Consider the following 72089-nt stretch of genomic DNA (forward strand, 5'->3'; position numbering starts at 1 on the left):
TGGAAGGAAAAATACATTTCACTCTCTCATGTTTGGATAGATAAAAAAGAGAAAGGAAAAAAAAATGTTTAATTTACTAGTTTATCCTTATTTTTTATGTTTAAGTGTTATATTCAAGGGTAAAATAGGTTTTAAACTTCTAAGTAACTTAATTAGTAATCTCTTCCCTCCAAATGACTCCATTTTGGGAGGAAAGAATTTTGACAAAAATTTAAAGAAATCTTCCTCCCAAATCTCCTCAAATCCCTCCCCTCAATTTTTTATAAACTATCCAAACAAGAGAATTGGAAGGAAACTCTCTTTCCCTTCCCTTCCCTTCCCTTCCCTTCCCCTCCCTTCCCTCCCCTCCGAATCCCTCAATCCAAACACACTCTTAGAGTTACATTCTACATATTGAATTGTTGTGTTGTATTGTATTATGAGATTAAAGCAAGAAAAGATTGGTCTCAATCATTATAGATTTGAGAATAGAATAGAACCGACCTAGTTGAGGGTGTTGTCTTGGTTGGCTTGAAGGCCTTTGCTGTAGGAGTGATCGGGGGTTACCTCACAAAGTGACTTCTTTCTCCCCGCATTCGAAGATAGTGACTCTAGAGAGATACGTTCTACATATTGAACTATTTAGAGATGAGTATTTTCTTATATATCCACAAATATATATTTAAAACCAAACTCATTGACATATTAATTCTAAATTAGATAGGACACTTAATCCTATTTCTCATTAGATTTTAAATTGTTTTCTACTCAAAAGAAAGAGATGTGGATGTTTATTGAGTCTATTATGACTCAAATGGCAACATCTCACACTCGTCCACATCGAGTATCATGTCTATTTTAATATCTCATATAAAAATCAAGTTTCACATTATAATTAACAATATATAACAAATAATTCAAAAATCATTTTTAAAAAAGGTATGATTTTACCAGCACAGTTCAATGGTTTTATTGGTTGTTCCCGACTCGATTGCTGAATTGATATTTTAGTTGAACCGTGGTAAGCAGATCACAAATTTTACTATTCAACCTGCCGGCAAGATCCGATTTTTGTAACACTACTAAATTCTCAAAGAATGACAATTCCACCATCGGATGAACAACTAATATATAGAAAGTAAAATTGAATAGTAAAGTTGGTACCAAACTACCAAGGGGTAGATCGTGACTCAGTTTAGTTTGTTATTCTCTTTTTCGAGGACCATATATATATATTAGTTGTTCATCCGATGGTGGAATTTCCATTTGATTTGAAGACTAAAAATCAGATCATTTGATATAATATAATTTGGTTGCAAGTGCAACCGGTGCTCCTCTCAACCTTTATAAGATAATTTGCCAGCGTTTCTTAAAATCTAAACATGTTTTATTTTTGTTTCTTTTTTCTTTTGTAGAACACATGTTTTTTTATAAGACAAAACGTGTTTTAGTGCTTTACTCTCTTAAAAAAAAAAGTTATGATAGAGATCTCCTGGCTTGATGCCCTATTCTCATGTGCTGGGCTCAACTTCTCTTTATTCCAATCTTCAAGTATAGTTTTACATTACTTATGTTTTGTCTATGGGTAGCACTATTAAAACCCCATACTTTAAACCCCCTATCTTAGATCCTCCTTTTTGTCATGTCATGTTAACATCATGTCATGCTAACATATATATATATATATACACATATACATATATGCCAATTGACTTTTTCACCCGATTTTTTTTTTTGAAAAAACCGAAGCTTAACCCAAGAAATGAGATACATTATATGCCAAAATGGTATTGTATTTTTTTATTTTTATTAATTTTTTTAATTATTATTTTCCTTTTTAATTTTTGCTTAAAGAAAAGAGAAATTATATTTTTTTCACATTAATTTCATAATTTTGTAAAACATAGACAATAATTTATTCAAGCACATGAATAAAAGTTTCGGATGAAGATTTGATGAATCCATATGAGTGCATGTACGCATCTAAACGTTCCACATACGGAGTCGCCTATGCAGCTGCGCAAGTATGCCTACAGTGAACCCATTCAGGTGTGATGGGAGGCATTGAATAATCCCTTGTCAAACCAACTTTGACGTAGTGATTACCATTTACGTGCCCTATAGCGATGACAACGCGTTGATAGGGTGATGGAGGAGCTGTACGTAGTGGTAGATATGTCCAACTCTCTACATGATGAAGAACATGCAATATCACATTGTATGCAGAAGTAATCAATAGACCCATGTCTGGCATTGTCATCCAGTGCTCAAATGGTGCTGCAACATCATCTCGAAAAAAGTTCAGTGAGTGTTTAACACTGTATGCCCTCTCTTCACCGCCAAGTATTTCAACATATTGTTTCCAAAATGCGTCCAACTCTGCCATCAGGTTATACCGAACATTGGGTCATTCATCTTCCTCATGACCAAGACACACAGTTATCGATCGAAAGCCGCAATTTCCATCAGCTTTTACATCTTGTACGTCCCTAATGTAAGGATGTAGTATAGCTGGAAACTGATCAATATAGGATCGTAAAGAGTAGTTTTCCTTTCTTAGCATCGAACTTCCTTGTGTATAGAGAGACTGAGTATTGTAAATTGAGGAACAACTGTGTCTCTGTGGTTCATAAGATTGGAAAAAATCGTACTAAAAAATCTTCGATTCGGGGCGTCAGGATGAGGAACTGTGTCTGTGAGGCTCCCGTGGCTGAACAAAATCACTCCCATCAACAACATATGCAGTTGGATTGTTACGAGTGGTGGTGGCTACCTTTTTCTTTGTGGACGGACACCCTCTAGTGTTGGTCTTCATAGCCGGTTCACGAAGAGAAGTTGTTAAAGGTCTGAATATTTCCCTCAATTTCCTTAGCTAACTGACTTTTACTTGTCTTGGCTGCTGCTTGAAATGTTCTGTGAACATTTGTACATCAGCGTAACAGTCGATGTCATCCTCTTCAAGCGACTGACATTGCATTAGACCAAGCTTTCTCCAAAATTTATCAATGGCATCAAGCGGTACAATATGACCTTCGCTCACGTACATGGCTTGTTCGTGAGCACACGGTAGTCCATAGCTCCTACGAAGGTGACATCCACATTTGTAAGCAATCTGTCCAACATCTTTTGACCGCTTAAACTCAATCAACATCAAATTCAATGCCTCGATTGAAAACAAAACCACATAAATCCCGAAGGTGCGGTATATTGAATCGGTGTTGGATGATGGATCGACTTCTCTCAATGCTAGCTTTGATAGCTATGTCCTGAGACAAGATAACCTGATGAATCCACGACATGGATCTCTCCAAGTCTGACTGTGATGACCACAAACATCTTTTCAGCTTAGCATGCTAACTCTCAAGTCTATTAGTTGTGTGATTCTCGAAATGCAGATATCTGTCGGTCCAAGCAGATACAAACATCTCTTTATATGGTGTTAGCCATACATCTTTCAGATATTTCATCACTGCCGGGAACTTCTGTAAGACTACTTGAAGGCGTGCCATATTACTCATGTACGCGCTTTCATTTTCAGACTCGATCACCGTAGTCCACATGCGGTAAAATGTATTTCAAACTCTATTGTCTTGCATTGATGGCTTGTATTTGGTTAAAATACTTTGATAGATGTGCCATCTATAGAGTAGTTTCGAAGCCTCGAGAAATATCTGAGCACAGGCTTTCATCAGCCCCAACTCTCTATTCGTAATGATAACTCGTGGGCTAGTGCATCCATGCATTGCAGATCACAAACATTCCAAAGCCCAATTATAATTGGGCTATTTTTCTGAGTGTAAATATGCGAACGCTATGCAAAAAGTCTGACTAGTTGAGGTAACGCCAACAATTTCAAGGAGAGGAAACCCATACTTGTTGGTCTGATATGTCGCATCCATCAACAACACGTGTGGGAATGCATGCAATCGATCTAGCGAGCCAGGATGTGGGAAGAAAGAACAAATCTTCGAGCTCATTGGTTGCATGGTTTGCTCAATAATCGAAAAAGTATTCTTGGTCGTTGAGGAATAAGAACACAACTTGCATTTGTGATTGACCCGATCTCTCAGAGGTCTTGTGCTTTTTGCGTGCATTATAAATGGTTCTGATGGTGCTCACGTTGTTCGGATCTCGCTTTTTCAACTCCGCCAATATGTCCCGTGACTTGGCATTTTGTGCAGACATGTCAACCATAATTTGAATTTCAGATTTAGAAAGCCGACTGGGGTATGGATGTCCCTCCATATATAATGTAGGATCATGATTATGCTCCGCACACACCACCTTCAACATCCAATCATCGGCTAGCTTCATTTTCCTCCCTCTCAATTTGAACGGACATTCCATTTTTTTGGTGTCAGTTTGCTTCGTTGAGGGTTTCTTGCTCTGGTAATTGCCACCGCGATCACATGTGAATTGTAATCTGTGTTTTTTACCGAACCCACCAATATCTGATCTATAAATGATAATGATATATCCCAATTTGTGTCCGGTTTGTTGAACCCACTCGATCATCGATTGTCGTGATTTGAACACCTGATAATGTATTAGTTCTTATTAGAAATTTACGAATATTCATTCAACATAACAAAAGAGCTCATATTTTGATTGATTAAAACATTATACCATATCAGTTTCAAATTCACATCAATTGTTAACTTTGATATTATCAACCATCTCATCCGCATGTTCGTCTTCTTGCTTTATTTCGGCTGAGATAAAATCACCCTATGAATAATATAATTTACACTGAGTATTTGTAAAAAAACAACAATATAATTTACATCAGTATATGTATTTACCTGTTCACTTGAACAACTTGACAAGTGGTAGTTGAAAATATCACTCAAGTAATCCATATCCACAATAGTTTCACTCTCTTTTTATCTCAAAGACGTACTACTTTGAGGCTCTCCCTCGTTTTTCTCTCACACACTACTGCTATCTCTTACAGCTTCTTAAAATACTCTGCGAACTCTTCTCAATTTATAGATTTTTTACGTATTGCTTGCATTGAATGCATGCATATCTTTCGACCGTTCATATCTTGGCTTTGTCAAACAAAGATTTTAACCAAGACAGAGAATATATTTTGTGTTGGCGTGTACATATACATATATGTGTACACATGTGCAGACAAAGAATATATTCTCTGTCCTAGACATAGATAGATAATATATCACTCCAAACTCGTGTAGATATAAATGATGAATGGGTCAACATTTCACATGCTACAGGATATGTATGTAATATATATATTAGAATGAAATGACTTTAATATAACATTGACATGACAAAAAGATAGTCTAGGATAGGGGGTTTAAAATAGGGGTTTTACACAAAAATTAATACGGAAAATAATAATTAAAAAAATTAATAAAAATAAAAAAAATACAATACCATTTTCGCATATAATGTATCTCATTTCTTGGGTTAAGCTTCAGTTTTTTCAAAAAAAAATCGGGTGAAAAAAATATTAAAAAAATAAAATTAAGAATGTGATATTTTTCTTTAACTTTTCAATTATATATATATATATATATGTTAGCATGACATGATGTTAACATGACATGACAAAAAGGGAGGTCTAAGATAGGGGGTTTAAAGTAGGGGGTTTAAATATCCCTTGCCTTTGTCTATTGGGTTTCTTAGTCCAACTTTTTTTATCTCTGTATTTTACTGCTGCTGTCATCTCAATGTCAGTAGTCGGTTTATATTTCAAACTTGTAATTCTTTTACCTTAGGCAAGCTCTGCCTTGTACATTTACAACTTGATTACATGAACAAAGTGTTTTCTGGTTGCTCTTTATTCTATCTTCACCTTCTTCTTCTTCTTCTTCTTCTTCTTCTTCTTCTTCTATCTTAGTCTTATAATACTTTCAGGTTCTTCAACTATACAAAAATATCATTCCATTTATAATAACTAGTAATAATAGTTCTTCTGCAGAGTATTTATTCCATTTAGTATTAATTCCATTTATAATACCTACCTGGATATAGATTTGCTTATGCAAAAGAGGAAGTTAAGGATGCCTGGGAAGAGTTTGTGAGTATGCAATAGTAGATAACATTCTGTTTTGTTGTTTTTTTGGCGAAATCATTTGTGAATCATTGTGAATGGAATGTTGCAGGATCAGATTTATATTACCTGGTGGAAATTCCTTTTTAATTTTTCAAAATCCCTCCCCAAACCGTGAATGGATTTTCATTGCACACGGCTTCCCCTTGTACACATTTAACAAGTTGTTCCTTCCCTAGAAGAACTCTTAAGAGAGTTATGTTCCTTCCCTAGATGAACTCTAAGAGAGTTTATTACTCAATTTTTGAACCTGCAATCTTACTTCGCGAGCATTTCATTATAGCAGTATTATTATCTCAGAATGAATATCGGTAATAGTTATTTCTAGCTTGATTAGTATGTTCCAGTTAATGGTCAAAATTTGTAGGTGAAGGAGTATGCCTCGACAAGAGTTGGTCTAAAACGGGTTTGCCTACTTATTGATTTGGTCTAAAACGGGCCAATGGGTTGGGCTTTGGGCCAAAGGGCCGGGCTTAGTTTTTACTATTTTTCGACACACACACACACATACACGAAAACCATATATATCCCAGCAAAAAAGTATCCCAGCACCATCCCAGTCTAGGTGGCACAGGTGACTCAACATGCCAACATGGAATTAATTTTAAAAAAATTTCTCTCTTTTTTATTTGACCCACAATGCCCTTTATTTCTTCATACCCATTAGCCCCAATTTACCACCCTCTTTTCATTAGGGTTTTCTACAGAGCCAGTGATGTCGGCCGATTCCTACCCCTGATTTAACGACGTCGATTGTCCCCACCAACAAAGGAGAATACGAAGTTGTCGGCGTCGCCGATGTTGATGGAAGACATCTGGCGGTCTTTTTCAAAAAATGACCTGTTCGAGAGAAGTTCTCAAGTAAACATCTCACAATACAATCATTTGCCTTTGATCTCTCTTGTGATTCCCACAACAAGGTCTAATTGAGTCTTGGACTTCTCTTTGTTAAAGATTGTTATTACATGTAATTAAAAAAATAATGTAATTATTATCTGAGTAATTCAAAAATAATGTAATTATAGTATGTGTAATTCAAAAACAATGTAATTATAGTCTGATAATGAAAAGTAGTTTAATTACATATTTTTAAATTTTATAGATTATTACACTGTAAAACAATGTAGTTACACAAAAACAATGTAATAGCAATAAAACAATGTAATAAAAATCCGTGTAATTAAAAAATAATGTAATTACAATATGATAATGAAATAGTGTAATTGCATTGTTTTTGAAAATAATGCAATTAATAACGACCCGATAAAACATATCGACAATGGATCTTGTTGGAAATAGTTTTACTACATGTTGATTCCAAATATATAATTTTTTTTCGAATTTACTATGTATTTTAAGAGATAAAACGTTTTAAATTTTTGTTTAAAAAAATAAAAAGTAAAAAACAGTGATGTCATAAGATGATGTCAGTATTGGTAGTAAAAGAAATTAAATCAAAAAAGAAGGATATTTTGGTCTAAAAAAAATAACACGTGGCATACTTTCCATGTCATATGGTGATGTGTCATTGCCACATAGATTTGGAGGCATTTGGGATATATTTTACTGGGATATGTAGTGCTCCCGATACACACACACACACACACACACATATATACACACATGCATTACACACAGAGTATATATATAAATAATATATGTTGCATCAAAATGGGCCTCAGGTTCAGGCTGACCCAAAGTTAGCCTGAGGTGTCGGGCTTCGGGCTGGGCCCAGCCCCATAAATGGAGCCCAGGCCCGCCCAAGGCATGGGATCAGGCTACGTAGGCCCGATGTAATTTCAATCCTTGGCTGGGCCTAGGACCCCTAATCCCACGTGCGACATATGACCCACCCAAATTTTATGCACTCCAAATCCTTGAAGCTTTTTGTTTTTGGCAATTGCCCTTCCAATCAACCAGAGCAACGGACGAGTTTTAGCTTATACATTCCTCAATCTTTGAGCGAAAACTCAGACCTTAGAGAGGTTTATGTGAGTAGAGGCGATATGTGTCAGTTGGGGCCTATTTTGATATTTCTCTCCACAACTCTTGCCGGTTTTTTCATCCTCAGAAACCTCAAATATCAACAACCCGTCGACACCATTGACAACCACAATAGTCTGAGGACCGCCAACAACCGCAATGACACTTTGTTGAATCCTCCGATTAATAGATTCTCGAAGGTGCCTTCTAGGGTTCTTCGTGTTTCTGTTTTCAATTGAATGTGCTCTTTCTGGGTCCTTATAGCTTTGTATTACGCAGCCTCGGTCGATTGTGAAATCGGGCTTTTTGGCTTTTATGGATATGGCTAGTGGTTGCTATTTGTGGAGGTGTTCGACATCCTTTTCATCACCTTCCAAGCATTTCAGTTGATTAGTATCTTTTAATTTCGTTAGTTTCCAAATTGTACCTTTTGGGGTCTGTATCTTCTCTGTATTGGGTAATTATGAAATTGATTCCTTTCTGAGAGCTCTTTATGGAATATTTCATCAAATACCTAAAATACACGAGCTATTGTTGTATAGATCTTGGTTATGTTGTTGTGTAGTTCCAAGGCTATTCAACTACTGATGTTATGCCGTAGGTTTATTCTGCTAGTGTTTGCTTTCTAATTGGGATTAGCCAACTCTTGAGATTGTTCTCCTGTTCTTCCTAGTCTTCTCAATGTCTTGTAATTTCCTAGAATTTTCAATGCCTGTATAAAGTGTTTTTCCTGAAAGAGATTCCATATAAGGCTTCTTGGGACTTATCATAGTTGCTTAGGGTCATGGCTTCTTGTTAGTGTTCTGTTATTAAAGAAGAAGCGTGATAATGTTATCATGATTTGAGATTCGTAAAAGTGTTGATGGTTTATCTGCATGTTATTGTTTGTAACGACTTTATAATTCAGATTGACGTTGCTATTATGTTTGTACTTTGTATCCCTTTTGTAGATTCACATTCACTAGTATCACATTTTGTTTGAAAATAAACTTTCCTTATTGGCCATTTGTTGGGAAACCTATAAAAGGCTAATTCAAAATGTGGGTTCTGCTGCTTCAGATCCATGTTTCTTGAGCCAGATGCATTGGGCTGATTTAAAGTCTTTCCCCCTTTTCTTTCCCTCTAATCCTTCTTTTCAATGTCTTCCTTGTTTGTTAAGCTAAATGGTGAACTAGTAGTGTAGCCTATATTTCAAATAACTTGTCAAGTCATGCTATATGTAGTGTAGTTATGTTCTTGTTTGATGCAAGGTTTTTAAAACCGGACCGGTCATCAAACCAGAAAAGTCTTCGGTTTACGGTTCAAAGGTTCAACCGGGGTTCAAACCGGGTTCGAACCGGTTTTAACGTAATGAATTATTTATATATATATATTTATATTATACGCATATAATATATAAGAAAACTTCATAAAAATACAATATATTCAAATAAAATATCATTTTAAACAAAGAAAGTCTCATAGTCTAGTGGTTAAAGCCTTTTTTAATGAACAAAATGTCATGAGTTCAAACCATACAAATAACAAAATTCAAAAATATTTTATTAACTTTAACAAATTAACTGAACCGGTAAAAACCGGCCCGATTATGACCGGTTCGACCGAAAACATCCCGATTCACAAATTACCGGTTCTGGCACATCAACCGGACCGGACAAGTGGCCGGTCACCTGTTGGGCCGATTCGACCGGCCTGTCCGGTCCGGTTTTCAACACCTTGGTTTGATGTACTATTTGTGAAGAATATAGCCAAGTTCACCAAAATGATGAGAATGACTAGTCTCCTTATTCACATAATCTTCACAAGGTCATTAGCTAAGTCAATGTACTCTATACTCAACCAACTCGAAACTTGCTTACAATCAAAGGGGAACCAAGAGAAATCATCTCTGTTAGTGAAGTCTTGGTAGAAATAATAGAAGCAATCCTTGGAATCATAGTTCAAAGGAATCACACCTTTGAATTGCAGACTTTGTAGTCAAGATCAGAGGTATTGGGGTTGTATTCTGGATGAAAAAGCTTGAAGTGTGTTCAGAACCAAATTTGCATTATTCAAAGGGGACCCGAGCAACTTTCGAAGACAAAGTCTATGAAAGACTTCATAGCCCTACATACCAGAGCCAAAACCATGTGGACAAAGGAGCAGACAACACCATGGGTCCAAGATAGAGCAAGTGATTTTGGAAGAGCTTACATAAAATGTAAACTTATTCAACTAGAAGATAAAAAATATGATATGCTCCTCATCTGTGACGGGTATTGTAGAATCACTTTTCGTGCAAGCGTAAGTCTTAAGTCAAAAAAAGTAGGACATGTCCCTAACCCAAGAGTAAGTGAAAGAAGTACCTACTAGAGCATCCATGACATCATTGGCCTCAGGACCATCCAGGTGCTACCTAGTATGAAGTTCATGTTTGGAGAGTAGGACCAATGAAACTAGTCCTAAAATGGAAGGAATTTGTTCCAACATCCCAGAGCTAGGCAACAACTCATAGGAGAACCTTATCAATGTGTACCTTTTGTTCACTGATCAACAAAAAGTCATGGATGCCAAGCCTTTTCCAGAGGCTTTTGAACTTGAGGTAGACGTCCCAACCAGACCCTATAGCGAGAATCTTCAATAGGCCAAAGACGGATGGGAGAGGACTTGAAATATGAGTTTCAAGAGTGTGTGTGCCTAAAAGGAAGGTTATGCTTATAAATGGGGTAGTAGGATTCATGAGATACGAAAAAGGAGGCAAGAAAAGAATGGGTTAGATCGAAGCATTCAAGGACAAAAACTAATATTGCCACTGGTAAGAAGAGATAGGCGTTCACAGGTATACCTTCTTTAAGAATGATCTATTTTACCTACTATCTAGGGCTAGCTCACAAGTGGCCGGAACTAGGGTTTGCCATGGTAGAAAGAAAGAGCAAAGGTTTAGGAGAGAATAGAAGGTAAGAAAATGAAGAGGCAACAAAGAAAGAGAAGGGTTAAAGTTTGTAAGGACTTTAGTGGAGGTGAAACGTCTACAGTAAATGTGTTGGTAGACAACACATTAATCAAGCTATTGTTATTATTTAAAAGGGTGAGAGATAAGTGTCAAATTCAATTCAAATTCAAATCATCCCCCTTAAATAAGAAGGTTTGTGGGGACATTTTTTGTACCAAAAGTGACTTCTAATCACCAATTGACACATGATAACATGGGATCTATCTTTGGATACTCTCATCCAAACTACATGAGACGTGACGAGGGCAAAGAGATTTTGCATTAACTGTTTATTCATTTTGTAGAAATTTGACTTTATTTGAATGGAAATTCAAGAATTAGTTGCTGAAAATCAGGATTGTCTAAAGGAGCTTTGTCAAAAAGGCGAAAATATAGGGATTTATTGTTGAAGCTGTTTTATTCTATTTAAAAGAAGTACGTTAGCTATGGACCTATGGTTGAGATTTTAGCTGGTTAGGCTTAAAAGAGGCCCGACAGATTTTGGAGTTTACAGCCCACACGCTCCTAAATCATCTCAGACATATCTTCAGCAATTGCATGACCAACAGAGTCTAGATGCAACTTTCTCATGTACTTTGAGAGTGAAGCCACCTTCCTAAGTTCATCAGCCAGAAGTAGCCATGAATGACAACCTTCAACCTCTTCCCAGTAACATCAAACATGAAACCTACATTCTAGGGGAGTGGGATGAGTTACATATACTTTGTGCTCCAATAGTCTCCATAAAGAAAAATCACGACCTGGATCCATAACCATGATCCACACAACTTGAAGATGTGGCGGTTATAGGGGAATTTGGTCCAGTAACCCTAGAAACAAGTAAACAAACAGTTTTTCGTGATCTACTACGATGAGACATGTCAAGATCATGCTCAAGGAATAGGAGATGATGACCACCATAAAGACCAAGAAGACTATAAAGAAAAGAGTAAGCAACAAAGTCTTCGTGGATGAATAATTCTGCAATCACATTGTAATTGGCATGCACTTTTAGAATGAATAAGTATAAAGTATAAGAATTAGGTCAAAGCATAAAGATCCTCGTGAATATCATGAGTAGGTGGTCCATAGTCGTTACGCTCACTGATGACGCGAATGTGAGGGAGAAAATCTCACCATTGCGCTCCTAGAACCAATAAAGATATGTAGTTTCAGAAACCATATACAGGGCAAAGGCTTCTGCCTCATATGCCGCAAGGGGTAATCAACGACGATGATCTCTGGGTAAAACAACTAAAAACAAAGTACACAGAAAAGAGGTCAACAATAAAATCATAATAAAATAACCTAACAAACACACGTAAAATGATATATCGAGCTCGAACGGCTTTGCCTTCCTAAAAGGTTACCCATCCCAATAGTGTTATTGTAGAAGCACGCTTAACGACAGAGTTATTATGGGAAGTGGTTCATCTCCTCCGAAAATGCATTGTTGATGGTAAGGAGTTGAATTTATCAATATATATTAACACTCTCCCGCACTTGTGAGTTTGGTTATACAAGACCCAACAAATGGACTGTACGGGTTAGGATTACTTGTGGGTGATCCGTTCATTGGACATTCGAAAGGCCTTACAAGTACCCTTCACCTATAGGTGGTCTGTCTATAAGGACATCTGAAAGGCCTAATAAGTGACCTATACGGGAGGAGCTGGCTCCAATACCATATTAGAATTTCTAGCCATCAACAATATTGTCCGCTTTGGGTTTACCGATTCCTATGAATACATCAGGCCCGCACGACTTTGTTTCTCCAAGCCTAGTAAATGGGCTAAGCCCAACTCACCAAGCTAAGGAAACGACCTAGGTGATTGTAAAGGAGTGGGCTTGTCCTTTATAAATAATGAATAATCCCTACATCTTTCGATTTGGGATAACAACTACCAGAGAAGAAACAAAATTTGAGAAGACGAGGTAATGTCAGGTGAACAACGTAGAAGAAGAAGTTTGTCCCATATTCTCTATCTGAAGGTAAGTGTATAATTGTCTTTTTATTGTTTTGTTTTAAATAAATTAAGTCAATATCATTATTATTGTTAAGCGGATCCATCAATTAGTCAGTGCTTCAGATCCAACGGATATTTCTCACGCGAATCCACTGATCTCATATTTCCAAAAAAAAAATTTTTAAAAATTTATATTTATACTTAAAATTATTTTTGATGATAAATTATATTTAGACTTAAAATTAATTTTAATAAAAAATTATATTTATTAGATTAAATTTAATAACAAAATTTATTATAAAAATCATAAAATTTAATATTATAAAGTTTGGTTCAAACAGCTTTTCCGCTAGCATCGCTTTTAATTCGTCAAACACCTCACAACATTTTACACAATTTTAAGTTTAACTTTTTTTCATACCCTTTTCGTTAGTATTGAAAATCAATCAATCGCTCCACTAAAAGACGCCTATGTGATGGACAGTAGGTAGAGCAAGGTTTCGTCATATGGAAAGGAAAGAAACTAGAGTATGTAACGAATGATGAGCGCTATATGCACCCCACTGTTTATTAAGCGTACCCCAAAATCTCGTCAAAAAACACACTCTTAAAACACCCCATTTGTCCCTACCATGAAGCCCCACCCAAACCCTAGTTTCATCTTTGTCTGCACAGGCGACGGAGACGACCCTCTTGAAGAAAATAGAGACGAGGAAGTCTTCATTTTCGCCAAATCCGGAGGAAACCTTGTTGAGGGGGACAATAGAGGAGATGATGGTCACATCTCCTGATCTCGTCAACTAGGTCAGCGCATGGATCTCTCCCTTTAGACCTTGCCTCCATGGTTGACTCCCTGCTCTCCCGATCTCATCAACAATCCTCATATATTCCAACAATGTGTTTCCATCAATTATTCGTGATTTGTACCAATCAAAGGACTAAGTCTAACGGGCCATTTGGTTGGCATTTTGAAGACGGAATGAGGCGAGCCGAGGGTGAGAATCACTCATTCCCTCATTTGGTTGAGTTTGGGAGGGTGGAATCCCAAACTCATCCCACCCTCATTCCCTCCTTATGGAGATTAGCCAAGCTCACTAAAATGGTGAGATTGACTAATCTCCATAAGGGAAAATGAGTTTGATACTCAAAAGACTATTATACCCCCTTATTAAGAAGCAATCACAATCATTAAATTAATCTATTCTTATTTTTATGTACATAAAATTGGACAGTATGGAAATTGTACAATTAAAATTCTAACACTCATGCTCACTCTTCATTTCATACCAACATATAGTAATGTTTATCTCACACTTATCTCATACTCACCTCACACTCTCCTCAAGCTTGCCTCACACTCACACTCATTGGATTTGCAACCAAATGCCCCGTAAGATCCTGTCTATCTGCCTTTTCATTACTTATCCATTAGAGGTGAAGCTTGGGAAGATGGAGTATGGAAATCTAAGGGTCAGAAAGGCATGGGCTTTTTTAGGTAAAACTATTAATCTTATTGATATGCCCAATGCCTTCTGTTACTATGTTCTTGTTAACTTTGTTGGGTATTTGCACTATCTGAGGGCGTAGTTGGTGATGGTTTTGAGTTGAGAGAGAAGTGCGGTGTGGCTGGTGGTGGTTTTGATGGTGGAGGGTCTGAGGAAGAAGTGGGGGTTGATGAGATTTTTTGGAAAAAATAAAAAATAGGTGTACTTGAGAATGGTACAGTGTGTTTGGAAATAGTTTTCTTTTTTAGTTTCTAAAAAGGATAAACAAGTTTTGAAAATAAATTTTGGAAACAATATTTGGCCCAATTTGTTGTGACCAAGGCCCATTGTTTTTAACCAATGCTCGTTCTAAAAGGCACACTCTTGTTGAAGCCACAAGATCCATAAATAGAAATATGGGTCATTTGGACCCGGTTCAAGTCAATGTCGGTCAAGGCATGAAATGTGAAGTGCTATGAACGAGCAACCTTTTTGGTGTGTTGGTGACCATTGATGACTCATACAGCATATGGATCGGGCGTTTGAAGCTATGGTGGTCTTGGCCTTGCGAAGAAATTTCCAACGAGCATGATCCCTTTTAATGGTTGGGCTTGGTCGAAAATGGATTGTGGAAGTCCAGAGCTTCATTTCGGTGGTCCAATGCTCTAGATCAACGGCCAGACGGCGATGTGGTGTGGGGAGGTGGTGGTGCACAGGGGAGAGAGTAGAGGAGGGGAGAGAGTAAAGTTGATGAAGATCACTTTATTTACAAAATTGCCATCGGTTTTTGACTTATTGATCAAAAATTTTACAAAACTTATCCAGTTATTTTGGTGGTAGTTTTCAATTTTTTGAAAACAGGTTAGTCAAAACATATGCCAAACGAATTTTCAAATTCATTTTTGTTTTAAAAAATAGAAAATTATTTTCAAAACTCCAACCAAACACACTATGTTCACTATGTTTTTAAGTAGGGTTTATTTAGATATGATGCATTTAGTGCCCGTTTGGTTAACTTTTTCAACTACAATAAATGATTCTGCTCAAACAAATGGCCATTTTGCAGCTCAAACATCGAGACAATCTGAAGACAATAAAATGACCATTCTCATATTATTGAGAATTGGACAATTTTGAGACAATTTCTTGCCATTTGATATTTTTGTACAAAACTACCCTCTGCTTCTCTCTACCATTTTTCTTCCTCCTTGCACTACCGGACGACACACCACTAGACCTACCTTGACTCATCGCCAACTCGTTCCCCTCTGTCTCGATCTGGAGCTTGACCTCCTTGTTGTCACCTAGGCTGCAAAAGACCTCGGATCGAATGGATTGGTAGACGAACAAATCGTCACCGCCATTGTTGCTTTCTGGATCTGGCGGAGCTAGTAATTTGAGGGATAATTAGGTGTTTAATTGGGGAAGTGGATAGTCGGTGGAAGAGAATGGGAGAGCTCAAGAAGGAAGGAAGCACGATCGAGTAATATAATTCTTTGTTAATAAATGGTTTTATTTTATTTTTATTAAATTAAATAAAATGCATTTATTAAATTAATGGTTTGTTATTTTTTTATAATTTATTTTAGTTTGTTTCAACTTTAACGCATAAATAGTCTTACAAGTAATTTACAACAATTTACATTGTTTACAACATATGCTACAATAATTGCTGCGATATATGCTACCCACCCGGCCACCATACGTACCCTTAATAAAGTTTGGGTGCATTTAGATCCGATCGTGACGAATAAACGGATCGGTATGGTAACGATATTCCGTGTTTGGTAACGGTAACCGTACCAATAACAGCCCTAAATAAACCACACGAGAAAGATCTGTTCCGAGCGACCGAAATGTACTCGCCGTCGATGCCACTGCCCGCATCGGAGATAGTGAAATTCCGAACGGAAACACCCAGAGACCTCGAAGCTTCTTTACTCCAGCTCCTCCACGAACATCACTACTCATCTTTCCGCCTCCGGGACCAAGCCGGTCAGTGGCCTCTCCTACTAGTCCTCCGTTTGTTTTTAGGTTTTGTGTGATTTTATTGGTAAATAACCGTACAGAGAGAGCGAAGAATGAGGCGATCAAGAACGCGGGGCGTGTGGCGGATCTGCTGGTGGATGCAGTGAACGGAGGAGTGCAAGAGTCTTTCGTCAACGAGAAGCGAATCGAGCTCGAGATTCGTGCATTAGCCGCCACAGTTACGCGGTTCATTAAGCAGACTGATCAGTGGCTCGCTGCCTCTCACTCCATCAACACTGCTGTTAAGGTTCGATTAATATTCTCTACTTCTTGAACCGTTCAAAACTATCGTCTCTTGCATTTTATTGTTTTCCTTATTTTGGAATGCATTGCGAGTTGTGTTTGGCAGGAAATTGGAGACTTTGAGAACTGGATGAAGACAATGGAATTTGATTGTAGAAGTATCAATGCGGCAATACGCAACATACACCAAGAATGATCTCAATGAAGTAAGCCCCTATTGGACAACACTTCCATATATATACTTCCTGAAAATTATTGCTTCCTTTGCTTATATTCGATAATAGAATCCGCTACTACTGTCTCATTCTCACAATTACTACATGTATATTTGCATGCACTTTTTCTGTTTATATTTGAGTTGAATTGTTAGAACTGAACTTGCTTGGTTGTTGATCTTTGTTTTCTTAAAAAAAATGTAAATTGAACTTCTCGGAAGACTAGGAACTAGAAACTATGTTACGAATTATCATTCAAACTACTTCAAGTGGAAGTTTGATTCTTATTAGACACAAAGAAGTGTTTCGTTAATACTCCAACATTACCATCTTCAATTTGTTAGTATAGTAGGATTACATCACGTGCTGAAACGTGAAAGACATGTACTATCATGACTTTGGTATCAATGGAAATAAAGAACTCATAGCACAATCCTCTACATTTTTATTTTTGCTTCTTAGAAATCATATCATTTGTTCTTATTGCGGAAACTTTCTAGCGTATAATCTTTTGCTCTTTAATTTACTTTCCGACAATTGGTGCGAATCTGGCCATTGGTTCCCATTAGTGGACTAAGATTTCCCATTTTCACCATGGCATTGCCGAAGTCTACATAGAAAGCACGAGCATTGTTGCTATAGGTGGTGACCTGAGAGTCTGTAGAACCTCCATTAAAGAGCTGCTGGTCTGAATGGAACAAACCTTTCTTATTTACCAGATTTCCGAAGTAAGCATTGTCAAAGGCAACAGGAGTACTTGTGTCTAGGGGAGACAGTTTGTCATCACTTCCTGTGCTTGGGCAGTTTGCCTTTAGTGATGTTGCGTAGGTAGAGTCAATGTTGCTCTCATTGTACAGACGGGTTCGGAAAAGTAAACACCTAGCTTGACCAATTGTATGTGATCCTGAATTATAAAATTCAGAGAGTTACATAACAGCAAAACACAGTCCAAGCACAGAAGGCTGCCTTGGCAGAAACTTCTTATAGTCCATCAACAGACCCTTAATTTAATTAGATAGTTATCTTGGTATGATATTACCTGATAGAGCTACCATTTCATTAGTGTTGAATCCTTTGTTTGAGAAGGCGGCCACAAGTTCGCTAAGCTCCATAATTGGCGATGGCATATCAGTGTTTGCAGCGCTAAAACTAGCTGTTGTTGAGTCTCTTCTACCCAACTGCACTGTCCATGAAGGTCCGCCTAACTGCAAAAATGATCAATAACTTGAAAATAAATCCACTGCATACTAAAAATTAAAAACATTTGATAATCAATCAAAACCATTTTGAATATTTGTTATCTTAAATATTTTACCATTAGAATTTAGGATACTGTAGCTTGTCATATAATAACTGCGATTCATCACACTGAATTGTTACCACAAAAAATGATGGATTGCATTGAATGAGTTCCCTTCATGTCAAAACGTGTCATTGACGTTGGTCACAGCAAACAAGTCAACTTAAATATGGTTTCGTGTAAGATTAATAAATGCCTGTTGAGGGTATTTTTATTATAAGAAATAGGCTACAAAAAGAAAACAAGGCTTGTCAATTGCACTATATATAAATGAATGTGTAGATTTCTGAAGTATTATATGTAATAGCATGCATCAAAAGTATAAGTTTTAGATTCATGGCTTCATGCTCTGCTTTATATGTGTCTTTCACAGTTTTATTCAAGTCTTTCATTTCCTTTGTGCTAAAAATACATGTGCTTACAGTAACGACGGAGTCTCGGGCAGAAACAGCTAGAATATCCGCACAGGAAACAACTCCAGGACAGAGAGACTCCAGCTGAGATTTAATGGTGTCGATGACATCAAAACCGCGCAAAGAATCAGCATTTGGGCCAGCTTCCTTCTCCCCAGTGAAGTTTGAAGTGTCATCCAATAAGACAGATGCATCACATCCCTGCATGAACCAGGTATATAGACAAAACTTATTAGTTTATAATTGCCAGTTACTGTGAAACACACATACTTTTTACTCTGCTTTAGTAGGTTCAGTCTGTAATTTTAGCAAGTAATTCACTGAACTCATGAATTGAACAAGCCCCATGGATGAATTATTTTTGTGATTTGAATTTTGATTTTCATAGTTCAGTGGAGCAGCTTTGTCGTTGTGCTATTAAATGTGGAGGGATTGTGATTATTATTGTCTAAGACATAGTGTAATGATTTTATCACCAAGCCTGCTAGGATCGAGAATCATATATTGAAAAAAGAATGCTTTTAAGTCATGGTTATGAAACTGTATGTGAGGACGCATGTGATATAATAGATAAGGGAGCTAAGAGAGCTTTAGAGGAGAAAGTGAACATGCATTAACAAAACAGTCATGGAAATGGAGACGAAGAAGAGAAGCCCCCATGCGATGCTCTTTCTTAACTGCATCTGCCACTGCATTTCTAATGGTAGACAGGGCATTTGGGCATGTTGAGGCATAAAAATTGGAGGACAATTGTGCATGGGACAAACCAAACAACCACCAAAACACAAACAGGAAGAAGAATTTGAAAAAACTAAACGAGTCCATTGCCATGGCCCAGGAAAGGAGAAAGATAATGAACAAGAGAGAGTGGTTTGCGATTATGCTTTTGGCGGTGACTGTTGCTGAGAGTAGTATATATAGAGGAGATTCAATGTCTAATAGGTCAATGACGTTAATATAAAATTAATGTTTATGATAAAAGTGTTGAAAATCAACTAAGTCATTCTATTTGGTATTTTTCAGCAAAAATTTTGATTCATGCCCAAGTGTGATGTATACATATATTTTCTATATGTGGAGGTATATTTATCTTGAGGAGGTTGAAGTACTTAACATGTTATAAGTATCGAGGTGGCTCAACTAATCTTGTCATCCTTGCTCCAATGATCCACTCACCATTTTCAAATTTATGGTATCTTGATTTTGATTTGTGGTAGTAGGTAGCTGTGTGAACAAGATGTCCCGAAGGAATCTATGAAGTCAAATAAACCAGAGACATCTTTTATTGTTAACTTTGCATTAAGAACTCTTTTGCAAACCCACCAAACTTTATAATCTTTCCCTGCCTAAACTCTCTTGAAAAATGTCTAAAAGGTTCATATTAGCCTTGTAGAATGATGCGAAGAAATATATTTATTCAAAATCAATCATCTGCTCCATTTGACCTTTTAGCTTGTTTGAAAAACAGGGGGGAATCAGTTAAAGTAAAACCATGTTAGCTTAACAGCTGATCGATGAAGAAAACTAGCAAAATTTCGCTCTTCTTCAACTTCGATAAATGATTAAAATCTTCGACTTGAGTGCATCATTACACTGATTTCTCAAGCTGAATTGAAGCCACTGCCTCGTGGATTTTGAATTAATAAAATAGGGTTTGTCCAAATTCGAATAAATCACTTAAAACAAGCCAACTATTTTACCAAAGATGAGCACACCCAACAGAATGTCCTTGGACAGCTGAATGTGCTACACATATATTTGGCAATTGAAGCGATTTAAGAGTTGCATCATCTCAAACTTGTTTTTTGTTTTTTCCCCTCTTGGAAAAATGGAGCCGATACTGTAGAGGCCGACCAAGTGAGTTCCTTGCCCTGGTTTCTGTATCTAAACACAACAAATTGATCAGAATACAAAGTTTTCTTCCTCTGCTCCTACTGAAATTACTCTATCTCCAATCTCTTGTAAAGCAGCAGCTGTTGAATTGCTTATGCCAAGGAGATTTTGCAACCGTGACAGTTTTTCAGGAACTGGATCACTTTTCATGTACATTGTATATAGATCGGCAACTTCTTCTGAAACATCCCATGACAATGGCTCAGAAGGAACAGCTTTGTCACAAGCCAACAAGTCGTTAAGAGATGAGACCTACATGAGCAGAAAGAAGCCTTTAACTTGTAAACTCAACAATCCAAGCATTCATATAATCTCTTATTCAAAAAAAAAAAAAAAAAAAAAAAAGAAGCGTTCACATATAATACGAACACCCAAGTATTACTCTAACCACGTGTGTGCACACAGCAAAAACAAACGTCTCAATAGGAAAATAGATAAATAAGCGACTAAGCTCATAGAATTCATACCACCCCCTTATGGTTTCTCTGCCTTAGTAGTGCAACAGCCTGAATCAGTGAGTTCGATAATCTACTTCTCGCAAGGTCGTGGACAATCCTTTTTGCCTTATCGGCACTGATGTTGAGATCTGATGGGATTTTATCATAGACTTCCTCCTCGTCAAACTCTCCGGTGCCTGATGAGAAAATGTCATCTACAGTTTTTTTGTAGAGGTTCTCTCGCAAGCTCCCAGATATCATGTTGTCTAAATCCACACCTGCTTCTTTTAGTTCTCTAATCTGCTTTATATTCAGTCTCCCTTCACCGACTGCTGTTTCAAGGGCAGCTGCCATTTTTGTCGTCGTTATGCTCTTTATAACCTTTTGTGCATACTCAGGAGGCAAGCCTACTTGCTTCTGCACTTCATTAAGCTGCTCAATCCTGGCTCTTGTCAATTGTCCATCAGCTAAAAGGATCTCAGCTTGTTGGCGGAAAGCCTGCTCAGCAAGAGTCCTATGAACATCAACTATCTCTTTAGTGGTCAAACCCAGGATCCCACCAAGCTGATTTAGATAAATGTATTCTGAATCATCTTTTTTTGTAGTAATCTGTGCACCAAATGGGATCCTGGTCACTTCACCTGTCAGACAATAAAGCAAATATGTCTTGTAAAGGTCGGTCCTATCTCTTTCAGGGAGATCCTCTTTGAGAGTTATCTCTGTCTGGCCAGGCCTTCCCATCCTGGCAGCAAGATCTTTGTCTGGTTTTATTTTCCTAATAGTCTCAAGGGACTCCCATTCTTCATCCACTTCAATTTGTTCTTTTTCCTCCTTGATAGACTCCTCTCTTGAAGTATCTGTATCAGTTGATTCCCCTTTTATATCTGCCACCAAGTCAGTCACAACTAAGTTGTTGAAAGCTATTAACTGCTTCAGTGTTTTTGCAGCCTGGGTACGGTTCTCTGCTGCCCGTGCTTGTCTAATATAATTCATGAAAATCCTACGAACCTGTATGCGGATTACAAAATGATGAGGGAAAACAATTTGATTTGAAAAATAAGTTTTCTCCATAATTGTCAACACAGCGGATGTTATACTTACTGCCTTGCTAGCAATAGACATGGCAGCCTCCCGTGTCAATCGCAATCCATGTGCAGCCTTCCTCACAGCCTTCTTAACATCAGCATCATAGCCATCAACACCTGAAGCAATAGCATCCTTCACCACCTGGAAAGATACACATTGGCGTAAGTCAAAGAAAAACTCAATGGTGTCTTTTTGGTTGAGATAGTTGACATGCTCAGGCAACTGTTACTTTTTTTACTGAGCAGCAAGGGAAATCTAGGAAAACGGGTGCTAAAGGGCAGATTTAATTAGCCAGAAACTTATTAACATGACAGATATGGTCACACTAATCAGATTACTTAGGTACAGTTCACTATAATAGAACTGCTAATAATCGATGCAGAAACGTTGAATTATTCAACAAAAATCCCAACAAGGTTCATTACCCATTCCCTTCAAGCCCCTATAATTTTAAATCCTAGGTGACAGAACCAAAAATGAGAGAGGTGCACCACAGAGAAGGTGAAAAAATTTCCAGAACTTTTGCAATAACTTTTTTGAGCAGTGCATAGTTGCATTTGCATCAGACAAAAGTCGATGGAAAGGCCTAATAATATTCTGTGTCATGATTATAGGGTTGTCATAAAGATGTAGAGGAAACACAAATCACCTTCTCAAACAAACTGCCACAAATATCGGAGTGAGCAGCTTCAACAGTTTGCTGAGGAATACATAGCATGACGCGCAACCTCAGCAAAGCAGCAACATGTTCATCACTGAGCTCCCCATCAGCAACACATCGCTGAAGCTTCTGGCGATAAATTTCTTAAACCAAAAGAAATATATCAGAAAATTTTGAAAAGATTGATATTGGCACAAACAATTTACAGAAAGAACACGGATATCTCAGCTCTCTTCTCACCAACATTTATTACCTTCATGAACCTCACTGGCCTTCTGTGGATCAAAGTGTAACTCATCACAGAGCTTTTGGAGGAAGGCTGCCTTGCTATCTGCCGCCTCTAGATCACCACCAGAAACAGCTTGGGCGAGCCTTTTACGATACACCTTTGATGTAACATCAAGCGTAATGGCTTCTGCCTCGCGCTTACCCAAACCAAATATATTCCTTAATTGGCTCAATGCAAAAGGCTGAAAAAAGAGGCAATAAAGGAGCACTACTAGATTTAGACAAAAGAGTCCACATTCCAACAAATTCCACCAAAAGCAAAACTAAGCTACAAACAAACACAAGGCCACGCATAGTATTATCTATATTTACAGTGAAAAACCCTCCTAGCCTCTTCGGAAGAACCATTAATGCAAAAAAATGAAATTCTGCAGCCAGATTGATTAAGCATGCAAAGTTTGCAGTACTCTGCATGCAAACAAGTGTGAACACAAGCACATAAATTTACATTTGATCAACTTATCACATCATTTCTGCATATTAAACTTCAAAATCTGGTGATTAGCATTGGAGTTGAAAAAACTGACTCCCATAAGTGGCTCACCAAGGTGCTTTTCATAATTCGGAACCACAGAAGAGTTGAGGATGGTTCCTCTGGAGTCTGGACTGATACTAGTATAAGTACAACAGAGAGATAGAGTAGAATCTTTTCAAATACTCCTAGGATTGTTAAATTGTTTCAGAAAGAATAACTATGGTTTTAGCTCCATAATTTCAGCTACAAAGCCCAAATTCAGCCCATTCAAGTAGTCAGTGATATAGAAAAAGAAAAAGGTATTACTCTTAATGAAATATTCACTAACCATCAAAAATTTCAAAACAAATTCTAAGTTTCATTTTGAAGGGATGCTCGCAACGTGAATGAGGTCACAGGAACTATAAGCCAAGGTTTAATCACCTTATTTTCCTCCATACGACCACCTGATAAAGCATCTGTAATATAAGCTCTGTAGAGAAGCTTCAAGTCATCAATCTTTTTATCACCATCATACACACCACCTAAACCAAGATGTACAAATGAGAAGTAGAAAGCCACGATTTAATAAACTTGAATTCACAAGCTTAGGTCGCATCGTACCTAATAATGAAATTGGACCAACCCCTAGAGCAAAGTGACCAGTATCTTGATGGTTCTTCAATGCAATAAGAGAATTATTGAATGTCAATATCTTATCAAGCTCTTCCACAACTTGTGTGACTCCCCTGCTGCAAAATGTGAGTTATATTTATACCAAGTTTCCAATGGATCTTGAGAGGATAAAAAAAAAATTCTAGACTCGTAGGTCCAGCTCTGCCCGGAGACCTGACTGGTCCCAAGTTTGGCTAAAGCATAATGATGATTCAAAATATGAAATTTGTTGGTTTCAATAATGGATTCATGTAGACAACTTGAACATTGACTGGGATAAAAGCTTTGACAATGATGATTCTTAGGTTCACAAATCACAATCAAAAGAATCCGCAACAGGAAAAGTTAGCTTTCAGATACGACTAGTTTACTGAAGAGTGAAGAAGAGACCCTCCAATAAGATTGTAACAATTAAAAATACTAATAGCTTCTTTTGGTAAGTAGTAATGAGCATACACAGTTCTTGTCCTAGACTTCAGAATAATAAGTGCAGCTGTTATATTTTCCTCAGCCAGTTTTCTTGTATGCTCCCTGAACAAGTCCTCCGCCAGCTGCAAAAGGGAAAAAAAGAATGCATCTTCTAAAAGACAACCATAAACCAGCTGCCAATTATCTGGAAATAACGAGATGTTCACATGAAGATACCTCGTTAGAAAGCCTATATAAAAGTTGTGCTTGCCTAAGATTAACGAGCTGTTCCGCATTAACACCTACGAAATAAGTGGAATGAATTTCAATTGAAGAAAGTCTTGGTAAGATATATAATGCCTAAAGTCACTAGCCCCCACTCATCCACTGAGAAAATGACAAAAATGTTTAACCCAAAGCATGAACCAACGGAAAACCAAAGGAACAGCTGCCCATTGCACAGATACAAATTCAAATAATTACTTACATGTGCATCACTTTAATAAAGCTATTACATAAATTGCATTATATAAAACACCAAATTTGTTTATATTCAAGAGCAAGGACCTAACAGTTGGCAATTTTTCCATGCCCTAAACCATACAAAAGTTAATTATTATGCCGAAACTCTGTAATCTGTCTCACCACCAAAATCATTTCAGATAACATCCCACCACAAGAAAACAGTATTAGCATATAATGCAACTACCTCTCCCAACTGATTTCAACTTGGAAGCATATAAGAGCTGAGCATTATCACGAATAGCAATTTCAACCTGAAAAAACCAAAACAAAAAGTTACAGTGCAAAATTGAATTATGAATAAATACATATAAAAATGATATATCACATTATAATGCACTGCATATGTTCCATGTATGCAAAGGAGGAAGAATTACCTGGGAGTCTGTGACCTTGAAAACTCGTTTCCAAGGTAAAAGGAATGATGATGCTTCTCCAAAGACAAGAGTTGATACATAGATTAGCTTCTGAAACGCCTGCACTGGAGACTCAGTAATAATGGTCAAGCTAGCATATCTCCATTCAAAGTCATAGTTTAACTACTGAGAAATATAAAATGAAGACAGGAACTATTACAAGTGACCTACCTGACGCTGCTCCTTGTCACCATCACGATCTCCAACTTCAAGCCTTTGTCTGAATATTCTCCTACCAATCTAAAAGCCGGCAAGCAAACTCCACTTTATATACAAGTACAACCATAAGTATGTTCATTCTAACACCATATGCCTACGTACAAATCAAATACCTCCATGTGCATGGCAGCTGCATCAGGGTCATCGATGCCTAAAGCAGTTTTGAAGTTAATTATCGTTTCAACTTCATGGCCTTTAAGATCTTCATTTCCCGGAGGAAGGACAGAAGACACAAACCTAGCAAAAATTGAAAAGAAAACGGATAACCAAGATATTCAAGGGGAAAAATGAAGCATCACACTGTGACATATCCAAACAACCATAATGAATCTCACAGATAGATTGATAAATGATAATTAAACATGTATTATTCCACAGCTAAGCAAACATTCTAATGAAATTTCACTTTTGACTCACCGACAGTATATATCACAAAGCTCCATGTTAAATGCCTCATCTTGCTTGCTCACACCGTATCTACAAAAAGGGTAAAGAACAAAAGTGCAATATGTTCAAAATATACTAGAAATTCGTAAAGAAATAACAAACAACCTAATATCCAAAACTAGCAAATGATACAATCAAGTTATGTACACTAAATTCAACAGCACGTAGCTTACTTTCTAGCAATTCCATTGATATACTCCTTCTTAACAGCACCAGGATCGTCGCAATCAGCCACGTAATTATGTAACTCTGTGGCCGCAACCTCCGGCACAGCTGTACTCAAGGCATAAACCATGGTACCTCCAGCCACACCAACCACGGCAGCACCACCCAAAGCAGCATTTCGGTTCTTACCAAACCGAGACCCCAGCCCATATCCGGCAGCAATAGCTCCAGCTAGAATGATGGCAGAGGTCGCTAATCTGAGCGGCGGCGACAGTTTCTCCACCACTGGCTGGATCCCCGTGAGCTCCTTCTTGCCTCCAAATATGTCATGGGTAGAAGGAGACGTGGAGTCAGTGGATAGGGAAGTGGAGGATGATGGTTGGTCTGACGAGGAGCTTCGGGGGACGGAGACTCTGAAACAGCGCCGGTTAATGGTGTTGGAGAACGACGGATTGAGGAAATTATAAAAGAGAAGTGGGCGATGCGAGGTACATGAAGGAGGGTTCGTAAGGAGAGAAGGATTCATGGCTCCCTCCTATGTGGGAAACGAGGTGGTCTCAAATTCGTGCGAGGGTCGGTGCCAGCGACGTACCGGCTGGTAATCGGGGGTTATATAGGGTTTAACGAAGAACTGGGGTGAGAGACAAGAATGGAGGAGAATTGAGATAAAGTCCGGACAAATTATATATAAAGATGAACCTTATTTACACTCCCATTTTTACTAAGTACACCTCATTTTAAATAAACCCCAGCTTAAATTAAAACAATTATGAGTTCACCTCATTTTCTCTCTTTTTTAGATTTTACTACTTGCACCCTGTCCATTGTAGTGGCAGCCATTTCTCTACCCTCCCAACCTTCTCACCTCCGGTGCTCACTTGACCTCCAGTGCTCACCAAGTTGTGCACAAGGTCATCACAGGCAAGTATACAACCGAGGGTCTCGAGGTGTAGGTCGTTGCACCAGTTTGAGAGGAGGTATTTGGGGCATAATTTGTTAAAGGAGGAGGGTTTGGAGTAAGAGACCGAGGAGCAGTGTGGGTTCCAAGCGGAAAGCAAGTGATGATCTTGGTGAGGTAATTGGTGGCTTGAGATCGAGAAATAAAATGGGTAATGTTGGTTTGAGCAGAAAAGTGGTTGACCGCAACAAAAATGGGGATTTGAAGGAGAAAGATCATGGTGGGGATAAGGCGAGGCAAGGTGATGTTGCTGCAGAATGGGGAAGTGGTAGGTTGAGGAGCATGGCTTTGAGGAAGAGAACAAACACTGTTGGTGAGGTGTTGCAGAGGGCAAAGCCAAAGCAGAAGAGAGACAAGGAAAACGAAGGAAAAAAAGAAATAGTAAAGGGGAATGGTAGGGTCAGGAGGGGTGTGAATAGATGATGAGTTTTTATGATTTTTGGGGTGTACTTAGCAAAAGTGGGGGTGCAAATAAGATTCATCTATATAAAACAGACCATTGGCCGGAAAAAAAAGGAGCTAAACCCAGATGGAAAACTTTAGTCACACCCCACTTTTTACTAAAAACACCTCATCAACTGAGTTTTACAAGGGATGGTCAACTCAAATTGGGATGTCTTTAATAAAAGGTGGGGTGTGACTAAAGTTTTCAAACCCAGATATCGGACGGGGCCCATTGGCAAATAAAACCCCAAACCAAAGCCCAATCTGATCCTCAAGGATCGAGGAACAAAACCTGACTAGTTTTTTTTTTTTTTTAAGGAAAATGTCATTAGCTCCGTCAACTTAAAGTTTTTTTCAATAAGTCCAAGCCACTTTATTTTTCAAGTTTTTTTCAGTAGGTCCAAGCTATTGTTTCTACATAACCCATTAAAAGATAAAAAAAAAAAATTAAACATTAATTTTGCTAAGGAAATTGTCCTCATCACTCACATTATTTTTTTATATGCCCCACTTTCCTCTCGCATGCATGTTGAAATCATCCATTTTTTTTTTTTATTTTTTTCATGAAACAAAACTTCATAAAAAAATTTATATATCCGAATTCAGAGCGGGAAGCTCTTTTCAATTAGATTTATTGTCAACATTTTTGTAACCAAATGCGATTTTATGCATGTTATGGACATTATGATTACTTTCCGGTAAAGCCACTGTAGTGACGGATGCATTGAGTAAGAAATTCATGTGTAGTTTAGCTCACATTTCTGTGAGTAGACGACATTTGGTGTCAAAATTTCATAAGTTGGAGGGTAATGGTGTGCACTTCGAGATCGATGATTCGAGTGTATTTTTGGCACACGTTTAACTGTGCTCCTTTTTATCATATCATATTAAGGCGTCCCAGTTGAAAGATTTGTTGATACTTCACTATGTGCAGATTATTCACGATGGGAGGAAAACTACTTCAGAGTTGATTCTAATGGAGTTTTGTGGTGCGATGATTGCTTGTGTGTACTGAAGGTAGATGATTTACCGAGGAATATTCTGGAGGAAGCTCATAATACTACGTACACCGTGCATCTAGGATCTACTAAGATGTATCAAGATCTAAAACAATTGTATTGGTGGGAGGGCATGAAAAATGATGTGGCGGAGTTTGTTTCCCAGTGTTTGGTGTGTCAGCAAGTAAAGGCTGAACATCAAAGACAGACGGGTTTGCTTCAGAAAATTGAGATACTTGAATGGAAGTGGGAGAGAATCACGATGGTTTTTGTGACTGGATTATTCGGATCCAGCGAGGGATATGACTCAGTATGGGTGATTGTTGATAGATTGACAAAATCAGCGCACTTTCTTTCGATGAAAACTACATACTCTGTAGGCTAGTATGCTCTGTTATACCTTAATGAAAAAGTTAGATTGCACGGAGTTCTTGTATCAATGATTTTGGATCTTGGTTTGCAGTTCACAGCTCAATTTTGGAAAGCTTTTCTAGTAGCTTTGGGGACTCGTGTTGACTTAAGCATTGCATTTCATCCTTAGACAGATGGACAGTCGGAGAGGACTATACAGATTTTAGAGGATATGTTACGGGCTTGCGTGCTTGATTTTGGTGGTAGTTGGGAAAAATATTTACCTTTGACAGAGTTCGCCTACAACAATAGTTATCATTTTAGTATTCAGATGGCGCCTTTTGATGCTTGTATGGTAGGAGATATAGGTCTCCTATCGAGTGGTTTGAAGCAGGTGAATATGCTCTTTTCGGGCCTGATTTAGTACGGGATTCTATAAATAAGGAATGCTCTAAGATAGATTACTAGCATCTCAGAGTAGGCAGAAGACTTTTGTTGATCATCGTCGTCGGAATTTGGAGTTTGCAGTTGGAGACCATATTTTTCTTCGTGTCTTCGATGAAGGGGGCTGATGAGATTTGGTAAGAAGGGTAAACTTAGTTCGCGGTATATTTGTCCTTTTGAGGTACTTGAACGAATCGGGACAATGGCTTATCGTTTGGCAGTACCACCATACTTCTTGAGTGTACATCTGGTGTTTCATGTGTCCATGTTACGGAAATATCTACCTAACCCAACACACGTTTTACAGGCACAATCTGTACAAATACAAGAGGATTTGTCTTATGAAGAGCAACCAATGGCTATATTGGATAGACAAGTCAAAAGACTTCCTTCCAAAGATGTCGCTTCGGTAAAGGTAATTTGGCAAAATCACTCAAACCAAGAGGCAACGTGGGAAGCAGAGGATGCTATGTGTGCCCAGTATCCATACTTGTTTGAAGCATCTAGCATGACACAAGGTATAATTTGAGGATGAATTTTTCTAAGGGGGAGAATTTAACACCGAGGTTAGAAAAAAAATGAATTAAACTTGAAAGATACATTTGGAATTGGTGGGAATTTTAGGACATGATAGTCATTTTCTAAGGTAAAGATTTATTAAAAAACATAAAAGAAATGGATTTTCGTGGAAGCCTTGTCAAGAAGAATCCAAATAAAGAAAGAAAGAAGTAGAGAGAGAGATAAAAGAAAGATAAGAAGCTAATGAACTTTGTTGTTGATATCGATTTCATACCTTTTACTGCCTCCATTTCTTTTCTGAAGGCACCAGTGTTGAAGTAGGAAATCGTGGTGCACTTGCTGTGGCTCAAGGTGTGGGAGAAGGACTAGAAACTATTACCTGAAAGTTTGAGGTTGGAGTAAAATCAAAGAAGGTAACCTCAAAATTCCAACTCATGAGATTAATGTGTAAGGATATATTGTGTAGGATTAAAGTAATTTGAGGACCCTATTTTATTTATGGTCTTATAAAATCATATAAAGTACAACTTGAAAACCTATTCAAAAGTGTTCAATTCATGACAAATTTTGGATTTCTTGCAAATACAGAAATGAACTTAAAGGGGGAAGTGCTTGTGTGACCACTTCATAATGTCAGTGAGTTAAAGATGTTCTCTTGAAAATTTGTGGGAGTAGAACCCGCAGGTAAGACTTGAATTGTTGTTTAATAATGTGTTGACATTTAAGGTAGGGAATTAACTTAGTATTGGAATAATGAAATCAAGATTGGACATTTCGAGAATTGATTTAAGCTTGCAAATTGCTTTGAACTAATTTAATCAATGCTTTAACATACAACTGGAGGTATGAATGTGGACTAGTGGAATGAAAGTGTTTGATTTTCTTGAACTAGCTTAGTATTTATAATTTTGGGATTTTGAGACCAAGTGTCGTCATGCTGTCAAATTTTTTTGGTACACTACGTTGACTATCTGGGCATCTTGTAAGTGTTTAAATGGTGAATTGTATATTTTAGGTGATGATTAGGTATCAAAGGAATTATACGAGAACTCGAGGAAGCAAGGTGTGTTCTAATAGCATCTCAGGTGTGTAGGGGTGTACACAGGGTCAGAAAACCCGATCCGACCCGGTGGTTATCGGGCTAACTTGATAACCTTTTTATCGGACTAGGCTAAACCCAACTCGGACCTCTATTAACAGGTATGGGTTTCGGGTCGACATTTCATTGGTTATCGGGTTATTTGGTCACCCGATAATCAATTATAACAAATAAATAATTTATAGATTAGTAACTAATTATTATATATTATTATGTTTACTAGTTATAAGTGATAACAATTAAAAACTAAAACTAAACTAAATTTATTCAATTATTCGTGTAAAATTACAACCCCAGAATAAAAGAATAACTGGTGAGTTGTTGTTGCTCAAGCTCCACCAGTCTTTCATTGCCTAACTCTTTCTCCATCTTCAATCATCATATTCAATCTTCAATCGCTTCATCCTCATCACCATTGGAGAAGGCTTCTTTACCTCTTGGTCTGCGCGCGTCGGTCAGCGTCTCACTTCTCCTCTACGATGAGCATCCCATGTATCCTTTATTCCTTTGCATATTCTTCTGCCTATCCCTGTCTTTAACACTTTGCAGTTGGTTAGACTGCTGTTATGTTCAGTTCAAGAAGGGAGTTTTTTAGGGTTTTGGTCTTTTTAATTTGATATATTGAATTTGAATATTGGTTAATTCATTTGTAACAAGAGTGCATTCTTTCATAGTTTGTCTACGGTAGCCAAATTCTAGTTATAACATCTCCTGTGGAAGCATACAAAAACATGAATGACCAAAGTAGAGTGTGTTTGTAGTAGTAGCTCATACTCCCCTTTTTTAGTTAAAGCCACTATTGCTCTCACAAGTTGTATGCCATTTTGTGCTAAACACAAACAAGAAATGGAAATTTTGTGTTTTGTAAAATCGAATTCATGTCCCCTTTTTTACCTCTTTTTTTCACCTTTCTGTGATGCAATGCAATATTGGCTTTACTTGTGCCTCTCTCTTTCCACTGTTTTGCAGCTTTAGTACTTGTTTGCTTTATTGTTTATGTTTCTGCAGTCTATACATACATACATACATACATACATATATATATATTTGCTCTACTGTTGATATATGTATGTATATATGTATGTATGTATGTATGTATGTATGTATATATATGTTTGGTACTCGTTTGCTCTACTGTTGATGCAATAATACATATATACTTGTTTGCTCTACTTGTGCCTATTTTGAAGTATACTTTTTATATATATGAAATTTAGACAACTTGTTTCAAATTTCAATATAAATGGCTAGAACTAAAAGGAAGAATATGGGTCCTCCACAACCAATACCTCCTCCTGTGGAACAAGTAGAAGAAGTAGACAATTCACATTCTTCTGAAGAGAAGCTTACGCCTTCGAGTCACCAAACTAGTGGTGCTTCTTCAACAGCCACGAAACCTAAAAAAAGAAAGGAAATATCAGAAGCATGGGCGCATTATGATAGAATAGTGATTGAAGGGCAGGACCTAAAAGCTAAGTGCAAGCATTGTGGTGCGAAGTGCATGGTTGATCCAAACAAACATGGAACGAAGAATTTGAAGATACACGTCAAGAAGTGCAAAGTTTTATTGTCACAAAAAAGTCCAATGGACAACTACACCATATCTCATGATGGTGATACTACAAGCAATGAAATGAGGCTTCACAAATTTGATTCTAATATGATTCGTGCCGCTCTCATTGAGTGGATTATTTGCGAAGAGCTACTGTTCAGAATTGTTAAAAGCAAGAAATTCAAAGAGTTTTGTAAGGTTATGGAGCCACGATATGTAGTACCGTCGCGTATGACAGTTGCCAGACACATCTTCAAGACTTATAATGCTCAGAAGGAGAAATTAAAAGAGGCTTTAAAAGGTTCTGTTGGCCGAGTAAGTCTTACCACAGACATGTGGACTTCTTTAAACAATTCAAGTTGTGCATAACAGCTCACTTTATTGATAAAAGTTGAAAGTTGCACAAGAGGATCATTAGCTTTTGTATGGTTGAGGACCACAAGGGTGAGGGCATTGAGAAACAACTTGAGAAGGTGACTAAAGAGTGGGGGATAGAAAAGATCATGTGCATAACTGTTGATAATGCTTCTGCAAATGAAGGTGCAATGGAATGGATGAAAAAAATATTGGTGTAAGCATGTGTTGGGTGGAAATAATCTATATGTAAGATACTTCGCTCATATTGAATATCATCGTGAAATTTGGATTACAGAAGTGTATTATTTCAGTTGAAAGAATAAAAAATGCAGTGAAATATGTGAGATTGTCTCCTAAGAGGCTTTCTAAGTTCTTGGAGTGTACGAAACAAGTTGGAGTTATTTGTACTAAATCTTTGTGCCTTGATGTGGCTACAAGATGGAACTCTATTTATTTGATGTTGGAGGTTACTGTGGAGTATGAGTTTGTGTTTGATCGCTTACATGATGAAGATTTGGGTAATCGAAACTCTTTCCCAAATGACATTGTTGTTGGTTCTTCAACCTTTAATGATTGGATGACTGCTCGCAAGTTCAATAATTTCTTGAGACCTTTTTTATAATGTTACTGTAGCATTATCGAGGATTTCTTATGTCACTTTAAATAGCTATTTTTTTTTCAGTTTCAAGCAATTCAAGATCACTTGAAAAATGCTCAAATTGACAATTACAAAGTGATTTCAGAGATAGCGGGAGAGATGATGGTGAAATATGATCAATATTTTGGAAACATTTTAAAGGTGAGTATGTTAGTCTATGTTGCGTTGGTGCTTGATCCAAGGAGTAAGTTGGATATTTTCAAACGGTTTTTACAGCTAGCGTTTGATGAGAAAACTAGTGACGAATTGTATGAGGGGACAAAAAAATTGTTACAAGACTTATATAAGAAATATCATTCAATTTTAGGAGCTCCTCAATCACAATCAAGTGTCTCACAAGTATCTAAAAGAAATGATACAAGTTCGTCGTCATCTACATCAAGCACGCGGGTTTCCAACGCGTGGGATATAGTTTGTGACCACACTGAGTGTGCCACTTCCCTTTCTAAATATGAGTTAGATAAGTACTTGGTTGATGATCGCGAGACATCATTAAACGACTTTGATTTATTGAACTTTTGAAAAGTTATAGAGGATAGATTTTTGATTCTTGCATCAATTGCACGTGATATTTTTTTTTTATCCTTGCTTTGCTTATTGTGTCGGAATTTGCTTTTAGCACTGGTGGTCGTGTGATGATGGCTTGACGCAGTTCCTTTCTACCAAGAACTGTTGAGGCATTGTTATGCACAAGGCCGTATAAAATTTTCACGACAAAAAAACACCGCCTAAACCACTGAATACACTCATGGATTACAATGGAGGGCAAGGCTTAAGAGTTAGAGACTTGGGTGTTGCAAATGAATGTCATGACATAGTGGTTGAGTGCCAAACCAAGACTTTAAAACAGATTAGCAATTTGCATTCGACATTTATGGCTATGCAATACCCTATCATATTTTCATATGGTGATGGTGGCTATATGCTGAACATTCTTTATGAAAATTGAGATCAAATAGGAAAGCTCAAGCATAAATGTGTGACAATGAGGAATATTATGGCTACATGCTGCATCAAATAAACAATAACGGTGGCTTGTTGATTAGGGAAGAGAAATTATAGCAGCAATACATTGTTGATGCATTCACATGAATTGAAGATAAAAGGCTTTGTTGCATACATTTCCAAAAGTAGTAACAACATTTCAAATCTGAGATGTATAAAAGGCTCACGCATAAATAACTATAAATGACTCAAAATACTCATCTCTGAAAAGAATGAACAAGAGACGTTGTATACTAAATATATATTATATTATGAAATATTTGATGATCTTCCATATGCATGAATATACCTACACTTCTAATGAAAAAAGAGGGAGGCATTAAAGAGAGCAGCACTAAGGATTTTCAGGGGTGTAACTAGTTATCTTTGTTTGTAGTCAATATTTTGCAATGTATATACATAGTAGGTAGCTACTCATAAGCTCCTTTGTCGATATATGTTGATCTCAGTAGCTTCAAGAAAAAAACCTTATAATATTTTCCTTATGTCATTATGGTAGGTGTAATATTTTGCTTATCTTATTGCAACCCTTCTTTTGGAAAAATAGGACTAAACCAAAAATATTGATATGTATATTAGGAAGGAGTAAACTACGCATAAATTAATTTCTGACTATATGAAATTCACCTTCACATCAATCACATTGCAATTTAACTCTTCTCATATTCCCTAACTGCAAAAATCATTATAAATGTTTGCAATAAGTTTGAAACTGAAACTTGAAAATCACAATTTACCAAGATTTTTAAAACCGGACCGGTCATCAAACCGGAAAAGTCTTCGGTTCATGGTTCAAAGGTTCAACCGGGGTTCAAACCGGGTTCGAACCGGTTTTAATGTAATGAATTATTTATATATATATTTATATTATATGCATATAATATGTAAGAAAACTTCATAAAAATACAATATATTCAAATAAAGTACCATTTTAATCAAAGAAAATCTCATAGCCTAGTGGTTAAAGCCTTTTTTAATGAACAAAAGGTCATGAGTTCAAACCCTACAAATAACAAAATTTCAAAAATATTTTATTAACTTTAATAAATGATCGAACCGGTCAAAACCGGCCCGGTTCTGACCAGTTCAACCGAAGAACCGGCCGGTTCAACCGAAAATATCCCGGTTCATCAATTACCGATTCTGGCACCTCAACCGGACCGGACAAGTGGCCGGTCACCGGTTGGACAGGTCCGACCGGCCGGTCCGGTCCGGTTTTCAAAACCTTGCAATTTACAAGTGAACAAACTCCAGAATAGAATCATAGAGTTGAGGTGGTTGGGTATACAGTTGAAAGAGTAGCAACAGACACAAAAAATCTCACGGATGAGCAAATGAAGCCTTAATCAAGTTTGTTGAACAATTAAATCAACATAAGAATGCGTTGAAAACAAAACAACTATCAGGTATAATCTTATCCTTCATAGTAGATTTTGTCTGAAACCGTAGAAAATAGAAGCACTACCAACCATAGAAAAACAAGGAAACCAAAATAACCATAAGCTTATATATGTACATATAGCGAAAAATATAAGATATAATATATCCATAGGCTTTTGTATGTACATATACTATAAAATGTAACATATAAAATATCATCTTCTATGTACATATATCAAAAACTATAGCAGATAACATCAGCTTTTGTATGTGAATACAACACCTTTTGTATGTACATAATGCAATGAAAGAAAGTGTATAAAAATTTAGTATCATCTTTATTATTTGGTTTATTCGTAATCCTACCAAAGCACACACAAACATTGACTGAACCCTAAACTCCAACACCGAAAGGAAATAAAAAAGAGATCATAACTGTTTTACAAATGACTTCCCAAACATACCTTTGACTTTAATAGATAATCAACTAGCTACTGAACGCAAAAAAGAGAATACTCAAATAAACATGGAAACAACTGTCAACAATCATATCTGCACACTCTATACTGACCTCACAGCGGAACACCCTATTTGTGATTGGATAACACCTAGAGTTGCTACTCCCGATTACTTGATTAATCCAACTGCTGAACACCCTATATCGGACATTAGTAAGTCACATTCACATAGCAAAATGAAGACACAGTCGACCTAATGCTAAAACTACTCCAAAAGGGAAGTGGAAACATAAATTACTGTCACCAGTAAAAAATTATTATTGCATAGTTAATGTTAACCTAACTATCCCGCTACTAAAAGAAATGACACACTGCAAAACACATTTAATAAGTCAACAACAACCTAAGCCCAATAACTCGGCCCAATAACTAAAAACAAGAATCCATTAACCAAAAAGGAGTTTCATCATATTTTTTATGTTTGTTATTGTTATTATTTCTCATTATTTTTATTATTACTTCCTCACTATACATACAACAATATTAATTAGTTAGATGTTCATTAGTTTCCCTTTCTTTTCCTCGTCATGTTCTGCTCTTGGTTGTTCAATTTTGTTTGCTCAATCTCTCCTTTTATGGCTTGCTTCTTTTTTTCTTCTTCGTTGCAGGTTGTTATCAATTTTGTATCGCTTCCTCTATTGTCATTCTATAACAACCAAATCGATTACATCAACTAATGTAGACGAGAATAACAAAACACTCATCTCAACGCGTGGGCACCATACTAGTAAATAATTAAACTTAATAGTTTGATATTTAAAATAAAAAAATAAATCCTACATATTAATATATGCTTTGTAATCATCAAACTTATGATTAATAAATGTGTAGAGAGAGGTGAAGAGATGGAAAGAAGATGAGGGTATTTCGGATAGTTCAATAATTAAATGAGGGTTATTTGAGAATAAATGTCAAAATGGTTTGAAATGGGACAATTTCCAATTGATTATAATACGATCTCAAAACTGTCTCGGAATTGGAGCCATGAAATGGTTGTTTGTTTTGCACGAACCATATATGCTAATGGCTAGCATATATTGTCCCAAAATTGCTTATCAAACGGGGCCTTAATAACCATTATAGTCATTCTAGGAGGAGGATGGCATCATCATCATCAAAGCCTTCATCCCAATTCTGGGGTCAGCTATATTCGAAATTTAATACATTGAAGACAACCTTCTGGGTTGGCTATTATGACAGGCAAAATCAAAACCAACTAAAAATGAATAAAAAAGAATTCAAGTGTCGTTAATGAAACTTTTAGAATTTGAAACTTTCAGGGAAGCCCATGTTAATGGGCCTAAACATGTATGGTCTCAATACAAGTGATGGTAACTCACTTTATCCAAAAACCATGGCCCAAAGACTAGGATCTAGCTATTTGCATTTAAACCACATTCACACACTATTTTTTTTCCCAATGTGAGACTTGGGTGGGTGAGCTTCCAACAGAAACAAGCAATCTTATACAGCCATTTATATCTTCAGTTTATGGTTTTGTACAAAGCATCAGTTTGATCACTGAGACATAAGACCTTGTTGGTTTCATCTTCTGATTGCCCTATCAATTGAGAAATCAGCCTACTCGAAAATTTTACATACATCTGGTATATATAGGTACCTTAATCAATTCACAGAACCTTTTAGTCTTGAGAGCTTATCAATATAAGGTGAACCATGCTAGTTTTGCATCAACTGTATCCGCATGTCATTTGAAGAATCTCATATGAAAGTAATACTATAAAGACCAAATAGCATCTTTGGCTCTATGTGGCCATCTCTGTGTCTCCATTCAAGTTGATCCAACTATTTGCAAGATCTTTCTTTAGCCCTCGTTGTTTTATTGATTCTTTCAACTTCTCAATTTCATCCCACGTTCCAAACCTAGCGTACAGGTTTGATAATTTAGTGTAAATCCCAACATTCTGAGGTTCCAACTCAAGTGGCTCTTGAGTAGGGCTCTTCAAATGAAACCACAACCCGGACCAAAACCGGTTATTTGACCAAAATTGGTCAAACGGGTTTATAAACCGACAATAACCGTATATTATCGGTCCGGTCCATGGTTTAACATTTTTAAAACCAATGGTTAACCGGACCGAACCGTTAATATATATATATATATATATATATTTATATATATAATTTCATATTTTTATATAATTATATATTTCACTTAATACTAACCGTATATATAAAATATATAATGATGATTCATGATTGACCACCATTGGATCAAAAATCAGAGACACGTATACAGTTATACTTTTACAAATTACAATACAGAATACAATCAATACATAAAATAGAGAATTGAATATTGATTATTGAAAATTGAAATTAGAAATTAGAATTTAGAACTCAGAAAACCTAAACCTAACTTCGTACTGCACTACAGCCTCAGCCTCTTGCCCTCTTCGACTCTTTCTGTCTTCTTCGGTTAACGGCATTAGCCACTGCCTCTTTCCCTCTTCTTACCTTCTCTGGTTCATCAGTATCGCCACTACCTCTTGCCCTCTTCTTGCCTTCTACGATTCGTCAGTATTGCGACTACCTTGACTTGCGTAGTTGTCGCGAAGGTTGAGCTTTCATCGGTGAAACAACGGTGAGTTAAGTTAGCTTTCGTAGTTGGGGGTTTTTAATTTATTATTACATCTCTTCTTTCGTTACTCTGCGGGAGAATTAATCCTCTGGTACTACTTCCTTGTTCTTTTCTTTGTTTATGATGGATAGCAATTCATGATTCATCTCTCTGATAGTCTTGGCAAGCAAGCCAAGTGCTAGCAATTCTTTATATCATATATTAGATACGAGTTTTTGTGAGTTTATCATTACAATTTACATGGCAATACATGACGAACAAAATTTTTACTTGATTGACAGATTGAGCCTCTTTTGATTGTTAGGGTTTAGATGGAATGTCCCTTGCTTTTAACTAAATTGGAATGTCCTACTTGTTAATTGGGTTGGGGTAACTGTTGCGGTTTGCCAATCTTGGGGATTGTAAAATTGTGCGATGGAATTGAGTTCTGGGAGCTCATTGAGATGGGACACAATTCTTTCTAACAGAGTTTGTCTCTGAGTCTTATATTCTTCTTAACTGAGAAGTATAATAATATAATCTATAATTTGATATACTCTTATGTATTGTAGGATGACAATTATGGAGGGGAATACTTCCCAAACACCATCCACTCCAATATCTCAATCTGGAGATCCATCAGAGAAAATAAATTCAGCTGCACCACAAGTAGAAGAAGTTGTAGAAACACAAGCTGTAGGGGCTGGGGCACTCCCCCCATGTCCAGGTAAGAAAAAATCAATTGTATGAGATCATTTTAAAGAGTTGGTGGTAAAAGGGAAGGAGCTTAAGGCAGTTTGCAATTACTGTAAGCATGATTATGCACATAACACATCAGTCAATGGAACTTCCACCTTAAGGACTCACTTGCATCATTATTGCCCTACTTCTCCATTGAAAGAGGAAAAAAAATCAAGAAAACCTTTCATTTGAGACCAAAGGTGTACATTCATTTAGCAAGGAGAGGTGTACTCAAGCATTGGTGGAGATGATTATAATTGATGAGTTGCCATTTAGGTTTGTGGAAGAGAGGGTTTAAGCGATTTATACTAGAGGTCCAACCTAGATGGGATGCTCCATCTACTTCGACCGTTGCCAAGAAAGTTTGGAGTACTTTTATAGATCGTAAGGCTACCTTGAAAAGTATCCTTTCTGCTAACAATCAAAGAGTTTCTTTTACTACTGACACGTGGATTTCCATTCAAAACGTCAACTATATGGCTCTAACGGCCCATTTCATTGATGACAATTGGAAGTTGCACAAAAGAATTCTGAACTTTTGTCAAATTACCAACCACAAAGGTGATGCCATTGGGAGACTTATTGAGAGGTGTTTGAGTGATTGGGGTGTCGAAAAGACTTAGAACTCAAAGTCAGATCTCATATGCATTTGTCATTTCGAACTTGGAACTTTTGCATTACTGTAATGTTAAACTTTGGTCTTTGATAGTTTGAAATTTGAATCTTTGACTGTGTCACTTTGATACTTTGATATTTGGACTTTTGGATGATTGTAATAGACTAATAGTGCATCAGTGACCTTTGTTTTGAATTAGAATTGGATGACTGTGTCTGTAAGTATGTAATAATCAATCTTTGATGCTTAGTTGGATGAATGTAATAATTATACTTTGTATTTTTGCTTGGATGACTGGATTGGAATGTAATTGGATTATTGAAGTGTAAAGTTTACATTTGAATTTACATGGATTATGGAACATGTCTTGACTCTTGAGTCTTGATCTTGAACAGGTGTTACAAATTGTCTCATACAGGTCTTCAAGTCTTGACTCTTGACCTTGAATTTAGTCATTTAGTTTACATTACTCTGTATACACTATACAATGATGAGTTTGATTTTTGAATCATTGATGGATTATTGAAAATGTAAACTTTGATTGGATTTTTAGGCTTTTATTTTTAGGTCAACGTTGAAGGCTCATTAACCGTAATCGAATCGAAACTGAACGGGTAATACCGGTTAACCGTAGTCACCGGTTTTAGTGGTTATGGATTGGTTATGGTTTCATAAAATGCAAAACCAGTACTCCCGGTTTGTGTAGTGGTTTGACTCTACTGGTCCGGTTAACCGGACCATGACTACCCTACTTTTGAGCAGCCAATGTACCCAACTCAATATTTCCGCAATCCTCACAAGAACTTAGCAGAGACCCCACAAGGAAATAGTGCCATTGTTTCCTTTTAGGAGCATCTCATCGACGAACTTCCATGCCTTATCCAACTCACCGGCTCTGCAAAACAAGTCTACTAGACAGCTGTAGTGCTCAGGACCAGGCTCCAAATTGAAGTCATGAGCCATAGAGTCAAAATACTTGATCCCAAGTTTCACTTGACCAGTATGGCCACAAGATGAGTATAACAAATGTCACCCCATCTGGTTTGATACCACCACAAAGCATTTTTTCATGTAACTTAATCACGTTCTCAAAATGCCCATTTTTGCCATATGCACCAAGCATTGAAGTCCATAAGACAATATCCCTCCTTCTCTGTACCCCTAGTTCAGTTCCAGCCAAGTCAAAGACTAGTCGAGCTTTCCCTACCTGGCCACACATCCCATACATTTCGATCAAAGAAATCTGCAAAAACACATCTTTCGCAAGATCACAAATTTTATGAATCACAAGGGCATGCACTTGTTTACCCAACTCAACTGCAGATAAGCCTGCACAGGCTCATGACATTGCCGACAATGAGAAATTATCATAACCTATATTTAAAATGGGCATTCTCCTGGCTAATTCAAGTCCCTCAATCCACATCTTAGCTTCACCATTACCAGATAAAAGTGCATTTCCATACACTGTGTTCTTAACAGGAATTTCATCGAACTCCACCTAGGCATCTCTAATAAATGACAGTTTCGCATATAAACCAACTAAAGAACTGCCCACAAATACACTGGACGATCACCCTGATTTTACAAAAATTCAATGAACCTGTTTACCTAGCTCAACATCTCTAACAGAAGTTGCAGCTGTGAAAGAGATACATAATGAATATGTATCTAAAGGAACCCCATTAGCATGCATGAAAGAGAAGGTTTTTAGCACGTACTGAGATAACCCATCTCGACAAAAATCAGATATTAGAACATTGAAGGCTACCAGATTCGTGGGTTGTATGAATTTGATGCAATTGACCAAGTTTGCATCGAGTTTGTCCTTGTCCAAGCTTGCAGTGGATGTGAAAATGAGTTTGGACTGAAAAACTGAGCGAGACAAAAAACAAACCTGTTCTAAGTACGTCCGCATGGAGCTGTTTGATCTGTTTAATGGACCTCAAAACAGAGTGTTGCAACTGGTAGATAGTTCTCTCTCCCAACTCCATTGGAATTCAAAGAAACTCTCGACTTCTAAAAGCTTTTCACATCTTTTTATATAAAGGGTAATTGTGTCAATTGAAGAAACTTCTATGGGCTTCAGAGATACATCCACTCGACCATGTGAAAATCGCAGTATGTTGTCAAGTAGGGGAGCTATGCACCGGACACTTGATGGTTTATGCAAAGTCCGAAGGAAGCTGTATGACCCTTCCTTTTTCCTGATAGTCTCTTGTAATCATTATTAACCTTCAAAAAACAAAAACATGGAAGAAAAATACCAAACACTTGATTGTGTTTTGCCCTTGTGAATAAATAGATTTGAAAAAATGACTGTTTTCTGCTTCCACACTCGTAATGAATGTGCAAATCCTGTTAAGTGTACCAAAAATATGGAAGCTGGAATAAGTCTGTGTGCTTGTGATTTGCTTAGGGCTATACAAACAAGAAGCTCGGCGCAATCGCTGGAATAGAGTCATCATTTATTGGGTTGTTAGCTTGCATTGTGATTGCAACCCGAGGATAGGTGATTTAAGGTTGAAATCAATCAGTCTCGTTTTTGAGATGTAAAACCAATTTCTTTTTAAGAGTGTATTTTTGACAGAGAAACTATAGATTTGAAGCATAAATTAAATTCTGAGATGGATAATAGAACAAGATGCTACAATTTATGTTCATACTTTTATGTTACAAACCTACATCTCTAAAATGGCAATTACTGCTATACAAAATTGTGTGCTGTCATGAAGTTAATCCCAAGAGCCTCTACGATATGCTTAAGCGAGAAGTGACATCAATGAAGGTGTCTTCTGTGCAAGGAATTGTCAAACCAACCAAACTCTTCCTCAGCTTTACATAGCAAATCTAGAAATGATGGTTGGTTCAAATAAGATACCGGAACCACAAATCTCTTCTTCTGTGTCTTCTGTGTCTCTGACCCAACATATATAGCTAGGAAACCTTTTGGTACATCTATAGATGTGGAAGACCGTCGTAGAATCTGCTTAGCAAGAACACTAGGTAGCCGGAAACCCATCTCTCTTTCTTGTTGTATTTTTGTAGATGAGAAGAACTCTGATGGGGGTTGGTTTCTTGGTATGAATAATGCTTTCAATGGAGAATGTGAAGACTTGGCTGGCTAAGTAAATCAACTATGGGGATGAGTTATATATATATATATCTGTATTGATATTCTCGAATGTGGATTTAGTGGCCAAGGATCATTTGCTGGGACATGCTCAACAGGCAAAATGTGAGTATCACATGGTTCTGTCTATGAGAATCACATGGTGCTGTCTTCCAGACTAGTTAACAGAGTATGAGATTGAAAGCTCAATTTGTGTCTGTCTGTTGACAAACAAAGGTTCCCTACAAATTCAGAAGTAAGCCATTGAACGACTGGCTAAAGAAAAGAAGATGGTCAAGGGATGGTTGGATACTCAAATAGTCAAATGTTTACAGAGAGGCAAACCTAACTGACTATTGGATTTTGGACATGGTTGGGACAACTAATTTAAAGTATGCTTTTCGGTGTAGAACTAACAGGCAAGATGGATGGGTAGTAGGCACTGTTCAACATTTTCTCATATTGGTTGCTAATATAATGGTGGTTGTAGACCTGTCTCAAAAAGACTGCAATTATGACTTGAATTTTGCTTACCAGAGATTAGTAGATGCAATTAGTGATTTAGAGCTCAAAATGAAGATTTCAATGAATTTTATAAAGGATTTATAGCAATTGCATCTACTGATATATATGCTCTTATAATGAATTAGTAGATGCAATTAGTGATTTAGAGCTCAAAATGAAGATTTCAATGAATTTTATAAAGGATTTATAGCAATTGCATCTACTGATATATATGCTCTTATAATGAATTAGTAGATGCAATTAGTGTCATCATTTTTTTTTACTGTCTTTGCTTTTTTTTTTTTAAGACATAATTGTAAGATAAGTGGGTGCAAGTACTACTGATATATATGCTCTTATGCTTTGATGAAGGGAATAAATCACTTGGGTATGGACTCGAGGGTTTTGGCAAATTATAAGTTAAAATATGGAATTCAGAGTTAACATGGTGCAAGACTAATGTTCTTGAGAATGAGCGTAAGAGAAAGAAATTGAATCATTGTGAGAGGAAAAACAAGGTTTACTTCGGATATATGGAATGTTATACAAAATTCCATCTCATGAGAAAAACCCCATCTTCTTAAAGAGGAGAATTACTATTTACATGGACTTCCTGCTATACAAAACTGTCTATGAAGATTAGTTTTGATGAATTCATAATCTGTTTATCTGGGAAGTAACACTAACGAAAGTATCTTTCAAACCACCCATTGGATGATCAAAACCGGACTCTTCTTCAGCTTTACTTAGCAATTCCTGGAATGAAGGCTGGTTGATATACGATACTGGAACCAAAAATCTCTTCTTCTCAGTCTCCCCAACATATACTGCTAAGAACCCTTTGGGCACGTCCATAGACGTGGAAGATCGCCTCAGAATTTGCTTAGCCAGAATGGTAGGAAAACGAATACCCATGATTTCTTCTTGACGGAAGAAGTCAAGAAAATGACTTTTTGACTGTTTTTGTTATACTCATAGAGAGATTATGAAAACTTACGTTGGTTGAGAACCAAGTCCTTCGTTGTATATATAGATGAATGATTCAATGTGGAAAATCTTCTTAAATTTGGATTGAGTGGCCAAGAATCATCTGCTGCTGAGACCTTCTCATTAGGACGTGGATTGATACAGTATCACATGGCTTTGTCTTCCAAACTAAAAGCAGAAAGCTGGGGGGCCAAAAGATAGTACCTTGTCAATTGGGTTGAGAAACACTATCCCATACAATTTCAACAATGCAGGACCAGCTAAAGATTGGAAACCAAACAGTGGGCCATGTGGATGCAAACAGATAAATTCACATGGAGTAATAGACAGAGGACCTTTGGATTGCAAACATTTTTGAGACAACTCTTTAGGTATGCTTTGAAATGATCCAAGAAAAAAAAACAGATAAATTGATGATGAAGTCTTATTAACATGTTTCAAGAGGCTGTGGGGCTTGGTGGTTGTGCAATGATATGTCCGTATATATTTAGAATGATTGAAAAATATTTAGAATGATTGAAAAACTTTTTAAGTGGTGAAAAGAGACTTGGGAATGCGAGTTGTCTTAGAGACATGTAGCTGAAGGATCACATGGTTCTGCCTTCATACTCTTAATTGAAAAACTCGGTAGTGATTGAGCTAGAAAACTTGTTTGAACACAACATGGCCAAACATTTCCAAGAGGGCAAGAAATTGAGGATCCAATTGGATTTATTCAAATGGCTGACTCTGCAAGTTTCGCCATCAGCAAGTAATATCTTGGTAGTGAATCCATAGATAGGGTACTTAATCGACGCACATGCAAGTAATCTTGGGGAGAAGAACTGTTGGAAAACTGAAATTATTGATATTGATAGACAGAAGAAGAAACTGGCATTTTCGTAGGAATTAAGAAGCAAAATAGAAGTCTTAGCTGCAACGCCTAATAGAATGTGGGAAAGGAGAAAAGTGAAAATGTGGAGGAAGAACCCATGGAATGAATATTATCGTGTGGGCAATGTCAGGAAGCCCGTTTTATATTTTGAATGTGGATTGTATTAACGATTAGACATCTATCTAGTGATTCTAATCTCTAAAAAGGGTGTTGGAGCATAAGTCTGAGAAGGTGAAAAAAAATTCTATTCATACTGTTACATTAATCTACTTCTCTAAAATTGTAAGTCCTGCTATGTACAACATTGTGTATTCTCGCAAACTTTATCTTAAGAGCCTCTATGATGTTCCTAAGCTAGAAATGACATCAATGAAGGTGCCTTCTGTGCAAGGAATTGTCAAACCACCCATTGAGTGATTGTAACCAAACTCTTCCTCAGCTTTACTTAGAAAATCTAGAAATGAAGGCTGTTTCAAATAAGATACTGGAACCACAAATCTCTTCTTCTGTGTCTCTGACCCAACATATATAGCTAGGAAACCTTTTGGTACATCTATAGATGTGTAAGACCATCTCAGAATCTGCTTAGCAATAACACTAGGTAGCCGAAAGCCCATTTCTCTTTTCTTCGAATTTCTTTTGTAGACGTAAAGAACTCAGAAGGGTGCTTGTTTGGAATTACAAAAGCTGTTAATGGAGTATGTGAAGATTTAGTTTGGCTTGCAGACCAACTATGTGGATGCTTATACATAGATGAAATGGTATAAGGTATTTATTTATCTTATTGAATGTGGATTGAGTGGCCAAGGAGCATTTACTGGGACCTGCTCAACAGGCCAATATGAGTATGAATCACATGGTTCTGTCTTCCAAAGTAGTTGAACACAGAATATGAGGTTGAAAACTCAAACAATGTCTGTTTGTTGGCAAACAAGGGTTCCCTACTAATTCTGAAGTAAGCCAGTGAACGGCTGGCTAAAGATCTTCACAGGAAAATTGGATACTGAATGCTTATAGAGGGGCAAACCTAACTAACTGACCATTGGATTTTGGACATGGCTGAGACAGGTTATTTAAAGTATGGTTTTAGTAGTAGGCATAACAAACTTACGGATGCAGAGGTATATTACCTTTTGTATTGCAGACACTCTTGAGACAAACTATATTAGGTATGTTATTTGAATAAATGAAGAAGACTGCAGAATAAGTGGCAAAGATTGATATGGGAGTGGTGGGAGTATTGAAGGATGCCATGGCTCTGCCTTCGGATTCCAAATGAAGAACTTAGTAGTGTCTGCCATTTGAAATTTTGATAGCACATTTTGGAGAAATAGAAAGAGTTCTCTCCGTTGATTCGCAGTTTTGGTGGAGATACTAAAAGCCTACAAGATACTCATTCTTAGCTCAAATGCCAATGTCTGAAGGGTACCTAAATTCGATGAAAATACAAAGCCATAATTACCTTCTTGTTAGGTTTAATATAGTGGAGGTTAATTGAAGATTAATCATATAAATGTGGCGCAATCAGCTTTTGCAAAAGAGACTTGCAAATTTTGGAGGTCAAACTCCACTTGAAATTTTACTTCCAAAAATTGAAAAATGATCATCTGGGACTATTGCCATGCAAATCAAATTATCTTCATATCTTGTAAATGTGTGTTCCGATTGCAAATGAATATCTGCACCAGTAAAATGGAATATCATTTCAAGTAGTTTTATAGATTGGTCTTCATAACACAAATTTAGTTCTTTTGGTGGATCTTACATTGGGCTACTGTCAAATAGCATTTGTAACTAAAGTTTTGAGATCATTGTAGAGGCTTGTATGCAACACTATATAAAGGGTGTTCCAAAATCTATTATGATATTACATCGATCCACACTCGTGCTAGTGCTATTGTTTCCAATGCTAGTACTTTCTAAACCGAGGTAGTATCGTTCAGTAGAATCTTTGAGTATAATATGAGTTGACTAAACTTATGTACCAGAAATCCGTGCTCTCACTCCAAATTTTAACTTACTAGTAATTGTTGATGTCATAGAAACTAAGCAATGGGAGAATTTAGATTCAATTTGAGTTTTTAATTGAGGAATTAATGATAACACTCCTGCCCCAAGGCCAACCATACCTTGAATAGGACTATCCCCACCATATAAGTAATTTGCCCAACTACATCCAAACATTATTTCTTCAAAAGAAATTGCTCCTTCAATGCTAGTGGAATACAAGTAGAATGTGTCCTAACTAAGATGTATATGAGTCATCCCTGTAAGTATGATTATACTCACAAGAGTTTGACAACCCAGTCCACTTTTTCTGCAATGCCTGACAGAATTCTGAGTCATAAAGAAGATTGTCATAGGTGGAGGACTTGCGTGGATTGAATAACTTTGCTTTGCTCATGGTTGCTTTCATGAGGAGAACATTGTACCCATATAAGGTTACTTCTTTTGTCTACAATAGCAACCCCAATATTTTATACTTGTACTCGCAATAGTTTGACAACTCACTCCACTTTTTCGGCAATGCCTGACAAAATTTTGAGTCATAAAGAACATTGCCACAGGTAGAGGACTGGCTTTCATTAAAGAACATGACTTTTTCATTGTTGTTTTGATGAGAACATTTTATCCATATGAGGTTACTTCCCATGTCTGGAATAGCAAACAATTCAATTGGTGGGGAGCTAACATAAAATTTCATGACATACTCACCTCCAATTATGGACAGCGATGACTCAATTCTCTCATCATGGATATGTGTATATGAGTGAAATAATCTGGCTCGACTACGGGAAGGCAATGTTGCTTTTCTCGTAAGTTCGGATAGAGCGGCATCATGATCATAAAGTGGAGATAGTGGTGTGAGATCAATACTGAAATCATTTATTTTTGATTGTTAAGTAACTGGAAGGACTGGAATGGAATTAATTCATTGTAATGAACATGATCTTTTTTAAGTTTTATCCATAAGGCATCTAATTTGATTTATACACTGATTCTTCAAGAAACATTTACTAGCATCCATTGTTGTCTACAAACATGCCAATCCAAAATGAAATGTTGCAAATACATTATTTTTGTGCATATTAATAATATAAGTCTCCAGTTGATTATCAAGTATTGCGAGCTCTATTACAGAGAAATCCATTGAATATAATTGAGCAAAACGAAACTTTTCTTTGTTAAAAGCAATGAAAGAGCTATTTGGATTGAGAACTCACAAACAAAGAAAGAACTCAGTGCCTACCTCAAAAAAATAGTTGTTCAACTCCATCAACACGATAATGGTACAACTTTGTATTTTATTCAACTCTTCGTCTTGGACATCCACGAGGTTTAAGATAATCATTCATATTGGGAATATCAACCTCCAATTTAATAGAAAAAAAAGATGAGATTTCATTCAACAATGCTTAGAAGAGCCCCAATTACTCAAGATGGCAATGTTCATTTTTGTCCTTTTCTAGCCTGCCCTATCTTGTTAAGTCAAAAGGGAGAGCAAAACAAAGAAAGCAAAAAGTTATGATAGTAAAGACTTAATGTCCGCTTAATTCATAAGTAATCAACATTTCATGAATACATGTCCTTCAAATTGACCAAAGGGTGATCTAGTTTCTAAACCCCAACCCATCATCCAAAACCAAAAATCGGCAAACTTCTTAGCTAAATCAATTTATGCATAAAACATATCCTAATCCCAAAATCTACAAACTTCTTAGCTAAATCAATATATGCATAAAAAAATATCCTAATTGCTGCACCAATGACAATTTCTAGCTGAAGAACTTTGATTACATCCATCTTCTGCCTCCTGCAAATAGATACTCTTATGAGCTAATTAAATCCCTTAATCCTACAAGTAAGAAATTCCTAGTCTCAACCCTGTAAAGAAATCATTTAGAGGTTGAATGGACACAAAAGAGAGATTTCATATTCTCATAAGAAAGCATTCTAATGAACAACAGCCCAACTCATTTGGGCAATATATTTAACCCATATGGGCTTCCTACACATGCTTAGTAAAAGGTCAAAAGAAAACTTTAGTTACACCCCTGACTTTACTAAAGACACCCCTTGTTAAGTGTACACCTGAAAATTTTAAATTTTTATAAATACACCAAAAATACATAAAATCTGAAGTATTTTAGAAATGCACCCCAAAACATAAAAGAGAGCACAAAAACAGGGGTAGTGAATTGTTGCTTAATTTGATCCTCTAACAATGCATTTTAACCCCAACAGTTGAATAATTAATCATTCAAACGTCCTCTCCTTAAGGATAGTGAATTCAAACATCCACCAACATGGTTCTGGTGGTGCTCTTCCCATCCAGAAGAAGACCCATCAAATCCCAAATGGTGCTATGATGATGATTCTCATGATGGTTTGTTCCATGTAAACACAACTGAATATCTCTCCCCTGTCTCTCTATATCTCTGTTTTTGATTGCAGACACAGGGGCCTGGTTGACTCTGCCATCGTCCGCAAGCTCCAGTCCCGAATTGTTCTTTGGTGGTCTTTGTATGTGGGTTTCATTCAGTTCCAACTGAATTTTGCTCAATCTAATAGTTTGCTGGTGATGCTCTTAGTTTGTTATGCTTCGAATTTGGTCTTTCTTGGTGTTACTTTTTCGTTTTATGTTTACATATCATATAGTTACATGTGCTTCTCTTAGTTCAAATCATTTTTTCATTTCATTGTAGATAGACGGAAGTATATGGTTCAGTTTGGGTCCACAAAATCAAAAGGAAATGGCAAAATGCTATTGTCATTCCTTTCTATATCGTGGGAGATTGATTATAGAACTGAAAAGCTTGAAGTCGAAGATAGGTTGAAATCAAAATCAAAGGAAATGTTCACTCTGGTTTGTACATCGTGGGACCTGCCTTGTCATGTGTCAACTGACAAGTAGAGTTTTATTTTGGTACAAACAATGCCCCCTTTCAAACCTTCCTCTTGGAACAAGAGAAGGACTTGAATTTTTTTATTTTTGATCCTTCCACAAAATGCGCAACAACCGGGACTTTGAACCTCAATCTACTGAGTTGGCACACATTTCACTACAGTTGTTTTACTTCCACACAAAGTTTGACAAGAGAGAAACTTTTTACTACTTCTTCATTTTTTCGTCTTCTTTCTCTCCACAAACTCTTTTCTTCCAAAACGTTCCTATGCTATTTTCTGCCATGGCCATTACAGGAACTTCATCTCATTCTTTCAGCCCTGGATTCCAAGTTCAGAAAATGATTACCTAAAAAGAAATCCCTATAAATGACTATCATTTCCTGCTGGTTCCAGCCCCTACCTTTGGATCTGAAAGGTTTGGTCTTGCCCATTCTTTCCTTGGTTCTTTTTCAGAGTCAATGAAATCTTTCTACCCTCTTTGCGGCTATGAGCTTCCTTTCAACCACATCCATGCATGAGCTACCTACTTCAAAACCTCTCCAATTCGCCTTTGGCCCATAGAGGACCTACACTATGGAGCCTAATCAGGTCATCTATACCATCATCTGGAACATCGGTGGAAGATACTGGGTTTCCACGATTTCCTTCTGATTAGTGAATAAAAGTCCATATTGACAAAGCCTTCCTTTGAGCCGCTACACAATTCTGGGATGTGGGGACCAATTCTTTCCTTTTTAGGGCTGGATTCATGAGTCCCACTCTCCAAGACCTTGCTTTTATTCTGGGAATCAGATTTGATGGTCCAGAGGCAAATAATGCCCTCTTTCAAACCTTCCTCTTGGAACAAGAGAAGGAGTTGAAGTTTTTTATTTTTCATCCTTCCATTAAATGCGCAACAACCGTGACTTTGAACCTCAATCTACTGAGCTAGCACACATTTCACTACAATTGTTTTACTTCCACAGAAAGTTTGACAGGAGAAAAACTTTTTACTACTTCTTCATTTTTTCGTCTTCTTTCTCTCCACAAACTCTTTTCTTCCAAAACGTTCCATGGTATTTTTTTGCCATGGCCACTACAGTAACTTCGTCTGATTCTTCCAACCCTGGATTCCAAGTCCATAAAATCATTACCTAAAAGGAAATCCCTATAAATGTCTATCATTTCCTACTGGTTCCAGCCCCTACCTTTGGATCTGAAAGGTTTGGTCTTGCCCATTCTTTCCTTGGTTCTTTTTCTAAGTCAGTGAAATCTTTCTACCCTCTTTGCGGCTATAAGCTTCCTTTCAACCACGTCCATGCATGAGCTACCTACTTCAAAACCTCTCCAATGCACCTTTGGCCCACAGAGGACCTACACTATGGAGCCTGATCGAGTCATCTATACCCTAATCTAGAACATCAGTGGAAGATACTAGGTTTCCACGATTTCCTTCTGATTAGCGAAAAAAATGTCCATATTGACAAAGCCTTCCTTTGAGTGCCACTACACAATTTTGGGATGTGGGAACCAACTCTTTCCATTTTAGGGCTGGATTCATGAGCCCCACTCTCCAAGAACTTGCTTTTATTCTGGGAATCAGATTTGATGGTCCAGAGGCAAATAATGCAATTGAGCCTCTTGAGAATGCCTCATTTTCTTACCCAAAAGTGAAAGACATAGCCTAGTCCTACAGGTTGAATACTTTTGTAGAGGATAAAGACACAGTTTCATTTGTGGAGCATACCAGCTTCTTGATCTTCTTGATCTTCTAGCTCAATAAATTTATCTTCTATGTCAGCTCTTCCAAGATTACTAGGTTCTTCACCAGGCTTTCTCTTTGTTGGGCTTACAATGTGGTGTACTCCTTTGCTCCAATGGTTCTGGCGTTGGTTTATCTTGCTATGCGATCATTCATAGAATCTGGCTTGGAAATCTGCTCTGGCCCCCTTTGGATTATACAACTCTGGCTGTGGGCATACTTCAAATCATTATGTCCTGAACGAAATCCTACTTCTTCAAACCTAGATTGTTTTGGTCTGTAGTTCAAAGGAGTAGAGTCTCTGGACCACAGTTTCAAGGATCTTTTCTCCTACTTTAACCAGGATTTCTCCCAGACAACTGGCTTTTCTTGGTTTCCCTTTGATCAAAGGCAAGCTCTAGATTGGCTGAGTACTAGTCCCAGTGATATGGAACTTGCTGAAGATGTTGTGCCACTATGGATCAATTTTCTGTCTTCAAGGGACCTCCTATACTACTTCAGCGAATCCCCTCACAACAACAAATGTGGGGTGATATACTATCTCAATTAGCCCTACTGTTTGGACTCGTCTAGATGGTTCCCCTACCACCATACATTTTAGAAAATAAGTTTTTTTCTAGCGGGGGTGTGGTCAGTTGAAGCACTTAGTAACATTTACGTTATATCTGCCTCCATCTTATCTTCAGCAAAAATCTCATCCTTCATTGAATGTCACCAAGCTACTCCTGAATTCACTTATTATGGGACTGAATATGTGAATAAAAATTCTCTCAAAATTTAGAAGAACTCCTAGCCACTATAGCTCCTGATCTAGGGTTGAATGACTCTGGTGACTCTGGTAAGATTAAGAAGTTTGTTGCTATTGCATTTTGTCTGCTGTAAGTACTGAATGTTGATGTTGTTTGTAGGTTCTGTTAAGGCATCCTCTAAAGACAATGATAGTCATTAAGTTGACTCTACCGTGTCAACCGGAATTCTAGCAACTCTCCAGAAATTTGGAAAGACCGTGGCTGTCAAGTCTTTGGCCAAAAGGTTTGGAGTTGGACAACGGCTGCGATCTTCGAAAAGGACTCTTCCTTCAATTGGTTCGCCAAAGGTTTACACCATTTCTGATTCTCTTGAAGAGGTAACTCATCTATTTTATATGAATCATTCTGTGAATTACTAACCTCTAGAGTAATCCTTTTGTGTCTTTTACAAATTGATTATGATTCCCCGCCTTCTCAAGCACCTCCACCTCTAAAGAAAAACAAAAACACTCCATCTAAATCTCTTCCAAGGGTTGTTGACGTCCAAGGCTTTTTGGCCAAGTTGGCCAGCCGGACTCCAGTCTTTGTTCCTCGAACTCCAGTTGTTGGTCAAGCTCTTCTGGCCTTGAGTCATTTTCTGAAAACAAGATAGTTGTAACAAAAAACTCCTAAACATTCTCAATGTCAATGAGCTTGAGACCTCGCTGCACCATTCAATGTTCAACAATATGATGATTGCAATAGGAGAGGGTCTTCAAGCTTCTGACTTGTCTAACTCTGTTCTTGGAAGGCTCCTGATAATTTCAAAGGATCTTTCCATTCTTATCTCTTATTTCAGCAGCAATAGGGCTTGCTGTTCTGAATTAATTGTTGAAGAGGGGAAACGAGAGGAGCTCGATGCTAAGCTTTAGAGTATGAGCAGTTAGCTGTAATCTTCTTTTGTTGCTGAGAAAGAGAGCTAAGGATTATTGAAGAGTTGAAGCAAATAATTATAACCCTCTAGGGCAAAGTAAGGTTGCATGAAAAGACTCTGGCTGGTATTTCTCAGAAGAATGTTGTCACCCTCAAGGATTCTGAGGCTGTGTACGCTAAGGTATCCAAGCGAGATGATCGTGCAACTACTATAGCCAGTGAAAATTTTATCTTTCATTGAGATGAATACTACAGCTGGCATTGCCAAATAGGATCAGTTGAAGAATATCTGTACTGAATTGAATATCCCTTATGAAAAAATTTCTCCTTCTACTACTTCCATGCTGACTGACATGCCATTGGCTGGTGATGGAGTTGCTGAGAATACCTCTAGAGGTGCTACCTAATAACCCTTGATTATGATGAATTGATGAACTTTGATGACTTCTTCCCCATATTTCTATTTTCCCTAGGTTTCCAGTGAGGTTCACTTGAATGCTTTTGGTACCTTTTGAGATACTTCCCGTTTATAGAATGCTTGTGTTGAGTCCGGTCCAGATCTTGTAACCAGTAAACATCTTCTTTCTTCACTTCTGTCACCTGATAGGGTCCTTTCTAAGATGCAACCATTTGCCTTATGTTAAGTCTCTTTGACCAATAGGAAGAACAAATTTCCTGATTGGGTCTGCAACAACAAATGTCTTTTCTTGTAATCTCTTGTTGTAAGCCTTCATAACCTTCTGCTTCTGAACTTAAATATGATCATAGGCAGCAAGCCTGACTTCATCATGGCCTGATGGTAATCTGTAAAAGATAATTGATTCTGTAAGGCTGCCCTTGTTGATTTGATTGCCATCTCCATAGGAAGAACTAAATCATGCCCATAAGTCAGCTTAAAAAGTGTAGCTGTTGCTACTGTCCTTTTAGATGTCCTATAGATCTGAAGAGCTTTGAAGGAGTCTCATGCCAAGCCCTTAACGTGTTTTTCATCGTTCTCTCAATACTGTTCTTCAACACTTTTTTAGTAGACTCTACTTGGCCATTGCCTTGAGCATAATATGATGTAGAATGTGAAATTTCAAAATCATATTTCAAGGCAAAAGCTTGTATCTGATCTCCAAAGAAAATTGTGTCTCAGCCTGCCACAATATGTTAGGGAAGACCGAATCTATGAATTTGTTATCCTTGATGACCTTTACCTTGTCTTCTTGAGTTATGGATTTGAGTAGAAAGGCCTCCACCAATTTTGTGAAGTAGTTCGTGCCTACTATGATGAAATGATGATCTTTCTTAGAAGGTGAGAATATTTTCCCAATGAGATCCATAGCTCATACTTGAATGGCCATGGTTTCAAGAGTGCTTACATGGCAGTAGCTGGTACCTATTGAATTTGTCTGTGTAGATGACAAGGCTGACATCCTTTGGAGTATTGGATGTAATCTTCCAGATAAAAGGCCAATAGATTCCTCATTCATGTACTTCGGCCATGATCTTCATAGATTCCTCTTGACTCAGACATTTCAGGAGTAAATCATCTTATGGGCTCTTCTTGTAAAGTTCTCTATCCATAAGCACGTAGTTAACTGCTCGCCTTCTAGTTTGCCTTTAAAGTTTGGATACTTCAGGAATTGAATCAAAAGTTGTCTCCAATCTGATTCTGAAATCTCCATATGAAACGCGTTCAAAACAGCAAGTGTCCTCCTTTTGATAAAAGGTAAAAGTTTCATGTGTACTATGATGGTTCTGTCATAGGTTCCTTGAGGAATATTGACTCATGTGGCCACCTAAGCAAACTCGTTTGCTTCTGTATTGAATTTCATTGGAACATGAGATATAATTGTATCATCAAAGTCTTCTAGAAGTTGCTTGGCTGCCAGGTAGTAGAGTGTAAGGTCTTGAGTATGACATTTGTAGGTGTCTCCCAAGTGGTTGATCACCAATTGGGAATCTCCAAAGACTTTAATAGTTCGCGAGCCTAGCTCTCTGATGATCTCTAGTCCAATGATGATTGCTTCATACTCTGCATGGTTGTTAGTATAATCAAAATCAAATTAAAATGAGAGAAGAGTTTTCTGAACTTCAGGAGAAATGATAACAATAGCACATCCTGACACAAAGTCTATTTTGGATCAGTCAAAAGGAGCATCCAAGAAGTATAGGATATTAGGCATGTCCTTAACTCCAGATACTTTATTTCTTCAATGTCTGGACAATAATGATCAACAAGAAAATCTACGAGCACCTAACCCTTCACCGCCTTCTGAGGCACATATTGAAAAGAAAACTCCATCAGGGCGATCGATCATTTGTCAATTATTCCCCTGAGAATCGGTCTAGACAGTAATTATTTGATGAGGTCAGTCTTGCATAGGAGCAAAACTATAACTGACAGTGTCTTAGCTTGGTAGCAGCAAAGAACAAACTCAAGCAAAGTTTCTCAATAGGAGAGTATATTTGTTCTAGAGGAGACAAAAATCTGTTGAGATAGTAGATCGCCTGCTTTTTGCGACTCTCGTTGTCTTGAGCTAAAATACAACCAATGAAATCTTCTGTTGCTGAGATGTAAAGCTTCAATGCCGTTTTGGACAAATAAGGAGTAAGGATAAGAGGTCTTGCTAGATACTCCATGATCTTATGGAATGCTTGCTGATGCCTCTCCTCCCAGATGAACCATTCCTCCTATTTTAGTTTTAGGAGCTCAGAGAATACCTGGACTTTCCCAACAAGATTGGAGATAAAATTTTTGAGGAAGTTGATTTGGCCCTGGAATCTTTGAAGTTCCTTCTTGTTGCTAGGAGGTTGTGCTTCAAGAACGGCTCTAGCTTTGTTTTTGTCAACCTTGATGCCTCTTTGATGAACCAAAAACCCTTGGAAGTTCTTGCTGAAACTCCAAATGCACACTTCAAGGGATTCATCTTCAGCCAATATTTCTGCATTGTGGCCAATGCTCGTCGAGATCTGTAAGGTGTTCCTTGTGAGAAGGAGACTTGACCACCACATCATCAATATAGATTTCCATGAATCGGCCTAGCATGTCATGGAAAATTGAATTCATGGCTATTTAATGTATAGCTTCTGCATTCTACATGAACATCAATATAGAAAACCAAGACAAGCCATTGGAGCTTCATATTGATACTAGTAGTAGCCTCACTTGGGTCAAGTGTGTAGAACTTGATGGGGAATCTCATCAGGTGATTAAATAAAATACAGTAGTGTTAATATTGTTGTTGATTTTCATCATTTTCTCACCTATTACACCTACTTTTGTGCTGATCAAAGCCCCAAGAAGGTCTATACAAGCCACCAAAACAAAGCATTGTATAATGTCGGGATCCCTTATGTGCTACTGTTCAAGAACAAAAATATAATTGTGAAAACCCAAATGATCGATCCAACTATGTTTTTAAATATGATGATGGCAGTTTAGCTCATGGTTGTCTAGTCAAAGATCATTTTCATCTCTGACTTTTCAATGGCTCTGTCATTCATTCACCTTTGATATTTGGGTGCGTATTATATATTACATTTCAATTTAAGTTATCATTTCATTCCAATAGATTTTGTGATAAGTTAAAATTGTATAATGCACAGGAGTGGATACAAACAAATGGGAGTTTTTAGTGAGGATGGAATCATTGGTCTAAGTAATATTGGTCCGATAGGCTTATTGTCACAACTACATTCACATGGTCTAATACAACAAGCGTTGGCCATTGTTTAAATAGTAGAGGTGGCTTTTTGTTCCTCGGAGACGATCTTGTGCCTCCTTTGGGAGTGTCTTGGATGCCTATAACTGACAATGTTGAAGAGTGAGATATATCACTATTCACTAATCTTAACTAAGGTCTCTCTTGATGGAGCACTAATCTAGGCAATCACCGTGTATTGAATCTCTACATTATTTGTATTCCTTATTACGAGAGTTTACTTTCTTTGATTGTAATCTCCTCAATTAGGGTGATTTAGTTTCCATTTATTTGTCCACAATTGTAGGGAACTATAAGTATATATTGTATCATTCACTATCAATGAAATAATTCAAGACTTGTACAAATCATTTATGGTATCAGAACTTGTCTATCATCGAATAGACTTGATCCCTTGCTAACCCTAGTCTTTCTTCTCCTTTCCCTATTGATACACGACCATCTCCTCTTCTTCTAAATACGCTGTACAATAATGTCTACGCCACCTAACCCTCCTCTTGATACTTCCTCTCTTACAGATACCTCTATACCAACAACTGGTGACACCACCACACTTCCAATCCCTACTTCTATCCCACCAACCCACGATTCTGTCTCTTCTTCAATTGGTAACCTCATCTCTCTCAACGCACTCTCACAAATTCCATCCAAACTAGCCAAACATGGCGGCAACTACACTTCTTGGAAATCTCAAATGAGTAACCTTCTCTTTGGTTATAATTTACTTGGCTATGTTGACAACACTCTCCCTTGTCCTATCACAACCGACCAGGACCATCTCTTCTGGCTTCGTCAAGATCGACTAGTGCTGCTGGCCATTCAAGCCACAGTTCATGGTACTATCGATCCAACCATCAACAACTATCCTACTTCTGTTGCAGCCTGGACCAAGCTTGAAACCAGTTTTGCTAACAGATCCAACACACGAATGCTCACCTTACTATCTACTCTTATGAACACAAAGAAAGACAGCAAATCCATCTCTGTATATAAGACCAAGATCAAAAGTATTGTTGATGATCTCGCCCTCGTCGAGCACACTCTGAGTGATGCTGAGATTCTGGCTCACACTCTCAATGGTCTCGCCAATGAATTCAAAGAGCTAATTGCAGCTATTCGTGTTCGTGACACTCCCATCTCTTTTGAAGATTTTTATGACAAACTCCTTGATGAAGAACTCGTCCACAATCGTGGAGAATCTAAAGAGGATGACATACCTATTACCGCCCAGTTCACACAACGACAATCTAACTATAGAGGTCGAGGTGGCAGAGGCAATTGTGGCAGCTTCAACCGTCCCAACTCTTGGCAATCAAATAATTCCTCCAATTGGCCCTCTATATATGGCAGCCCCAACTACCAATCAAACAATAATCGGCCACCCACTTCTTATAGTCAGACACCGACATCTTTAGGTATGGGATTTCATTCTGACTCCCAATTTAACCAACCTTTCTGGAATCCCAATCAGTTTTAGGGCCAGCCTCGCATTTTTTGTCAATTGTGTGACAAGTCGGGTCACAATGCCAAAACATGCCGCTCTCGTCCTCAACCCTCCTCTCACCTTCCACAGCCCCAAGCTCATTGTGCCGCTGGGGACTCAAACAATGGCAACAACAGCTGGGTGCTAGATTTGGGGGCCACGCACCATATTACATCCCATCTTCAAAACCTTTCCATGCCCTCTAACTATGTTGGGAATGAGGATGTTATAGTCGGCAATGGTATGGCCTTTCCATCTCTCATATTGGTTCTTCTACTGTTAATCAACCACTTGCCTCATTTACATTGAAAAATACTTTGTGTGCACCACAAATAAAAAAAATATCTTATTTTTGTGTCTCAATTTTGCAAGCAAAATAAAACTTCCATCGAATTTTTTCTAACCATTTTCTTGTGAAGGATTTGAGTACAAGGGCATCCTTGCCCCGAGGCCGGAGTAGGAACAACCTTTACGAGTGGACGTCACCAACCTCAATTGTTAAACAGCCTCCACCACCCTCCATTTCACTTGCCCTCACATCTCAAGTTTGGCATCAACGGCTTGGTCATCCGTCCTTACCTATTCAGAAGAAACTACTTGTGAGCAATAATATTCCTATTTATGATCTTTCATTTTCAATCAATGTATGTGATTCCTGTTTATGCAATAAAAGTCATAAGTTATCGTTTAAGAAATCCTCCCTTGTTTGTGCTAAATCTTTTCAAGTTCTTTACTCTGATGTTTGGGGACCTACACCTATCACTTCCCTTGGCAGTTTTTGCTACTATATCATATTTGTTGATTACTTTACAAAATATACTTGGCTATATCCACTCAAATTGAAATATGTTGTTTTTGGTGTTTTTGAAAAATTCAAGCGATTAATTGAAAATTACTTTCAAACTCAAATTCAAACGGTCTACACAGATGGTGGTGGTGAATATCAAGCACTTTCCTCCTTCTTTACCAAATCTGGTATTCAACATCTCACTTCACCCCATACACTTCTGAACATGTTGGCTCTACGGAACGAAAACACCGCCACATTGTTGAAACTGGTCTTACTCTCCTTCATCAAGCCAATCTCCCACTTTGGTTTTGGTCCCATGCTTTTCAAACAGCTACCTACCTCATTAATTGCATGCCCACACCAATACTACAAAATCACACTCCCTATCACAACCTTTTTGGCCATGCTCCCAAATATAGAAATCTTTGAGTCTTCGGCTGCCTATGTTATCCTTGGCTTCGTCCTTACAATCATCATAAACTTGAACCTCATTCACGTCCTTGTGTCTATCTTGGTTTCTCTGTCTCCCACCATGCCTTAACATGTCTTGACCTCAAAACTAATGAACTTTTTCTATCTAGACATGTAGTCTTCCTTGAACATATCTTTCCCTTTAAAACTACTTCACCTTTTAATCGGCCTACCACACACCACTCACTCTCACAATTGATTTCCCTCTTTCCTGGACCCAAAACTAATAGACTTTCCTCCAACCGTGTTTCCCAAGCCTCCACTACCCACACTCCCCATGTGCTACCTACGGCCACAACCATTCCCACATCAACTCCACGGTCCACTACTATTCCCACACCAACTCCACGGTCCACTACCCCTGATTTCTTAAATACAATGATGTCAACTAGATACAACGGTCCACTACGTGGATGATATCATCATCACAGGTAGTGATTCGGCAGCCATCCGAGCCTTCACCAGTTGGCTATCAACTAGATTCTCACTTAAAGATCTTGGTCAGCTCAGCTATTTCTTGGGGGTTGAAACTACACGGACCTCAAACGGTCTACTCCTATCTCAACGCAAATACATCCTTGATCTCCTTCTCAAGACCAACATGCATGAAGGCAAAGAAACTAGCACACCCATGTCCTCCTATGAATCTCTTAAACTGGATGATGGGTCTCCTAGTCATGATCCTACTGAATATCAACAAGTTCTTGGCTCCCTCCAATACTTGTCCCTCACTCGTCCTGATGTGAGCTTTGCCGTCAACAAGTTAGCCCAATTTATGCATTGGCGGACCTCTACCCATTCGAATGCTGTCAAACGGGTTCTTCGGTATTTGAAAGGCACAGCTCACGATGGCTTATTTCTATCAGCTCGCACCTCCCCCAGTCATCATGCCTTTGCGGATGCTGATTGGGGTGGCAATGCCGACACATTTCATTCCACCTCCACCTATGTAGTCTTTCTTGGCTCTAATCCCATTAGTTGGAGCTCCAAGAAATAGTCTACTATTGCTCATTCCTCAACTGAAGCGGAGAACCGCACCATTGCATCTGCCACTGCTGAAGTAAATTGAGTGTATAATCTTCTTGGTAAACTTGGTCTTTTATCACCCTTTCCGCCAGTCATCTATTGTGACAACGTTGGTGCCACCTACCTTTGTTCCAATCTAGTTTTTCACTCTCGCATGAAGCACATTGCTATTGACTTTCATTTTGTCCGTGATCAAGTTGCCCACAAATTGCTTCTCATATATCATGTTAACACTTCCGATCAACTCACCGATTCATTGACTAAGCCCCTAGCCAAGAAACAGTTTCAGGTCCATCGATCCAAGCTAAGTATCCTTCCCGGATTCTTGTGCTTGCGGGGGCATGATAGAGCACTAATCTAGACAATCACCATGTGTTGAATCTCTACATTATTTGTATTCCTTATTAAGAGAGTTTACTTTCTCTGATTGTAATCTCCTCAATTAGGGTGATTTAGTTTCCATTTATTTGTCCACAATTGTAGGAAACTATCAGTATATATTGTATCATTCACTATCAATGAAATAATTCAAGGCTTGCACAAATCGTTTATCTCTATCATGCATCTATGCAAAATTGGATTTTCTATTTTTGATTATATGGTCTGCAGAGACTACTCATGATATGGATTTAATTGCAAGCACACAAATTGCACAAGTAATAAAGAGATGAGTAAATTATTGTTTCCACTAGGGATGTGTTGGCAATAGAAATCAGTGTCAAACAAGCAACAATTATGCAAATTGGGTAAAAAAGATAAATGGTTGGTTTTGATTTTACCTAAACTAATTAAAAAGAAGAAAGAGAAATCAAACACAAGTATGTGATCGAAGATGAAAAGCACTAGGATACTTAACTTCACCTCACCTATCCAATTCAATTCCCTTGATCCCTTAATCCCTAGTTCATCTCTCAATAATGACAATCGATTTCCCAACCTATTTAATGTTCTATTCCTAGATACCTCAAACGTATTTTCAATATAAATCCCTGTTATTCCTAACAACCAGATTAATATATCAAAAACCCATTAAGAACTATGAAAATCATTTAGCGATTGCATAAGTCACAAACCTATATTTCTATGGTTCATGCACCCTATGTCATCTATGGCTTGAGGCAAACCCTAGATATCTCCTTCCAGTCTCAATCTAGACAACAAAGCATTTAGATAGTGATCAAGCATCCAAAAGCATTAAGCACTCCCATAGACAGTCAATAAGAGAGAGAAATCAAGAAATAAGGAAACCAAGTTTATTGAATCTTCAAGGTTTGGTTACATTAAGACCCTAGAAAAGAAATCTAGCCACTCATAGAGTCAAGATACATCATTAAGCAAGGAAATCAACCATAAAAACTAAGATAAAACCCCCCTGTGAATCGTCTTCTTCTCTAAGCTCCAATGGTGGCCTCCAAGGTAGAGAATGAAACCCAGCTCCAAGAACACCCCAAAACCCTATTTTATGCCTTTTTGTACTTCCCCAAACTCTTATGTCGTTTCCAAAATAAGTTGGGGTCGTTTTGGCTCAAAAACACGTGAATTCAAAACTTTTTCACAAAACTACGCGTGTTGTGAATAGTAACTCCGATCGATCGGAAATAAAATCTGTCTCCACGAATTCAAGGTTGTTTTGGCAGGTCCGATCAATCGAGAATGACTCCGATCGATCGAAAATCGCTTCTGGAGTAAAACTCTTTATTTTGCACTCTTTTCCTCCATTTCTTGTCTTGGCACCTACAATATGCAAATATAGTTTTCTTAGGCAGTATAAACTCTTAATCAACTCAAAATGGGATGAACTTATGTGTAAAAGATACATAATATGTGTATATATTTGACACATCAACTACTTATCAGTCAAAACCAAGGGAGCTCTTGTTTGATGGAAATCCAACTCAAGTAGGAGGACTTCGATTCAAATTCCATAGTGGATATCCCTCTTAATCCATTTAAACGGGCAGACTACTGATACACAATTGAATGCGTAAGACAAAAAATGATTTTCTTCAATGGTAATCTTGGGACTCATTAATTGTTGATTTCACATTTCAGATTAGCCAGGCCTAGAAGGAACGCCATTTATTCGTGCTCGTCCGATAAACAAGGCCCTTCGTATTTGTTGGAAACACAAGAAAAAACCTATTAGATCCTTTGACGATGGTAACAACTACTTCATGAACTTGACCTTGAGCTTTACATATGTACCAAATGCTAAGTTGAATTTACCACCCTAAATATATATATATCATACTTGCCGGAGTAAGTGCTATATTTCAAAAGCCATCAATTTCAATACAAACTAACCGTATCAACCTTCAAAAAATCATAAGAAACATCTTTCCTTGTAGGGAAACGTGTGCTTGGCGATTTCAAATGGTGACCAACTAGAGCTAAAAATTCCGAATGTAATCGAGGTAAGAGATACAATATAAAAAACTTGACAGTAAATTTTTTTGTCATACTCAAGCTCTAATATAATTGTGTTGATCATCTCTTGTTGTTTGTAGCCCCGTTTCGATGCAAGATAAGTTGATGATCTATGATAATATTTACGGTTCGCATTAGATGAGCTTCTAGGAACTGCACATGGCCATAACCATTCTCGCAACAAACAGATTTTCACAAGATAGCTATGCAAGACAATACCTTCTTCTTCTTTTTTGACATTATTATATAAATACATACATGCATAAACTATACAGGAGTGGCTTTTCTCTTGTATATCCTATGATATGGTAGATTTTATTATGGGGTTTTCTTATGATCACCAATTCAGCAAAATGCTTGTCGTCATTGACAAATTTGGAGTAAACGATCTCTCAGTTTGATTAATCCTGTGGAAGACTTCAATAAAATCTAATCAATTACCATTAATCAATAAGTAGCTGCAGTTGACTGAGTCTACTTTTCTCCCAATGACACTAATGCATATTATTGTGCTATTTCGCAAATGTACGAATCGCTCAAGTAATATACAATGATGAATAGAGTATCCATCCCACGATGATTGATTAAAAATTGTTAAATACAGATTATGACTAATCTTAAATTCTATTCGAATAACTGAATATTAAGATTCAATTAAACTAAATAACAATAAAATAATAAACAAAAAAGTTGGAAATCAATCAATTAAATGGTATTAGGGTGTCTAATTTATCCATCACCAATTTTACACAAATCGCGATTATTATCAATGTTGATAGTCAAATTTTCCTAACCTAATCAATACTTTATTCTTGGTTATATCAAAAATATTTTTACCACCAAACCATGTTATTCCTAACATTCAAATTCAGATAATAGAACCATTATGTTCTGTGAAAAATCATGTAACCTGACCCATGTTATATCTTTTTATCAACCCTTGACCTATTGCTTTCCTCGTCCTAATTGAATTTCTTCTCAAACGGGCCAACTTCTTTAGTTCTTTGCTGTCCTTCAAGTGTGGCTTTTCCTTATTTTCTTCTTTCTTGCCATGTAAGCCTTTCTTTCCTCGTCTCTTTTTGGGCTTATAAGACTCTTGGGCTTCTTTGGAACTTCATTAGTTTGGGCTGCTTTGGGTCAAAATGGGTTAGGTTTTCGAGTTGTACGCAAACTGTTTGATAAAATGCCTTGATGATTTTAGTGATTAGAATATTGGCAGTTCAACCCTCTCACCCTCTGTTTCTACACCGCAAGCAAATTGTCGGGCACAGCAAAAAGAAACCATCTATATTGTTCTGCGTGATGTTCTCGAGTGGTGGATGGCACTGGATGCTATTTCGGCAATTCGGAATTCGAGTGTAGAAGACAAAGTTTATCAACGATTCGCCAGAGTACGATCTCACTGTCATTGGCACAAGACAACAAGAACAACAAAGAAACAGCCAAAAGTCACTAGACTTCTCAGGCATGCCGTAACTATTTATATACAAATCGCTCAAAGTCACATGGAGTCTGTACCAGATATACAAACACATATGATGGAAGGCAAAAGGCGAATTATTGTGTTGCCATCAATAATGATGATTGCGGTGTTGCTATTCACAATATCCGAAGGCAGTTTCTCAGAAGTCAATCACTTTGGAAACTTAGACTTGGATACCTCCGCTATTGTCTCTCCTTTGAGCGGGAATATTTATCCTAAAGGGTAAGTAGCTTGGATTCCTTACATTATTTCCTTTGTTTCTATTTGATTTATGATTTATTGTATTCTAACGAATGATCGAAAATTGAATTTGCGGTGCCTACTTCTTGAACATCCATATAGGAAACCAAACCAAGCCATTTGAGCTTCACGTTGATACTTGATGTGAATTATTCGCAAGCGGACAAATTCGCATAAGTAATAAAGAGTGAATAGAGTGTCGTCCCACAAGGATGTTTTGACAATTTCAACTCAATGACAATATAAGCAATTAGCACACTAAAATGGCAAAGCGAATTGTTGATTTAGTTTTACCTAATGCTAAACAAGTAATTTAAAAGGGTACTATGTAAATAACAAATTGAATGATTAACAAAGCAATAAACCGTAAATTTTGTTTTCAAGCAAAGTAAACACTAAGGCTCCTAATGTTACCCCTTCTTATTCGACTAAACTCCATTGGTTCATTAATTCTCACTTCTCAATTTAGTTGTTAACAATCGCTTTCCCAAACTATCCAATGTTCTATTCCTAGATACATTGAAAGTATTTTCAATAGAATCCCTGTTATTCCTAACATTCGGTTTCATATCAAAAATCTCTTAAGCATAATGGAAATCAATTAATGATTGCATAAGTCATGAACCTATATTCCTATGGTTCATACAACCTATGTTTTCTATGGATTCTTGCAACCCTAGGTTTATCCTTCCGGTCTCAACCTAGACTAGAAATCATTCAAATGGTGATCAAGCATTTGAAAGCAATAAGCATATCCAAAGAAAATCAACAACATAAAAAGAGATTCAAGAACAATAAACCAATTTCATTTAATCTTCAAAGAAGGGTTCCATTAGGACCCCTAGTTAGAGGATTAGTTCCTCATAACTAAGGAATACAACACAAGATCCAAAATAGCAAACATTAAATACAAGATCAAAGAAGAAAAGAAGGAAAACCCCTTAACCCCCTTGCGCTTGCGCCAATGGCTGCTGTAGAGAAGTTCCCAAAACCCTTGGTTTTGCTCCCCAAAAGTGAAAGGTTCCCTAAAAGTGAAAGGTTCCCCAAAAGTGAAAGGTTCTCCCCGTACGCAAGAAAGGTTCCCTAAAATAATTGGAGTATTGACATCTTCCTCCATATCAAGAATTACAAATCCACTGGAAACACCAATTTGTCCACCTTGACAAGAACATCCTCAATGATACCACGGCGATATTTAACAGATCGATCCGCCATGACAAGAGACATTGTAGTGCGGCTGATTTCATGTAAACCAATGAGCTTGGCTATTGATAGTGGCATCAAATTGATACTAGCTCCCAAATCACATAGTGCCCTTTCGATCACTATACCACCAATGGTGCAAGGAATGGTGAAACTTCCTGGATCTTTCTTCTTAATTGGAAGCTTTTGCTGCACTATGGCATTACACTCCTCCGTCAATTGGACACTCTCATAATCCTTCAACCTCCGCTTCTTAGAAAGAATCTCCTTCATAAACTTGGCATAGCTAGGCATTTCCTCCAAAGCCTCTGCAAAAGGTATGTTTATCTGCAATTTCTTGAACACCTCAAGGAATTTTGAGAATTGAGAATCCTTCTTGGTGTTTTTCAACCTTTGTGGAAAAGGAATTGGAGGCACGTATGCCTTAACTGGAGGTGCTGGCAATGAACTATCAGGCCAATTCATTTCAACTGCATACCGGGATTGCACATCCTTGCTTTTCTGCATTTTTTCAACATTTTCAGTCTGATCTACAGTTGGCCGATCGATCGGAAATTGGGCCGATCGATCGGACTTCAGCTCTGTCCCATTTTCAACTTCAGCTGGAATAGAGCTCCGATCGATCGGGGCTGAGGTCCGATCGATCGGATTTTGACCCTGTCCCTTCTCAACTGTATTTTTCTACAATTCTGCATCTTTCAGTTTTTTTCGCTTTTTCAGCATCTAGATCAGCAGCAGTTTTCACTAGATTACCATTCCGAAGAGTAATAGCATAACAATGATCTTTCCCCTTCGAATTCACTTCCGTTTGGCTAGGAATTCCCCCTTTTTCTCTAGAAGATAAAGCATTAGCTAGTTGCCCCACTTGTATCTCAAGATTTCTAATGGAAGCTCCTTGATTCTGAATCAATGATGCTTGAGTTTGTAATGCAGAATCAGTCTTGCTATGAAGTTGTTTGTGTTGTTGGCTAATGCCTCCATACTCCCAGCCATCTTAGCAAACATTTCATCAATGTCCCTCTTCTTCTCTTGGGGCTGCATTTGTTGAGGAGGAGGGTTTTGCACATTTTGATTGTTGCTCCAAGAAAAATTTGGATGATTTCTAAATGCCGGATTGTAGAAATTTGAGTATGGATCATTTGTTGGCCGATTATAGTGCCCACCTCCAATAGCATTAGCTTGCTCGCTTTGAGAAGAAGATGCATTAGTAATCAAGCATTCTCCGTTTTGATGGCTAGCACCACAATAATCACAAGATACAAAAGGCATTCCTTGAACCGCATGCACTCCTTGAGGAGAATTCACCGTCAAAACATCAATCTTTTTCGCCATAGCGGCCAAGGCGGACATCACATCGGCATCTCTTGGATTGCCTTGCCTTTGTGGTAGCCTCTCCGTAGGCCAAGAAGTATTCATCTTAGCAACCTTCTCAAGCAAATTTCGAGCATCCTCTTGAGATTTAGTCATAAAAGAACCACCCGTGGCTGCATCTAACATTTGCCTCATTGACATACTCAATCCGGAATAAAAGGCTTGATAAACAATCCACTCCGCAAGTCCATGATTGGGACAACTCCTCAAGATGGCTTTGAACCTCTCCCAAGCTTCATGGAAAGACTCAAGATCAAATTGGGAGAAAGTCATGATATCATTCCGGATTTGAACCGCTTTCGCCGGAGGGAAAAATTTAGATAGAAATTGCTCCGAAAGCTCATCCCATGTAGTGATGGAATTTGGAGGAAGTGACATCAACCATGCCTTAGCTTTATCCCGCAATGAGAATGGAAATAACCTCAAGAGAATTGCATCACGTGAAGCACCATGAATATCAAATGTAGCGCAAATGTGCAAGAATGAAGCAATGTGCACATTTGGCTCTTCATGAGGAAAGCCATGGAACACAACGGAATTGGAGATCATGGTGATAATGGCCGGCTTGATCTCAAAGTGAGTGGAGTTGATAGGTGGATACCGGATACTAGAGGGAGTCGTATCCCAAGTTGGTCTAGCACATTCCTCCAAAGAATGAGGATCAATTTGCCTTGGAGGTCCATCCACCTCATTGGCTCCATTTCCACCATTTCCATTATAAGCACCTCCACCATTATCATTTCTCTCATTCAAACCATTTCCACCAATGGCCCCTGCACCATCCCTTCCCTCCAAATTGTCTCTCATGCCTTCGATTTGGTTATTATGTTGCTCCCTTCTAAGCATACGAAACGTTCTCTCAATCTCCGGATCAAAATCAATCACATCCGAGCTACGAGCACGTCTTCCTAAGCTCATACAAGAGAAAGAATTTCTACAGAAAATTAAAAACCAAATTAGCACAAAAATTACCTAAATTGACACCAAAAATAAAATTGCCTCAATCCCCGGCAACGGCGCCAAAAACTTGATGTGAATTATTCGCAAGCGGACAAATTCGCATAAGTAATAAAGAGTGAATAGAGTATCGTCCCACAATGATGTTTTGGCAATTTCAACTCAATGACAATATAAGCAATTAGCACACTAAAATGGGAAAGCGAATTGTTGATTTAGTTTTACCTAATGCTAAACAAGTAATTTAAAAGGGTACTACGTAAATAACAAATTGAATGATTAACAAAGCAACAAACCATAAATTTTGTTTTCAAGCAAAGTAAACACTAAGGTTCCTAATGTTACCCCTTCTTATTCAACTAAACTCCATTGGTTCATTAATTCTCACTTCTCAATTTAGTTGTTAACAATCGATTTCCCAAACTATCCAATGTTCTATTCCTAGATACACTGAAAGTATTTTCAATAGAATCCCTGTTATTCCTAACATTCGGTTTCATATCAAAAATCCCTTAAGCATAATGGAAATCAATTAATGATTGCATAAGTCATGAACCTATATTCCTATGGTTCATACAACCTATGTTTTCTATGGATTCTTGCAACCCTAGGTTTATCCTTCCGGTCTCAACCTAGACTAGAAATCATTCAAATGGTGATCAAGCATTTGAAAGCAATAAGCATATCCAAAGAAAATCAACAACATAAAAAGAAATTCAAGAACAATAAACCAATTTCATTTAATCTTCAAAGAAGGGTTTCATTAGGACCCTTAGTTAGAGGATTAGTTCCTCATACTAAGGAATACAGCACAAGATCCAAAATAGCAAACATTAAATACAAGATCTAAGAAGAAAAGAAGGAAAACCCCTTAACCCCCTTGCGCTTGCGCCAATGGCTGCTGTAGAGAAGTTCCCAAAACCCTTGGTTTTGCTCCCCAAAAGTGAAAAGTCCTTAAAACCCTAAAAATCTAACCTTTTATACCCTTTACAACCCTCCAGCTGTTCTTTCTAATAAGTCTGTGTCGTTTTGAATGGGACCCCCTGAGTTTAGATCGAGATCGGGCCTTGTGCACAACTTCAGAATCCTTTCGCGATTCTGGCCGATCGATCGGACAGAGGTCCGATCTATCGGACTTCTCCTCTGTCTGATTCAGCTTCATGGACGTCCGATCGATCGGACTATAAGACCGATCGATCGGATTTTCTCTCTGACTCCACTTCTTGGCTCTTTCTCTCCAATTTGCTCCTTTTCTTCCATATTCGCCCTTGCACCTGAATTACACAATTAAACACTCTTTAGGCAGAATTAATTCCAAAATGACTCTAAATAATGCAAGATTTCATGTAAATGGATGTACAATTATATGAATATAATTTGCACATCAAACATCCCCACACTTAATCCTTGCTCGTCCTCGAGTAACTCTAGAATCAAGAAGAAAATGAATTTTAAAAACTTTCCCACAATCTCAGGAATGAAAGTAGCTCAAAGACAAAGGAGAATCATCAACAAAATTGTAGCTCAGTAATCTTTTTTATAAAATGTCATGCAGCCTTAGGATCATATATCAAACTCCAACAGAAAACACAGCACATTACAAAGTTCTTAGCTTCAACTTCAAGCCTCACAGATATTCACTCACAAGCAAAATCGCACTGAAGTGGCTAAGTGTTTCTCTCAAGTGCATGTGGGCGGAATATTGTAAACAAGAACTCAGAATTCCCACATGCAATAATGCAATGAAAGCTTAAGAAACAAATGAAATGATCTCATGAATGGATGTCACTTAACCAAGCAATTGACCAACATCCTTATTCACCAACTTGTGTTCAAATCCAAAGCATTCTCAAAATCAAGTGGAACTTTTTAAGCTTGTAATGTCGGGTAAAGGCTAGATGAGAAGGGCAAAGGGTATGGAATTTTGAATAAGTGGAGAACCATTATATAAAGAAATGTCATTCAAATTTTCTCCATACTTCACTATCTTTCCATTCTTCCATCATCCCCTTTCATTCACAATCAAATTCAAAAATATAATAATGAGATCAAGCAAATATTATAGTGAGCGGAATAAAAACAATAGAGTTGATTTATATCACTCATTGAGAAACGAATGGCTCAAAACTCACATTGGTTCAAGTCTCCACAATTTGCTAAGTAATGGATGTGCACTACCGAAAAGTTTTCAATTTGATCCTTTGGCCACAAGTTTTTGAAAAGCAACAGTATCAATTTCTAAGCCACAATTCATCAATTCATTTCCAATGCAATGAACACATCAATAGTAAGCATCATAGAAGGGGAAAGCAACACTAAAAGTTTCAAAGAAAAAGTTACACTATCATAAAATTCAAAAGTTCCAAAAGAAAAGAAAACACAATAAAACCTTGCCACCCCCACACTTGATGTGAACACTGTCCTCAGTGTTTCAAACTATGACTACATAGTAGGGAAGAGAGGAACAAAACAACCTGGGCGAGCTCAGAAAGAACGGCGCCTGGATGGAAGAGGGTCGCTGGAAGGCGCAGGAGCAGGAGCAGCTGGGGCTGAAGAAGACTGCATGGACAGCTAGCGCAAAAGGTCT

At 37.5% G+C, this 72089-nt stretch overlaps 5 protein-coding genes and 2 pseudogenes across 5 annotated transcripts; 2 read left to right on the forward strand and 5 right to left on the reverse strand.

The window, feature by feature from the left end:
- The first annotated feature begins 16098 nt into the window (after nucleotides 1-16098).
- Nucleotides 16099-19114, forward strand: LOC119991040 (biogenesis of lysosome-related organelles complex 1 subunit 1). Its single transcript, XM_038837221.1, has 5 exons — nucleotides 16099-16213; nucleotides 16282-16458; nucleotides 16533-16738; nucleotides 16841-16940; nucleotides 18674-19114. The coding sequence occupies exons 2-4, from the start codon at nucleotides 16320-16322 to the stop codon at nucleotides 16928-16930; spliced, it is 435 nt and encodes a 144-aa protein (XP_038693149.1). The 5' UTR covers nucleotides 16099-16213; nucleotides 16282-16319; the 3' UTR covers nucleotides 16931-16940; nucleotides 18674-19114.
- On the reverse strand, nucleotides 17173-19493 carry LOC119991039 (cationic peroxidase 1-like). The gene is made up of 4 exons (XM_038837220.1): nucleotides 19275-19493; nucleotides 18672-18863; nucleotides 17989-18154; nucleotides 17173-17853 (listed from the first exon to the last, which is right to left on the reverse strand). Exons 1-4 carry the CDS (start codon nucleotides 19491-19493, stop codon nucleotides 17468-17470), a joined length of 963 nt encoding a protein of 320 aa, XP_038693148.1. The 3' UTR covers nucleotides 17173-17467.
- A 766-nt stretch (nucleotides 19494-20259) lies between these two features.
- Nucleotides 20260-27001, reverse strand: LOC119991038 (protein TIC110, chloroplastic-like). Its single transcript, XM_038837219.1, has 15 exons — nucleotides 26342-27001; nucleotides 26139-26198; nucleotides 25835-25958; nucleotides 25674-25742; nucleotides 25464-25562; nucleotides 25274-25340; nucleotides 24802-24866; nucleotides 24613-24707; nucleotides 24106-24233; nucleotides 23926-24026; nucleotides 22993-23209; nucleotides 22728-22882; nucleotides 22094-22219; nucleotides 21023-22000; nucleotides 20260-20807 (listed from the first exon to the last, which is right to left on the reverse strand). Exons 1-15 carry the CDS (start codon nucleotides 26857-26859, stop codon nucleotides 20565-20567), a joined length of 3045 nt encoding a protein of 1014 aa, XP_038693147.1. The 5' UTR covers nucleotides 26860-27001; the 3' UTR covers nucleotides 20260-20564.
- Nucleotides 27002-32389: 5388 nt separating this feature from the next.
- LOC119991492 (zinc finger BED domain-containing protein RICESLEEPER 2-like) lies at nucleotides 32390-34235 on the forward strand. Its single transcript, XM_038837838.1, has 4 exons — nucleotides 32390-33013; nucleotides 33097-33238; nucleotides 33307-33605; nucleotides 33738-34235. Exons 1-4 carry the CDS (start codon nucleotides 32390-32392, stop codon nucleotides 34233-34235), a joined length of 1563 nt encoding a protein of 520 aa, XP_038693766.1.
- Nucleotides 34236-38382: 4147 nt separating this feature from the next.
- LOC119991493 lies at nucleotides 38383-42472 on the reverse strand (annotated as a pseudogene).
- Nucleotides 42473-43305: 833 nt separating this feature from the next.
- On the reverse strand, nucleotides 43306-43576 carry LOC119992267 (annotated as a pseudogene).
- A 2793-nt stretch (nucleotides 43577-46369) lies between these two features.
- Nucleotides 46370-46648, reverse strand: LOC119992266 (auxin-induced protein 15A-like). The gene has a single exon (XM_038838966.1). The coding sequence runs from the start codon at nucleotides 46646-46648 to the stop codon at nucleotides 46370-46372; it is 279 nt and encodes a 92-aa protein (XP_038694894.1).
- Nucleotides 46649-72089: the final 25441 nt, after the last annotated feature.

Source organism: Tripterygium wilfordii, chromosome 22 (genome assembly GCF_013401445.1).
Source record: "Tripterygium wilfordii isolate XIE 37 chromosome 22, ASM1340144v1, whole genome shotgun sequence".
Classification (NCBI taxonomy): Eukaryota; Viridiplantae; Streptophyta; class Magnoliopsida; order Celastrales; family Celastraceae; genus Tripterygium; species Tripterygium wilfordii.

What these genes read in the sequence shown, in the direction of transcription:
- LOC119991039 (XM_038837220.1), bottom strand. Translation starts at nt 19,493, where the DNA reads ATGGCAATGGACTCGTTTAGTTTTTTCAAATTCTTCTTCCTGTTTGTG. An exon ending in CCCGAGACTCCGTCGTTACT is followed by an intron (nt 18,155 to 18,671) that starts GTAAGCACATGT and finishes TCATTTTTGCAG; the next exon opens with TTAGGCGGACCTTCATGGAC. An exon ending in TGAAATGGTAGCTCTATCAG is followed by an intron (nt 17,854 to 17,988) that starts GTAATATCATAC and finishes TTTATAATTCAG; the next exon opens with GATCACATACAATTGGTCAA.
- LOC119991040 (XM_038837221.1), top strand. Translation starts at nt 16,320, where the DNA reads ATGTACTCGCCGTCGATGCCACTGCCCGCATCGGAGATAGTGAAATTC. An exon ending in CCGCCTCCGGGACCAAGCCG is followed by an intron (nt 16,459 to 16,532) that starts GTCAGTGGCCTC and finishes ATAACCGTACAG; the next exon opens with AGAGAGCGAAGAATGAGGCG. An exon ending in CCATCAACACTGCTGTTAAG is followed by an intron (nt 16,739 to 16,840) that starts GTTCGATTAATA and finishes TGTGTTTGGCAG; the next exon opens with GAAATTGGAGACTTTGAGAA.
- LOC119992266 (XM_038838966.1), bottom strand. Translation starts at nt 46,648, where the DNA reads ATGGGCTTTCGGCTACCTAGTGTTATTGCTAAGCAGATTCTGAGATGG.
- LOC119991038 (XM_038837219.1), bottom strand. Translation starts at nt 26,859, where the DNA reads ATGAATCCTTCTCTCCTTACGAACCCTCCTTCATGTACCTCGCATCGC. An exon ending in GTGGCAGTTTGTTTGAGAAG is followed by an intron (nt 22,220 to 22,727) that starts GTGATTTGTGTT and finishes GTATCTTTCCAG; the next exon opens with GTGGTGAAGGATGCTATTGC. An exon ending in TGTCTATTGCTAGCAAGGCA is followed by an intron (nt 22,001 to 22,093) that starts GTAAGTATAACA and finishes ATCCGCATACAG; the next exon opens with GTTCGTAGGATTTTCATGAA.
- LOC119991492 (XM_038837838.1), top strand. Translation starts at nt 32,390, where the DNA reads ATGGCTAGAACTAAAAGGAAGAATATGGGTCCTCCACAACCAATACCT. An exon ending in TAAAAGGTTCTGTTGGCCGA is followed by an intron (nt 33,014 to 33,096) that starts GTAAGTCTTACC and finishes AAAAGTTGAAAG; the next exon opens with TTGCACAAGAGGATCATTAG. An exon ending in TAATGCTTCTGCAAATGAAG is followed by an intron (nt 33,239 to 33,306) that starts GTGCAATGGAAT and finishes TCTATATGTAAG; the next exon opens with ATACTTCGCTCATATTGAAT.